At 35.8% G+C, this 72,089-nt stretch overlaps 2 protein-coding genes across 2 annotated transcripts; both read left to right on the top strand.

Moving 5' to 3' along the window:
- Positions 1 to 11,671: 11,671 nt before the first annotated feature.
- Positions 11,672 to 13,399, top strand: LOC130960937 (protein ENDOPLASMIC RETICULUM-ARRESTED PEN3-like). Its single transcript, XM_057886481.1, has one exon. The coding sequence runs from the start codon at positions 11,774 to 11,776 to the stop codon at positions 13,208 to 13,210; it is 1,437 nt and encodes a 478-aa protein (XP_057742464.1). The 5' UTR covers positions 11,672 to 11,773; the 3' UTR covers positions 13,211 to 13,399.
- A 48,271-nt stretch (positions 13,400 to 61,670) lies between these two features.
- Positions 61,671 to 66,351, top strand: LOC130961945 (RHOMBOID-like protein 1). Its single transcript, XM_057887995.1, has 6 exons — positions 61,671 to 62,203; positions 62,633 to 62,796; positions 63,288 to 63,451; positions 63,560 to 63,819; positions 65,228 to 65,354; positions 65,999 to 66,351. Exons 1-6 carry the CDS (start codon positions 61,848 to 61,850, stop codon positions 66,119 to 66,121), a joined length of 1,194 nt encoding a protein of 397 aa, XP_057743978.1. The 5' UTR covers positions 61,671 to 61,847; the 3' UTR covers positions 66,122 to 66,351.
- The last annotated feature ends 5,738 nt before the right edge of the window (positions 66,352 to 72,089 follow it).

Here is a 72,089-nt window from a genome sequence, read left to right on the forward strand (position 1 = left end):
TGTATTATCTCATCACAACCACAATATTGAAAATGTTGGAGGTCAAGAAAATGATGGAGTTAGTAATATGCTTGGAGAGTGGAAGGAGTTACAAACTTTAATTATTCAAGAGTGCCCTTATACATATTTTGTTCAATACTTTGCTCATCAATTACAGTTAGCTCTTGTTGCTACGGCTAAAAAAGTTGTTAATATTCATGTAATTTTTTCAAAGTTTGACTAATATTGTCAGTGTTGTGTGTTCTTTTTGCAAATAAATTACAATCTGCTTATACAACTAAAATTATCCACTAAGTTACAACTAATCAAATTGAAGCAGAAAGAAAAACTAATTAAATTGACACATTAAAAAGGTCTGAAAATATTAGATAGAGCTCTCACTTCAACTTAATTTGTAGCCTTTTGCATATGTTCGGAGCAACAACTATAATTTTTAAATATTTGACTACTAGTGGATCTACATATTTTCAACGTGGTAATGTTATTTATGCTCTTAACTCTTTATTATTGTTTGATCTTGTTTTCATTTTGCATATGATAAAAGAAATAATTGGAGTCACTGATTGACTTTGTCAACCATTTCAACAAAAATTCCATGACATTAAATGCTATGAATCTGATTTCTAACACAAAGTCATTGATTCAACAATCAAGAGATGGTAATTGGGAGTACTTTTGGAGAAACTTAATATTTCTGCAATAATCAAGTACTTTTTTTAGTGACATAAATCGATCTCGTCGTAAAAAATATATTGTCACTATTGAACACCATTATCATGTTGATGTTTTTACTAGTGTGATAAATTTTTAATTGAAAGAGCTAAATAATAGATTTAATGAGCAAGCAATTGAGCTCTTTATATTAAGTATTAAGGGTGTTCAAGATCCGGCTCGACCCAAAATTTGACTCAGATCGGAGATATATTTTGTTCGGTTCAGGTTTGTTGGGTTCAGGTTTGCTGTTTTTACCTGATATTATTTTTGGATCGGGTTCATATCATGCTTCAAATCACCTAAATTGCCCGAAGTCGTGTTTTGTTATTAAAATATATATTTTATATTTTAATTAATATTTTTTATATTTTATAGTATTGTTTTAGCGTTAAGATAATTTATTTTGTTATAAATATAATGTAACATTTGTTAAATTCGATTTTAAAAGTCAAATTTTACTAATTTTTATATAAAAATTATAATTTTGTATACACTAATTTTATATCATATTGATCCGGTTTAACCTAGTTTATTTCGAGTCAATTTAGGGTCGGGTCAAAATAGACCATGTGAGATATTAGGACCAGGTTTAGATCTAACTAAACTCAGTTCTATAACACCCTTACTATCAGAATGTCATGCTCCCGGCTGCACCACTCTGATAGTGAGAAGTATTACGACGATTTCATATATTTAATAATAAAATAGGAGCCTTTGACTCGAAACCGTATCACTGTTTTCTTTTTAATAAACATGGAAATACTTTTCAACTAAAAAATAAATAAGCATATAAATATATACAAAACTTATTATATAAGTAGCTTATAAAGATAATATACATATAAAACATACAACTCATATCTCTCTTACAAAATTATAATAACAAAGGCAAGGGAAGAAAAACTATCTAACTAAAACAACATCATATAAACAAAACGCAATAAAACTCTTCATAATTCTCCTTCATCCGATTCCTGAAAAGGTAAAGCTCTAGGAGGTGAGAACCTAACTACATGGTCTCACCATGGATTTCCAGAATTGTCATAAGAGGATACGTATAAAGAAAAGAATATAATTTAAAAACAGTGATTTTCATTCGTCTTATGAATCTTTTCAAATATCACAACATTTATTTATCCAAACTTAACATTTACACCATACTTATAAGAATTCCACATAAATTACTTTACCATATCATTTCAAAGCATATCCAAGGGTAACCTAATCAAACTTACCAAATCACGGCCTCCGGCCCAAATCAAATGAACTCGGCCTCCGGCCCAATTCAAATAAACTTGGTCTCCGGCCCAAATTAAATCAATCGTCATCAAACTCAAAACAGGAATCAATCACAAGTACAAACAAAATACAAGGCAAACACATTTAAAGAACGGCTACAGCAAGTAGCTCAGATAGCGGATAATAACAGTTAAGCAATTAGGCAAACCAAAACAAATTCAAACTCAAATGTATTATACAAATACATATGATGAATGCCTGTCCTATGGCTGATGAGCTCATCTGTCGGTTATACAGCCAACTTGACATATCCTGGTAGCTAACCATTGGACAATCCCTCTGTACACGTATCTCCAAGCTCAATAATATCCATGAAAAAAATTCCAAGCTCATCCATGGGGGAGACAAATTCCAAGCTCAAATATATATATATATATATGCATGCCCATGAGGGAACCGGGGAGTTAAAGTGTCCAGTCATATCTTACGTACAGAAGGTCAACAATTTGTCTCAATTTTGCAAGTCTCATACTAAATAGTTCACTTCAAACGAAGCCTCCAATTTTAATAAAAATTTTGACAGCATCCCTTCTAAATCTTGGACTCTGCCACCCTTCTCGCGTCCCATCAAAACATTCCTCAAACCCTTCTCAATCATTTTCAAATAGCAAATAATTTTCAATAATCAAATTCTTTCCAAACATCAAATCCTTTTCCAATTTCTTTTAAACCAATTTTTGATATCAAATCAGGTTCACTATCAAACCAAATTTCAATATTAAATCTCTTTCGAACCAAACTAATTCCAATATTAAATCTTTTCTAAAATCAACTCATTTTTTATAACAAAATATTTTCAAAACCTCAACAAAACCAATTTGGCAACCGCCAATTTAACAAAATTAATAACTCAAAATATACAACCTTTTCAAAAAGTCAATAATTTCACTAGACAAACAATTACAATCATCTAGAGCAACTCAATTCAGTCCATAAGACATACGAAATCATAAAAAATATACTTTTCATATAATTATCGACATGTAACAAATTTTGGAAGTAAAATAAGTTTAAGAAAAGCGCCCTACCTCGAATAATCGAAACCCATAAACCAAACGTGTCAAAGAAATATTTTTCTCTCAGCCCGCAATGGCGGCGGCTGCACCCACAGCTCCGCTTACTTTCGCAACAACAAAAACAACTTTTATTTCAATATACAACCTTGATAACTTAATCCTAAAACATCAATGTCACGAAATTCTTAATAATATATAATGAAATACTAACGGCGAGGGTTTTCAAGAAAGAAAACTTACTACAACAAAGGATCGAAGCAGCAGCAACCTCTGAACTGATCAAGTGGCAGCTCCGGCAGCTACCTCCAGTGACGGTGGCTAACAAAAGCTTCGGTGGTGGATTTCTGATGACCCGAGATGCAACGATGTGGCTGTAACGGAAATCAATGATAACAATATTCTCGATAATTGAAGGAAATGGAAATTAGAGGGAAGAACGCCTTTATCGGCAGTGAAACTCGACGAAGCAGCACGATTTTCTGACGACAGAGGCGCGGTGACACGGCTGGTTTATCTTCCGGCAGCAGCGGCTTCCCCTTGACTTCGCAGGTGGTGATGGCAATGAGCTTGGCTTCGACGACGGTAGAAGCATCAACGATGAGCTCCTCCTCCTCGCGCGTCAGCGATGGTAGATTTGAAGACGACGACAACGTGGTGGTTGCATCGGCATTTGAGCTTCAGCAGTGACAGTATCTTCTTTCTCTGGTCCATCGTGCGGCAGTTCGGTGGCTTGAATGGCGACGCTGGTGGTTAGGCGCGACGACGACTCCTCTGACAACGAGCTCATGGCAGGCGCGACGCTCTCTTTCTCCTTGGCTCTTGCTTGACGGCGCCCTCTCTCCTTTGGGTGTGACATGACAGTACGGCGACAGTGATGCCCGCCGGCGCCATCCTTCCCTCCTTCCCCCTTTCCTTCTCTTCTTCTCCTTCCTTTCTTTTGTTTTCCTCTCTTTTTCTTTTCTTTCCTTTTTTTGCTGAAGCTGCTGTGTTGTGTTTTCTTGGGAAGGGAGAGTGGCAGTTGGGAGGGTTTAAGGTAAGGGTGAGTGGCGATGAGTGAGTGTGGGTAGGGATTAGGGTAAAATTAGTGTTAGGATTTTTAATCTGGGAATTAGGATTTTTGATTTGGGAATTTAGGGTTAATAGATTAGGGTAATTTTAACAAAACTATGGTATTATGTATAAATTTAAAATATAATTAATCCCTTAAAATTACTTGAAAAATATTACTTAATTATCAATTTGTTAATTGGTTTTTAATTTAAGTATTTTAATTTAAAATTAGAGATAATATAATTTATTTTTTTTATAAAATTAAAGTATTAAATTCTAAGATCTCAATTATTAAACTAAATCATATAAAATTCTTATTCTTTACAACTGCGAAGCTTTACAATTTAAATATAGAGAATTATTCAATAATTATAATATTAGATAAAAATTCTAATTTAAATAGTCAAAACTTCATTATTTTTAAATTTCTAAACTTTGAATTGAAAATAGAAAAAATACTCAATAATTATAAAGTTATATAAAAACCTTAATTTATTTCAAATTCAATTTACCAAAAATTACTTTAATTATCTTTTAATAAAATAATTTCTGAAAATAAAATCTTTATTGAATAAATAAATTAAAATTAGCACATAATAAGATTTTTCAAAAATTCTGAATCTTACAAGTTCGATCCGATCATGTGCACCCGTATTGAGCATATATCTTTGGATACTAAAAGTACTTTTAAGGCATTTAGTGTTTACAACATACGCAATTTTGCAAAAAAATTTTATTCTTTAGATTTTTTAAGCAAGAAAAAATCCAATTGAGTTATGAGTTATAACGTTATAAATTTGATGTGGTTAAAAATCCAAAATTTTTAGAATTTGTGTACAATTGCTTAATTACGTAAAAAGTTGATAGTGATAGAAAAATTAAATATCTAGTCTTTAATTGTTAGATTAATTTATACTGTTTTGATTCTTCTTGTGATAATAGCTACAACTGAACAATTTTTTTAGTTATGAAAATTATTAAAACAAGGTTTTGAAACAAGATAGAAGATAGATTTTTAGCAAATTATATGTTTATATATATTGAAAAGGAGATTGTCTTAAAATTTATTTCAGAAATAATAACTGATGATTTTATTTCAATGAAACATTGTGGAACAAGTTTAAAAATATGAAAATTTTAAAATATATACTTGAATGGTAACTTTTATATAATATACTTATTAGTTTGAAATATATGATATAAATTACATTTTGTTAATTTTTTGTTATTTTATATTTTAATTTTGTGTGTGTTTAATTTGATCTTCCTTCTATAAAATTTTTTATTCCGCCATTGGTTAACAAGTTTTTTCACACCATAATTATTACGATTTAAATCAACTGCAAAAGACAATAATGTCATTAATACTGCATTTGGTGTAATTACAGGTCTTGAATTAGAAATTAGGCCAAAGCAACTAATTAGGAATTTATAGTTAATCTTTCAAAACTTTCAACCATATTTCCAAACTTGGGATACAACTAAGTCATTCTTATATTGGGAAAATTTTACAATAGTGAAACAACATTTGCAAATTTTCAGCATTTCCTATCATAAAGAAATCATACTTCACAAAACTCGAGCCGAGAACAATAACAATAAAAATCTTGTAAAAAAGTTTTTCTGCTCACTTGATTCCACAAATCCTGACTTTTATAGTATACTATTTTATAATTCTGCAAAATCAGTAGATGAACAAATGAAGGCATTAACTATATCTTTACTTTGAATTTGATTTTTTCTCTAGATTTTTTCCTAATTTTTTTCTTATTGTGAAAACTAGAATTAAAATTTTTTTCAGAATTTTGCAGTCCCATACATATGATATACAATGCACTCTTATTTATAAACAAGCCCATCATGATAAATCGTTCTTGTAAAAACGAATTAGCTAATCTTGTTCTTTCTAATAAATTGAGGCGACTTAAAAAGTAATTTATAGGCGTGTTCTTCCTATAAGAAATCGTTATAAGCGAGAACAATTTATAAAGAGCCTCACTCTTTTAAAAATTATTCTAATCAAGGACGATTTATATGTCTAACATACAAAGCTAAATCGGTTTGGTTACATCGATTTATTATGATATTGCACTAAATTGTTCTAATTCAGAACGATTTATGTAAGAGAAATTCGCAACCTCACTTCAAATAGAATAAACATGTAATATTGGAGTCAAATCATTTTAAATGTGCCATTTATTCTAAAAGAATACGTTGTCATGATAAATTTTAGAATGTTAAATTTAATAGTATTTTTAGAATGTTTAAAAATACTCTAGATGATTCTAGAATGTTTTAGAATGTCTTAAAAAAATTTTTAAATACCCTAAAAAATTCTAGAAGATTCTGAAAGATCATAGAGTATTCTAGAAGAGTGTGGATGTATATAAGAGTATAAAGAGTAGTATAAAATAATCTAAAAGTATTTAGAGAAATATAGTAGGATAGATATTTGTATTGAAAGTTTTGGATGATCAATCTAGACCATTCATTAAAAAGGTGAATGGTTATAAATAAAAAGTGAGAGTTAGAATTTAAATGTGTGAGTCATTTGTAATAAATACTTGAATAATAAAGTGTTCTTTTTACAAAAACTTTTTTTTCTTGTGTTCTTAACTTTTTTGCTAAATACTGAAGATTATGTTAACTTAGTCTTAGTTTAAGAGGTTAAATAAGTTTGAGTGCCGACACGATGGTGTTGGAGTGTATCTAAGACCGTGACGACGTAAAATACTAAAATGAAATAAAAAGAAAAAATTATATACAATTATCTAAATGTCATTTTTATTTTAAAAAATGCAATGACAGTTGGCACCATAGTGATATGGTAAAAGGAATGAGCAAAAATTAAAAGACTATTTGAAATTAGAATTAAATTTAAGAGGCACAATTGAATTAATTAAAAATTTTAAAAACTATTTGTTATTGTATCAAATAAAAGAAATCATTTGAATTTTTAATCCAAACAATCTTGTTTGGATATAATTATGGGAATTGAGTTTTTTCAAATTTTTTTAAGAGATAAAGTATAATTTTTTACCATAAATTTTATAAAAGAGAATAAAAAAATATAAAAAAATTAAAAATTACACTTTATTCTCTTAATTAAAAAATTAATAAAATTTATTTTTTCTTATACTTTCAAGTATTTTTAATGATAAAATTTAATTAAGTTGGTTTAAAATTATAAAAAATTATTTATATCATATATATTTTTTTATTTTTCTTTCTCCTTTTTCTTTTATTATTGTCGTTGTTTGTGAGTTTATTTTTTTTTTAAGTATTATTATAATATTTTTATTTTTTTATTTTTTAAAAAAAATAAAATAAAAAACAAAAAAATAAGAAAGAAAAGATAATAACAAAGGAGAAAAATGATATATGAGCTTAACTTTTTAAAAATAATTTAGAGTAAAGTAACAAATAAATTTCTAACGATCTACATTTTGAATAGATTAATTTCTAAAAAAATACCAAAAAATTTTTCAGAATAACATATGTGAATATACTATCTTTAAATTAATCACTATAATTAGGATAGAAAGTCTTAATCCAAACTAATTATCCAAATTTGATATCCTAAAAAAGAGTAAACACCTAACCCGATCCATATCCATAGAGAACAAGGCGATCCATATTCATATACACCCGACTTTGTCTTTGTTCCTAACTAAAGTGAGCCAATGTGGTATTACGTGGGAGTTAACATCGCTGATGTGGATGGTTAGTTAGAGTTAAGTTTCATGTTGACTTAGAAAGAATGGACAGAGGTCAATTTTTCCTCTTATATCCTCCAAAAACGACGCTATTTATCTTTATCAACTGAAACAAAACCTAATTTGGGTGGGTGATTTATTTCACCCTAAACAGTTTCCTACTCACTCGTCTCCGAAATCAAAGACAAATCCTAGGACAACATGATCGGAAGTGGAGAACGATGGTCATCATCGAACTTGCAAATTAGAGGCGATAACTCGAGTTGCAATATGAACTCTAGTGAGAGTTTTGGGATTCGGAAGAAGAAGAGATGGTTCTCCCCAAAGTGCTATTGCGAGTCTCATGCTATTCTATTCATGTCTAGGACTGAAAACAATTCAGATAGGTTATTCTTTCGTTGCCCCTTACTTTAAGGTATGTTAAGTTTAATAATGTGTTGACTAGTTTAATTCTGTACTCACTATTAGTCTTACAAACTTAATTCACATTGTAGATTGCAGAATTTCATTGCTCATTATTTACGTGGCTAGATGATTTTCTTCATTTAATGAGTATGATGGGAAGACAATTTCAAATGAGATATTGTTGCAAAAGCAGAATCAATTTGAAAGACAGAATGATGTAGTAGATGACAAAGTAAAAGAGTCAGAGAATAGGTTAATTAGATTAGAGAATGAATTGGAGAAATATAGATAAAAAAATAGGTGAAAGTAGATGCCTGAATTTTGAGTGTAATTTTTTTACACTTGTGAGTAGGGTTGCAGTTACCTGCTTGTTCAGGATAATTTTATAAGAAATTGATGCCCTAATTTTAGTTACTTGGGAGTTGTTTGCATCATGGAATGAAATTATATATTTAAACATTTTTGAAGATAAATGAAAATGAATTCTTGTGATCAATGTTAAAAGTTTTTTTTCATGAGTTAAAGAGAAAATTTGTATAGCAAATATTTGTGTACGCAGCATGGGTTCACCAATTTTAAATGGTATGAGAGCCACGATAACATATGGGGGAGAACCATTACTTCTTTTTTCAAATCTCAACGTTCTCACTAGAATTCATGTTATAGCTCGAATTGTCGCCTTCAATTCGCACGTTTGATAATGACCATTATTTTTCACTCCCAATCATGCTGCCATATGATTTGTCTTTGATTTTGCAGACGAGTGAGTAGAGAGATTGACGTTGGGATTTTTGCTAGTAAAGAATTTTATAAAATTGCGTTGTAAGTATAGATTCTAAACCAACAAGAATCCCTTCGTACAAACGTTTTGGTTGTCACAAGTAACAAACCCCTAAATAAATTGATAACCGAAGTATTCAAACCTCGAGTCGTCTTCTCAAGGAACTGCAGGGAAGTATGTTCTTATTATTGGTTATGGAGATTGTAAATTTGGGGTTTCAAGAATGAGGAACAAGTAATTTAATGACGAGTAAATTAAATGGCAATTAAAATAAATAGATAACTGTAAAATAGACTTTTGGCAAGGTATTAGAAATTGGAAGTCCAGTCTTAGTTATCCTTATCAATGATGATGAAAATTGAATCTTAATTCCACTTTGTTAACCCTTACTAAGGCAAAGGAAGGTCAAGGGATTAATTAGTCTGATCTTCGGATCCTATTTATTTCCGGAGAAAAGATTGGGATTATTGAAGAACAATTCAATTAGCAAAGATAACAATCATCAAGCATGTTGAGTTTGATAACTCCTGAGTTACTGATTTCTTAACCAAGACCAAAAAGGGGAAAAGTAAATCTACTGGAATAAAAATGCCTTCAGATGGAAGCAACAGTAACATAAATAAAAGCAACAATAAACTGAAATACCTCAATTAACATTAATTCGAAAGAGTAATCTGTAACATAGAAGAATTCATAAACTAAATTGAGAAAGCAAGTAATGAAAAACGAATATTGAACCTGATAAAAGATAATCCTTAAAGCAAATAAAATCCTAAATCTAAATCCTAATCCTAAAGAGAGAGGAGAGAACCTCTCTCCAACTAAACCTAAATCATGGAAAGTGACTAAAATTGGAGACTCCCCTTGAATGGATGCATTCCCTCACTTCATAACCTCTGGTCTATGCCTTCTGGACCTGGATTTGGGCCAAAAAGGGCTTCAGAATTCGCTATGAGCGTTTTCTGCAATTTCTGGTGCGTGGCCTCTGTCACGCGGTCGCGTCAATTGGAGTTTTCCTTGTCGCGCAGTCGCGTCAGTCATGCGGCTGCGTCATAGGTGTTCTTCTTTAGGCATGTGGTCGCGTCAGTCATGCAGCCGCGTCGCTGCTTCTTCGCGCTTGGCATGCGGCCGCGTCGTCCATGCGGTCACGTCGCTGCCAGTTTCTTCACAAACTCCGTTTTATGCTTTCCTTCCATTTTTGTATGTTTCCTTTCCATCCTTTAAGCCATTCCTGCCTTAGGAGATCTAGAACAACTCAACACACCAATCACGGCATCGAATGATAATAAAGGGTAATTAAAATAATTAATTTCAAAGTATAGGAAACATGTTTTTCACAAATATCACATAATAAGGAAGGGAAAGTAAAACCATGCAATTTACATGAATAAGTGGGTGAAGGATTGAATAAATCACTCAAATTAAATACAGAATATATCATAAAATATGGATTTATCAGAGATGCAGAGAGACAAGTCGATCTCAGTCCATTTTTTCTAAGCCAACACAACACTTAACTCTAATTAACTATCCACATCAGCGACGTTAACTGTCACATAAGACTTTTTCATTAACTTTGGTAAGATGAGATGATGAAGGAATTGCTTTAGCTCACTTCAATCAGGGACAAAAGTCGAATTAAATGTATTTTATTAACAGAAATCATCTTATCCTATTTTAAAATAGATAAAGACTTAAGTATTTATTCCTTAAAAAAAATTTATTGATATATTTTTTGAGTTCCGCTACACATCTAAACAATTTAACATTCAAGTTCATCCAAGTCATTTAGTTTATGCTGCGAAACTTCGTCGTCTTCTTCTTCTTTCTCCTCTTGCTGCTGCTTCTTCTTCTTCTCCTCCTTCTCTTTTTTCTTCATCTTTTTTTCGTTATCGTCATCATCATCACCACCATACCACCACATCCATCTCCTCCTCCTTCTGTTTCTTTTTTATTTGAATTTCTTTGATTTTCTCCTTCTTTTTCTTCTTTCTCCTCCATCATCATTATCGTCATCACCAACAACACCAACATTTGGCTAACATTTTTATTGATTCTGATTCTCTGTGGCGATCAAATGAACCGAAAATATTATCAAAACGAAATCATTGTATAATACCAAATGAAACGAAAATGGTCCATTATATAAATTCAAATTCAGAAACACTTGTGTCTCGAATGAATCGAAAATATTATCAAAATGAAACCATTGTATAATACAGAATGAACCGAAAATTGTCCATTATATAAATTCGAATTTAAAAATATTTGTGTCTCGAATGAACCGAAAATTAGTTCAAAACTAAACTATTGTATAATACCAAATAAACCGAAAATTGTCTATTATATAAATTCAAATTCGATGATAACGATAACGACGATACGTATTAAAAGAAAACAATGACGATAACGATGATAATTATGATAATGATGATGATAGAGGAAAAAGATGAAAATGAATGAGAAGACGAAATTTCAACAGGAGGAAAAGAAAGAAGAGAAAGAGGAAAAAAATATGTTGTTGGTATCAAAAAATAATAAAAAAAGAGAAAAAAAAGATGTAACATTAAAAAACACATAACTCAAATCATTTAGATAAATTTAAATATAAAATTATTTGAATAAAAAAAATTACTCATTTCTTTTAAAAGACTAATCTATCTAAATATAAATTTCGAGGTTCATTTTTTACGTTCCTTAATAGTTCAAAAAGAAAACCGAAAATGACCAAAAGTCCAAAACTAAGATAGGGAGAAGCATCAGCTGATAGACATAGTCATCACCAGTCAACAATGGAGGCAGAGGGCAGTTCCCAAGCCTCTGCGGCGGCATCAGAGTCCCAAGCCACCAGCGAACGCATCAAGCTCAACGTCGGCGGCAAGCTCTTCGAGACAACCCTCTCGACCATCCGGTCCGCCGGTCCAGACTCCCTCCTCTTCGTCCTCTCGAACCGCCCCGCCAATGACCCCAACCCGGTTTTCATAGACCGGGACCCCGAAATCTTCTCCGTCCTCCTCTCCCTCCTGCGCACCAATCAGATCCCCTCCGCCGCCCGCCGCTTCTCCACACAGGAGCTTGCTGACGAGGCCGCCTTTTACGGCATAGACTCCCACTTCCGCTCTGCTGCCGCTCCCCCGCCCTTCTCCGGCATCGATGCTTCCATCGTGAAGTCCATCAGTCCCGCCTCCGAGGGTCTCCCTTCCACCTTTGCCGTCGCCGACAACGGCGCGGTCTGGATCGCCCACGGCGGCCAGATCTCCAGCTATGACTGGAGCCTCGCCCACACCGGCACTCTCCGTACTCACCTCGACGAGATCGACTCCATCTGCCGCGTATGGACGGAGATCGCTGCCGTCGGATCGGAATCCGATGCCGGACTTCATTTCTACGACTTCTCAAGCAGCCGCCACGTTGGATCCGTACACTGGACCGATCCTTCAGATCCTCGCATATTCAAGGCTCGCGTTAACGCCATAACCGCCTCGGAAACCTCTGTGTTCGCCTCGTTCGATTGTCCTCACCGCGAGAACATTGTTCTCGAGATCGACAAAGAGAGGATCCAGATTGTATCGCAGTTAGGGCGCCAATCGGGGAACCAGGCAAAGCACATGGTTCCGTCGAAGCTGACGTTTGTTCCGGCAACCGGAGTTCTCGTCGGAACCGCCATCACGAGCGGCGCGTTCGGCTACTCCGGTTACATACGGATTTGGGACCCCAGGTCCGGAGACGTGGTTTGGGAGACAAACGAGCCTGGTGCGGGTCGGAGTAGCAGGTTCGGAGACTCATTTGCTGACGTGGATGTTGACGCGGAAGGGTTATCGATTTTCAAGCTGTGTTCTAAGTCTGGGGATTTGGGTATGGCTGACATGAGGCGTTTGGGGGATGATCCTTGGGTTTATTTGGAGGAGAAGAACCCTAGCATGGTAAATTATGGTGGTGAAGTGAATAATTTGTTGATGCATTGTTGTTGGGGGCAAGTGTTTGTTGGAAGAGGTGGAAGCTTGGAGGTTTGGTCAAGGGTTCAAGCCCATGGTGGCAGCATCGAAGGTGAGAGCGGGCGTGAAGGGTTGTTTCGGAGGAACTTCGTGGATAAGAGGGGTGATTCAGAGAGAGGGGATATAAAGAAGATTGAAGGTGGTGGGGATAGGTTGTTTGTTAGTAGGGAAGGTGTTGAAGGTATTGAAGTGTGGGAGAGTTCTCATACTTCTGGAGCTGTTCCTGTTTCATGACCCCTCCCCATGGATTAGGGGCCTTTCTTTCTCAACATTTTAGGTAGGGGTTTCTTGTTTTGTAAGATTCATATATTTTTTTCCTTCTGATGATTCAATGAGAAACTGTTTAGTTAGTTATAGCGCTGATATTTTCAGCTGTATACACTTGAATAATTTATAATAAGATGCAATTTCCCTTGCAGTGTATGTGTTGGTTGTGATTTTGTTATTACTCATTAGTCATCGTGTTTTGTCAGGTTCTTTGCTAGGGGTTTCCATTTTTTTATGCAAGGTTCTTCTTCTTTCATGAAAACTGTGTTATTAGCCATAGAAAGTAGTTCTTTACTCTAATAGCTTGAACATTTTCATATCAAGAAGTGTCTTGGACTTGGTTGTGAAACTATGATCTTGGTATAGTGCCGTTTGGATATCTTCAATCTGATTTACTAATAGTTGCTAATTATGTGAGTATATTTTAGTGAAAGCTTTGGGATCATTTCAATGTTCATGGTCAATTAAGTACTATACTTTTCTGTGATGGCCTTAGTGAACTTTATCTTTCACTATAGTCCTGTTATGTTTGACACAATGATAGAGAAGCATGATTTGTGTACAATGCACCATTCTTGTTAAGGGATATGTTTAGTACTTAGTAACTATTTTTGTTCTCTTTTTTAATGAATGTTATGATATAAAGCTTTGTTTTTTTCACTGCAACATTTTGCTAACAGCTTTTTTTTTCCGGATAAGTAACACAAGGTAACTAGAATAAGTAACACAAAGTAACTCAGCCTGTCCGAAAGAAGCAGGGGTCAATCCGTCGCAGTTTTTACAATATCAAAACACCAAACATATCAAGAAACCATACATATCAAGCTAAACAGCACATTTTTATAACAGCTTTTATGCATTTGCCAGTTATTATTGTCTTTGATCACACTATATTTATCTGCTTTGTTTGTCGTGTTTCCTGAATGAAAACCTTTGTCATGGAAGACTCAGATCATATAGTTTAGTTTTGTTGCAAATTCTCCTCTTCATTCATTGCTCTATTGGCGGATTACAGAACACACCAGTTACTTAATTCTAAGGATCTCAACTTCAGGTATGTTTACATTGCATGTATAATTATTAATAATCTATCTATATTCGATGACCACCATTTCTTAAACTGTTCAGGTATGGATTTTATTATTTAAAAACGTAGTTACTTGTATTTATGATGATGACTTTGTAAGTATTCGCATTTTATATAGTACTACATCAAATTTGATTATCTTGTTTTAGGATGGGATGGGCATTAGAAGTAGATTTCAGCACTACAATTTCCCTACTACTTACCCATGGTTGATATTTGGTCAATTTAATCTATTGCTTATTTATTTTTACTATCATGAGCCATTGTTTATTGATATTATGAACATTTGAGGACATCACCATCTTGTCGTACTATAATTTTCTATTATATTCATTTTCTGATGTCTGAACTCAAGCTATATGTATGATATAGCATGGGAAGGTTATCAGGTGTACTGGGAACACCGGTGTTCTAGTTGTTTTAACCGTTGATCTGAATTAAAAAAAATATATATAATATATATTAATTAAAATCAACGGTTAAAATAACTGGAACACCAATGTTCCCGGTACACCTGATAATTTTCCTATAGCATAATTAGGCATTTCAAAATGTAAACAGAAAGCGTCATAAATAATGAGGAATCTGAGGGTTAGAAACTTCACACATTATTAGAGGAAGAGTGGATTGGATGCTGTTAATCATAGGGGAGATGGTGCAATTCAGCCTATTAGGGATACAGAAGGCTTGGTTGAGGAAGATCAAAAAACCAAACTCTTTTAATCATGCTTACAAATTCAGGTACGCTTCTGCATTCAAATATTTCTTTCTTAATGATTTAACATGGATGATCTTGGGGTGAGGAAATTCTGAAAATTTTTAACAAGTGGTATTAGAACCATCTATGATTAAATTATTGAGAAATAATAAAAGATTTATTTTTCTTATTCAGTATTCTTTTTAAAGAGTTTGGCATTCAAAGATTTAATCCTAATCTTATGTATTATTGCTTTCTTATATATATTGGTTATGTTCGCATTTTTATATATAGGGTAAAAAGTTTGGTAAAAGTTTCAAAATTATCTACAAGTTTTATTTTGTTTCAATTTTGTTCCAAAAGTTTTCAATTTGCATCAAATATATATTCGACGGCTAAATTTTCAAAAAATTTAAGACCAATCTAACAATAATATATGAAAATTATGCTTAATTTGCTTATGTTGAGGGTTATTCTTATAAAATTATTATTGAATTGGGCTTAAATTTTTTGAAAAATTAGCCGTTAAGGATATTTGATGCAAATCGAAAACTTCTAGGATAAAATTGAAACAAAATAAAACTTAGGGATATTTTTAAAATTTTTGTCAAACTTCAAAGATAAAAAGTATACTTTACCGGTTTACCCTTATATATATACGGATTGGATTGTGTAGCAATAATTTCAAGCAAATAAGAACAACAATTTTGTATTCGAAAATATTTGTGATTTTTTTTTTTGCAAATAAAGACATGCTTTTTTGTATAGTAACGAATTTATATGAAGCATTGTATATAATGCTGCGTTTGTTTTTAAGAATAGAACAAGACAAGATACTAAGAACAAGACATAAAGGAAAGAGACGTAAAATTTAGTGTTCTTGTATTCTGTTTGGTGATAAAATAGAACAAATTATAGAAATCTAATTTATTGTCATTTTTTTTCATTCAAAAAATTTGAGAAGAAAAATATAATAATAAAAAATATAATTATGAAAAATTAATAAAAATAATAAAAGATTTAGAATACTTATTTTGGTGAATTAATCGGTTTTTTAGACGTCATTTTTTTTAATTATAAGCTGTTTGATGAAAGTTCTCAAACACGGACTTTATGGGGATGTGGTGTTTGATGCTGAGTTTGAATTTGTTGAACCTGTTTAAGTAGCTAGGGATTCGTGTTTTGATTTTACAATTTAGCCGCTATAGCTGATTGTAAGCATTTGGTGTAGTCTCCTCCATAAGACACTGATTGATGCTTACAAATGGGTTCCTTTTCACAATAGGTTGCAGTTTCAACCTCCAAGACCGGTAAGCACGGTCACGCTAAGTGCCACTTTGTTGGAATTGATATTTTCACTGCCAAGAAGCGCGAAGATATCATGCCCTCTTCCCACAACTGTGATGTATGAATCTAGTACTTATGTTTCATGTGCATTCGATTCTTGCATTTCACTGGTAGCTAAAACTTGGAAGAACTCATGGGGGAATGAAATCTATGCTATCTACGTTACTCCATACTGTTGATAGCTAAGGCCTAGATAGTCTCTACATGTGTTGGGTAACTCTATTTGTGAGCTATTTTTTGAGGTTCAGTTAGGCATATTGGATTCTAAGAATTAGTGATCCTTGCCATTATACTATGAGATTAGGCCTTCTTTTGTAGAATATTGTTCACGATAATCTGTGTTGGAAACAGAAATAATGATTGGCATTGCGGCATAAGTAGTTTCAAATTGTATTTATCTTAGTTGGTGGAGACTACGGGGGTGGCGATGGGTAAGGTAGGATTTGGATCCAATCTAACCCTACTCGTGGATTGAGAATATTCCAATCTTAATTCTACCCGTTCTTATTTTCCCGGGTACTCGACTCTATATACCGGTTACAAAAAAGATGCAATATTATTATATAATTTAATAATAATTTAAAATGGAACTAATTTTTATGTAATAAAAAAGTATTAAATTATCAATTAATGATCTTCTCTTAATGGCAAAGGATCTTTTGTATAGAGTGAGAAGTCCTTGATTCAACATCCACTTGAAACATATTTTTATGTAAGTATATAACATATACATATATAAAGTGTGGGTTGGTCGGATAGGGTTTTTAGTTCAACCCGCACCCTATCTGACCTGCACGAAAACCCTATCCGCTGCCGATCGGGTCGAGTTGGATACCTGTGGATAGGATGTATGTTGCCATTCCTAAGTGGAGTATCTTGAAACAATAATATCTAAAGTTCTTAAATTGGTAGAGTATTTAATCTAAGTCTTATGTATAAAGATCGGTAAAAGACTGATTTAGATAATTGGCCATACATAATAAATTTAGAAAGTAATACCAATGTTTTGAAAATCGGACCGGACTGATCAGTTCAATTGGGTTAATCGAAAATTAGTCACCTAGTCGGTCCGGTTCACCTGTAAAATCGTTTTGCAAAAAACAGCAAAAAAATCGGTCGAACCAGTAGTTAACTAGCAAACCAAACAAACCGGCCGTGTTTCAGCAGGCACCGGTTCTCCCCCAAGTAACAAAATGGCGTTGTTTGCTTTTTAAAAAAAAGAAAAAAGTAAAGAAGGCTGAAAAATGCATTGCAATCACTTTCCAACCCTAAATTTATAATCTCTTCGAAAGACTTTTGGACCTGGTCACCTCCCACACCCAACCCTAATCTCTTCAAGCTTCTGCCTACGAAGGATAACCGTCACCATCAAACGAAACAGACGCCGGAGCCAAGTGCCACTGTCGCGGGTCGTCGTCTTGCCGTTGCGGGTCGTCGCCTTGCCGTCGCGGGTCGTCGGCTTGTTGTCGTCACCATCACCGAAGAGAGGTCGTCTGGCTCTGGCCTGCTATTCTCTTGCAGTTAATTCTGGGCTTCTGGCTCTTCTTTTGTTCGTCTGTTTTTCATTTTTTCAATCTTTTTTAGTTTTTGTTTTGAGTACTGTGGTTTTTTGACTTTTTTTAATTAAATATTTATTTGGTGAAGAATTTAGGACAGATGTAAAGTAGGTTTATGTTCTTCAGATGCAGAGTTCTTCTGCTCTCTTGTTCTGTTGGTTAATTTTTTTATTTTGTTTATTATATGATTAATCATTCTGTAATGTTGAATAAATTCTCTTTTGTTCGGTTGTTAACTTTTTCAATCCTTTTGAGTTTTTTGGTTTTTGACTTTTTTTCAATTAAATTTTTGTTTAGTGATGAATTTAGGGCAGATTTGAAGTAGGTTGATGTTCTTCAGATGTAGAGTTTTTCTGGATTCTTGTTATGTTTTTTAAATTTTTTTACTTTGTTAATTATACGATTAATCATTCTGTAATATTGAATAAATTCGATGTAGGTTCAATTTTAGAATTTTGCTCAATGCCAAGCTCACGAAGGTTTTGCTTCTTTCGTATTCTACTTTTTTTACGCAAATTCAATTCTATCTAGCTTAGGGTTTTTGCATAATTATAGTGAATTGTTAGTAGTTGCTGCTAAAGATGTGAGCTTGGTTAGTTCTGTTGCTCTAGAATTTAACTTCAGTTTTTTCTCTTAGAATTGGTTAATTGAAAATTCAGATTCAAATAGAATTCCGTTCATTTCATGAGGTCCCATTAGATGATGAAATTATTGTTAGACTAAAGGATTCAATTCATGATGAAGTTACATTGAGCTTGGTTTAACGGATTGTATAAGGAAGATGAATGTGAAAGGAAACTGAATAGAGAGATTGTATTGCATTATAATATTCACTGTGCACAATTGATTATATATGAGAAAAGGAAAAAATCGTCCTAATTACTCAGAGATTCTTAGACCAGAATTAACAATAACAATTCTTTAGTTATAAACTTTGATATTTGAAGTTGTTTATGACCTTTTAATGATAAATTATGTATTGTTCATTTTGTGAAATTGTTAAATTTTGAATCTTATTAGTTTAAAAATTATTGAATTTAACTTTTTAAAATTATGTATTGAATTTTTTATAATTTCACTCTATATTTAATTAAATCGATTTAACTATGGTTCAATTCCGGTTGAACCGTTGAACCATTGAACCAGTCACTTGACCGATTCGATGACCGGTCCGGTTTTCGCAACCTTGAGTAATACAATGATACCCATATAATATTCATGTAATAGAATTAATATACAATTAATAAATAACAACCATTGGATAAACAATATATATGATAAAGTATATATTATCTTTGATGTTTTTTAAAAATTTTAAAAATATTTTTAATGTTAAATTTGGGCTAAAGAATTTAAATACGAAAAAAAGATGTGCGTTTTTTTTCTGAAAATGGACGTTTTTGGTGTATATACAAGTATGTGGATGTTGCAAAGGTGTAGGCCCAACACGCAAGTAACGTGCTAACTCAATACGCAGTCCACGTGTCCAAAATCTGAAACAACATGCAAGCTGCGTGTTGACACGTGTCCAAATCTGAAGCAACATGCAAGCTGCATGTTGACATGTGGCAACCATCCATCAACACACATGATGCGTGATTCCTACGTGGTAGGTAACTTGCAGGTTGCGTGTTGCACATGTGGCGGACGTTGGTTGGATTATTTAGCAACACGTAGCCTGCGAGGTGAGTCTTCTGCCTATAAAAAGCAAAGTTCATAACCATTTTGCTTCATTCTGAGAGAAGTATTTTCCTCCAGGGCCGGTACAATGGAGGGCACAGCAAATATAGTGGTTTACCACAACGGTGAGGTCGTACGAAATACGTATGAGAGTGTGAACTTTGCGTGTGAGAATATGTTTTCATTTGTCGTTCCATGCACTATAACATTCGCGGAACTACAGTATGGGCTTTGTCAAAGCATAGAGGCTGATATTGTAAAGAGGGTGACCAACATTCTCTACAGGAGTCCGGTTGTCATTTTTGACAGCCTGATACAATTTGAGGTTATGCTAATAAATGACGAAACAAGTATTCAGCGGATGTTTCGTATTCACCAGCAAACTCATGTGCAACACCCGAGGATTGAATTGTACGTTGAGTTTGAGCATATTGTTGCAGATGAGGTTCAACATGACCCAGATGTGCAAGATGACAGAGTTGAGGCGTACTTGGGAATGAACGATGATAGCGATGAGGAGTTCGAAGCTACGTACGAAGCCGGTGATGAGGATGAGGACAACGATGGGGGAGGTGAGGCTGTGGTGGAAACTTTAGTGGTTCCATCCGTAGTTAGTCAACCGATGGACATTCCACCCTTTATGCGTAGCTTGGATCTTGACGCCATGCATGCACCTGAGTTTTCCGAATATGCAAACAGGTATGAGCAGTGGGTAGTATGTTTACTTGATTTTGTTTTAGCGGATCAATGAACGACAAATTTTTTTTTAGAGGATGGGGAGTTTAAGATTAGAATGGAATACAGTTCAAGAAAATTAGTCATTTCTGCAATTCGTAGTTACACTATCTCCAGAGGAGTCAATTACGTTGTTTATGAATCTGAACCACAGACGTTCTATGCAAAGTGCAAGACTTACGGTTGTGGGTGCGACTGGCTTATCCGAGCCAGTTTGATACAGAAGAAAGCCTGTTGGGAGATTTGGAGATACAATGGGAGGCACACGTGTTCTATGGGAACGATCTCACAGGATCTCACAGGATCACTCCAAGTTAGACTCGGTGTAAACCTAGTTGGTGGATGAACATCTGTCCGTAAGTTGTACTGATGGCCCCGAACAACTCCTTGCCCCTCTGTCGGACTGGACCGACCTCCGTCTGCCTGTCCCTTTACTGGATCTGATCCACCTGTCGGGGCGAAAGGACCGGGATATACTCGCTAATATGCTCCTGTGACGGCTCACTCAAGTCCAGACCGATCGGACCCTGCTGTGATGCATTCATACGACCCCGATCGATTCGAATATGCGACTCGATGCATACACTAGCTCGACTATTAGGTGTGGTCGGTGGATGATGTCGATGAGACGAACCATCGACCGATGCCTGGTGGGGTTGCGCGGACTGCTATGATGGGATGGTTGGGATGTAGGCATCATCAAGACGAAGACCACCGCTATCAATGAATTGATGGATGATATCGTAGTCCCCATGAGATGACTGTGCTGGTGAGAATGGGGGAATGTCTACGAGCTCGAATACAACACTGCTGTGCTAGTTGTGATGTGATCTGTGATAATTCGATTGCCCATGAGATGGCTGTGAGCGATGATATAGAAATGACTGAAACACTGCATAAGGCTGAGGCGATGGCTGCTGAGGTGGTGGCTGCTGAGGTGGTTGCTGGAGTGGATACTGTGGTGGGTGCTGATGAATGAATGCCGGCAGCCTCAGGTACATCCCGTATGATCCACAATACCAACTCCAGTAATCGGGCAGACGGGGTGAAGTCGACAATTGGTTGCAGGCCTCGATCTCGCATATGACTGTTGCGATGGTTACCCCATTGTTGTATCCATTCGTCATGAATCCCGCGCCAGTCATGGTGCTGTACTCCCCGAAGAGTAATGCAATGCGTGTCAACCAGTATAGCTTGTATTGCCAGAGGGGGGACTGTTGTATTGGCGAACCACTCGGTCTGCAGGAAGCCATTCGACATACTCGAACGACACCAATGGCCCTACCGTGTCATAGACATCAAGGTGTGCGTACAGGCCCGCAAGAATGATGATGCCGACATACGGCCTCCAGACAAATTGCAAAATGATTCGAGGAGCATTAGATTATTAATAATACTGTAAATCATAACAGCAAATCTCTAAACCCATACTCACCTCCTCCATAAAGTCGATTGCGTGCCTAATAGACGCCCGAGTCATATCTTGCCAATTTTTTGACATGTGGATGATGACTCTGGTGTGGTGTTTTTACAACCACAGACTAACCGGCAAGTGCACTGGATCGTACCAAGTAATACCTCAGGTGAGTGAGGGTCGATCCCATGAGGATTGATGGATCAAGCAACAATGGTTCAATGATTGGCTTAGTTAGGCAAGTAGAAAAGGGTTTTGAGATATTCAAAATGTTTAAATTCAAAAATATCAGAAGGCAGGCACGCAAGTAATAAGTTGAAAATAAAATATTGAAAAACAGTTAAGGCTTCAGAGTTATCTATTTTCTGGATTGATTTTTCTTACTAACTATTTTAATTATGCAAGATTTAATTCATGAAAAACTATATGTGACTAGACCCTAATTCCTTAGACCTTCCTAGTCTCCTCTAAAATTCATCAACTGTCAATTCCTTGGTCAATTAATTCCAATTAGAGAGTGATGATCAAATTTCAGTTTATATGCCACAAGAATCCTAATTATCCAAAAATAAGGGGATTATATGTCACGTATCCCGTTAAATACAAACAATTAGAAATTCAGGATAATATGTTTTCAAGCTGTTGTTTAAGTAAAGAGTTTTTCCAACTTATACAAGAACTCAAATAGAAAGAGGGTCATACTCCATTCCACCCAAATTCATAAAATAAAGAACGAAAACAATTATTGAAATATAAATCAAAATATGAATTAAAATAGAAAAATAATAGTATCAATTCATACAATAGACAGAGCTCCTAACCTTAACAGTCGAGGTTTAGTTGCTCATGGAGTGCGGAATGTAAATTTGTATAGAATTCCCTAATGGAATCCCCCCTTATGGAAACTCTCAATAGAAGAGAAATCTCTCCTTTTTATAACTAATCCTAATTAATTTAAAATCTAATTTCTAAAATTAAAATAATATATTTTCGAATTTTAAAATCAAATTTGAATTTAAATCAGAATTAACAAACTACTCCGCGTCTTGTAACGTGGAGACCACTTGGCTTCACTGGATCCGCGCCTAACTTGGGTGCTAAAATAGGGCCCAGAAATCACCCCAGCGTTTTCTGCATTTTTTGCACGTGGCGCATGTCACGCGTACGCGTCGATGGTCTTTTTCGCAAGTCACGCGGACGCGTCGGTCACGCGCACGCGTCGCTGTGCAAATCCTCAAATCACGCGTACGCGTCAGTCACACGCACGCGTCGCCATGGAAAGCTCCAAATCACGTGCACGCGTCAGTCACGCATACGCGTCGCTCCTCGCTGCCATCTTCTTTGATTTTTGTGCTGCATAAACTCCATCAAATCCAGGCGAATGCTACCTAAAATAAAAAAATTACACAAGACTCAAAGTAGCATCCATATTGGCTAAAAGATAATTAATTCTTTATTAAACTCAACAATTTAGATGCAAATTCACTAGGAAAAGATAGGAAAGATGCTCACGCATCAGACTCCATCTGCAACATAGAAAATTATATTATCCACATAGTTTGAATTAAATCTTGCCAGTAATCCATAAATAACATACACGTTAAATTTTAATGAAACAATAACGGTTACCTGCGTGCCACCAGTATCTCAACCGGCGCAAGCCGGTGTCAGAGAATCAGCGCCAGCCACGGCATACGCTCCCACACCCAAGCAAACAACAAATTAAGTGGGCTATTCATTTCCTTACAATCGTACTGTGATGCATGACAGTGACCTATGAAGGTGCGCTAGACAAGCTAACCCCCAACTGTAACTGCCAATCTGATCAAAGTTCTGGAGCAGTGGTAGATACTTTGCGTGGGCATATGCCGTCGACTTATCCATGAAGAGTGTGGTACCTAACAGACAGAAGATGTGACACCTAACATAGTGCATAACAGACTCTCATGTGTCCAAAGGCTGTGTGTCTCTAATATGGCGAACCCATGAAAGATTTATATAATTCTTCGAGGAACTGCTCTTCGCTGCCGAATATCGCAAGGCTCTGCGTGACCAACAAGTCGTGACTGCTATTGGTCCAACCAGTCACAACCTCTCCATCGATCGGTAGGTCGAATATGTATAACACGTCCTTCAGTGTCACTGTAACCTCACCCACGGTATTACAAACGTATGTGTCTTCGGCCGCCACCTTTCCACAAGAGCAGTAGCATCGCGGAATGTCCTCTGATCACTCTGATTCTCGAGAGCTGGTAAAATCCAGTGGTCCGTAAGGCTTGCTTTACATCCGGATGCCACGTGTAACACCCCAATTACTCTAAGCTTTACCTCTAACCATAAAGCTAAAGTTAATCAGAGGTTACGACACTTCTACGGCTTACACACACACACACACACACACACACACACACACACACACACATATTATATATATATATATATATATATATGTAGAAGTGTATAGAAGAAAATAATAGATTCTAGAAGTCCGATGAAGGATTAAAACTCAAAGTCACATAATGCGGGATTACATACGTGAAGCGTTCACACACGGTAACTAAACGCATAAGATACAAGGTATAGGTACAAGAGAATAAAATATATATAAATATAAGAATATAATAATCATAGAGAACTAGTCGCAACTCGCGGAGTTTAAGCCGACTAGTTACAAATAGAAAGATACAGAGTTTTAAAATTTAAAATAACTTATACAACCTATCTCTCAAATAAGCCTCTAAGGCTATAAAGGTAAATATACAAAAGGTGGGGGAGAATGTTATGACAAAAGTAGAACAGAAATAAATAAAGAACAAACCATACTCCACTTTGTCACCATATCAGCAATCTCACCAAAGTAGATTACGACCTGCATCTGAAAAACAACAATAAGGTATGGAATGAGAACCGGAGGTTCTCAGTATGGTAACAGTGCCCAATGATGTAAGATGTAAGGCCCCGGAACGCCGAAGGCAATCCTAGAACTTTACATCACATACAAATATTCAAGCTTAACGATATAAATAAATAAAGAACTTAAACCATAAACCAGGTTATCTAACTTAGGAAAATTCTAACTAATACTAATAACACCGCTGTATCCCACAGCCGTCGCCAACCTAACCTCCGTGCGATCCCATCGCCACCGCCTACCTAACCTCCTAAGCACCCGTCAATCACAATTAATGCAAACAAGTAAAACACAGATACTATTCATATACAACAAGTAGTTCAAGAAGCAAGTAAGCATGTTATACAATTAGGAAAACTCAAGTAAACAGAGCAAGCAAGCAAATAGAAGATGCACATGATGAATGTCTGCCCTATTGGCTGTGATATCACATGTCGGTTATTGTGCCAAACCCGACAGCAAATCCGGTCGACAACTCCCTGATTAGTCTCTCTATTGCGCATAAGGAGGAAAATTCCGAGGGAGAGTGCCCTACCACCTTCTCCTTTCAGAGGAAAATATTCTGAGGGAACGTGCCCTACCACCTTCCTCTGGTTGCGAAAAGTATAAGTGAGAAGCCCAGCTTCAACTCTCACATCCAAACGTAGGCGAGATTCTGCCACAGCCCCTATGACGGAGAACAATGTATAGTATAATTACATATTCAATCTCAAAGGCCACTCATACTCATTCCATCACCCTTAGCCATTCACCATTTCCATTCCAAACTCATTAGTTCCTTAGTTTCTCAATTCATTGTCAACCATCACCATATGCACCACTCTTCCTTCTCTCTCAACTAACTCATCCACAATACACCAGAAACCTAAACCTCCGTTTGCTAACTTTTCAAAGGAAAGCCCAACTTAAACCCCTAGGACATTTCCCATATTTCAATGCTCTAAAATAAGCCCAAGAATCCTAAAATGGTGTTATAGAAGCTTACAAGCTTGTCGGGAAGGTGAAATAGTTGAAAACAAAGTTAAATTTGTGAAACAGGGCGTGTGCGTCCGCACAGGGGTGTGCGTGCGCACGCCCAGTAAGATTTTCAAAGTGTGCATACGCATAGGGGTGTGCGTACGCACAGGTGCTAAAAATTTACAAGCCTGTTCACTTGCACAAGCTGTGCGAGTGCCCCCAACAGACGATCCTTCTCGACTTGTGTGTGCGCATAGGGCTGTGCGTCCCCACAGGTCGCAATTCTTCATTGATATGCACGCGCACAACCTATGCTCGTGCTGCTGCCAGAGCCCTTTCCCCTGCCTATGCATACGCACAGGTCTGTGCGTCCGCACAGAATAACATTTTCACAGGATTGTGCGTGCGCACAAGGCTGTGCGTGCGCACATATCAGAAAATCCTGAAATTCTGTAACTTTGCAGAATTTCAGATTTTCAACACCAACTTTGAATGATCATAACTCCTACAAAAAATCATTTTTCTCAAACTTTATATCATTTTAAAGCTCTTAAAATCATCTTTAATTTAAAATAAATTCCAATCAATTTTGAAAACCGAGGCAAAAGTTATGATCAGACAAAGTTCAACAAAAATTCATTTTTATCCAAAACCTCAAACTTCACAATTTTCCAATTTTCACAACCAAAACAATCCAAAACATACTCAAAAATCATAAAACACTACTGCATACTACACTCTAACATTCCATTACACTTCCATCACCTCCATACCTAATTCACTTAACATTCTCTCCATAAACCAACACAAAACCATAATCCTTATTCAAAATTCTCAATCATGAACAATTTACACAATTCCTACATCAAGAATGCATATATCACTACCAAATCATAATTTCCAATCCAATCATGAACCTACACTCATAATCACTACCAATCCTCAACAACCTCAACAACCAAAACCTTTACTCTCATCAACAACAATAATTCATACATTCATCATCAACCTTCATAACCATTAAATATCAATAATCACCAACAACATATATCATCACACATCATAATCATCAATATTAACCAATATAACTAATCACCATGAATACTCATCAATACCAATAATCTCCAACAATCATCATCAACCACACTAATCCAATACAACCAACAATTAGCACCAATTCATATATAATCATTCCTGCACCAACAACATTCAATCCTATCTTAGGGTCAACTAGCCTAAGTGTCCATGAACATTATATATTACATAAAAGAAACCGAAACCATACCTTGGCCGATCCCCAAACGCACCAAACACCAAAACGAAGTCACCAAGCTTGATCCAAAGCCTCAACCAACTCCAACAAATACCAAGGCTCAAACTAACAACACATGTATATACTAACATCAAAACCTAATATACACAAAACAACTAAACACAAGGGTTTAGTGAAACTTGATCTTACCCAACAAGATTAGGGGTAAAATCCATCAATTACCTGCTACTAGAGATCACCTAAACAAGCAAAACCACAAAATCTACTCAAAAGCCAAACATAAAAATGCGCAGAACCTAGGGCACAAAACTGGGAAGTGAGACGCAATTTCTTACCAGAATTCTTTAGATAGAAACGTAGAGCTTGACAAGAGCTACACATGGCCACAAACGGCTCGTCAATCGAAGCTCCGGATCAAAAGTTATGGCTCTCGGAAGGTGGAGGTGAATAGTGTCACCCCCTTCCTTCTCCCTTCTCTCTTAAACCGAGGCCCTCTCTCTCTTAGGGCTGAAAAATGAGTTCAAAACTCATTAAATGAGCTTATATATGTTGGGTCTTGGGCCCGGTTTGGATCCGGTCCAACCCGTTAGCGTTTTTTGTCCGTTTGGCCCACTTTGGGCCAAAACCTTTAAGATTAGTGTCCGATTTTCGATTCTAAATTATTTTTATCCTTTCAAAATAATAAATTACTTTTCAAAATATTATTTTTACAAAATATGCAGTATTAGACAGACCAGAGCCGGTACTGCCAGCTTAAGCGCCAGTACGCAATTTTACAAAAACCTTTTGAAAGAAATACATTTTCCAACTCAGAAAAATTCACTGAAATCAAATTTCTCATTTATATTTTCAAATTAAAATTTCTAAATTCTGAATCTATTCTGGGCACTAAAATTATTATTTTTATAAAAATGGTTTTTGCGTTAAAACGCGGGTTCTTACACTACATCTCTGGTTGGTCAAGCTTACGGGGCAAAAAATTCCTATTAGTCTGATAAAGTTCAACCACAAAAGGAATTGATTTAATAAATAGCTGATAGGCAAAATTGTGACTCATACTTTTCACAACTCGAACAATTCCTAGCAATGGCTCCAAAAACTTGGTGCACAATACTATGGTTCACACACATTCTTCACTACTTCGTACAACTAACCAGCAAGTGCACTGGGTCGTCCAAGCAATAAACCTTACGTGAGTAAGGGTCGATCCCACGGAGATTGTTGGTATGAAGCAAGTTATGGTCATCTTGTAAATCTCAATCAGGCGGATTCAAATGGTTATAATGGTTTTCGAATGTAAAGATAAATAAAGCATAAAATAGAGATAGAGATACTTATGTAATTCATTGGTGGGAATTTCAGATAAGCGCATGAAGATACTATGTTCTTTCTGAATCTCTGCTTTCCTACTGCTTTCATCCAATCATTCTTACTCCTTTCCATGGCAAGCTGTATGTTGGGGATCACCGTTGTCAATGGCTACCATCCGTCCTCTCAGTGAAAATGGTCCAGGTGCGTTGTCACCGCACGGCTAATCATCTGTCGGTTCTCGATCATGTAAGAATAGGATTTACTATCCTTTTGCGTTGTCACCACACCCTACAGTCGCGAGTTTGAAGCTCGTCACAGTCATTCAATCCCTGAATCCTACTCGGAATACCACATACAAAGTTTAGACTTTCTAGATTCTCAAGAATGCTGCCAATAGATTCTAGCTTATACCACGAAGATTCTGATTAAGGAATCCAAGAGATATTCATTCAAGCTTATTTGCATATAGAACGAAAGTGGTTGTCAGGCACACGTTCATAAGTGAGAATGGTGATGAGCGTCACATAATCATCACATTCATCAGGTTCCTGGGTGCGAATGGATATCTTAGAATAAGAATAAGCGTGAATTGAATAGAAGAACAATAGTACTTTGCATTAATACTCGAGGAACAGCAGAGTTCCACACCCTTAATCTATGGTGTGTAGAAACTCCACCGTTGAAAATACATAAGTGATGAAGGTGTTCATTGGTTTCAGCCCCAGAGAGGGAACCAGGATAACCAAGACTTTAGTCTAGGACTAAATGTCCAAAGATCCCAATACAATAGTAAAAAAGTCCTATTTATACTAAATTAGTTACTAGGGTTTACAGAAATAAGTCTAAGTGTAGAAATCAACTTTCGGGGCCCACTTTGGTGTGTGCTTGGGCTGAGCTTGAGCTTTACACGTGCAGAGGCTTTTCTTGGGGTTAAACGCCAAGTTGTAACGTGTTTTTGGCGTTTAACTCTAGTTTGTGACGTGTTTCTGGCGTTTTACTCCAGAATGCAGCATGGAACTGGCGTTAAATACCAGTTTGCGTCGTCTAAACTTGAATAAAGTATGGACTATTATATATTGCTGGAAAGCCCTGGATGTCGACTTTTTAACGCAATTGAGAGCGCGCCATTTAGAATTTTGTAGCTCCAGAAAATCTATTTCGAGTGCAGGAAGGTCAGAATCCAACAGCATCTGTTGTCCTTTTTCAGCCTCCTATCAGATTTTTGCTCAGGTCCCTCAATTTCAGCCAGAAAATGCCTGAAAATACAGAAAAACACACAAACTCATAGTAAAGTCCAGAAATGTAAATTTTGCATAAAAACTAATAAAAACATCCTTAAAAGTAGCTTGATCCTACTAAAAACTACCTAAAAACAATGCCAAAAAGCGTATAAATTATCCGCTCATCACAAAACCAAACTTAAATTATTGCTTGTCCCTAAGCAACTGAAAATCAAATAGGATAAAAAGAAGAGAATATACTATAAATCCCAAAATATCAACGGATATTAGTTCTAATTAGATGAGCGGGACTTGTAGCTTTTTGCTTCTGAACAGTTTTGGCATCTCACTTTATCCTTAGAAGTTTAGAATGATTGGCATCCATAGGAACTCAGAGTCCAGATAGTGTTATTGATTCTCCTAGTTAAGTATGTTGATTCTTGAACACAGCTACTTTTATGAGTCTTGGTCGTGTTCCTAAGCACTTTGTTTTCCAGTATTACCACCGGATTCATAAATGCCACAGACACATGACTGGGTGAACCTCTTCAGATTGTGACTCAGCTTTGCTAAAGTCCCCAGTTAGAGGTGTCCAGAGCTCTTAAGCACACTCTTTTTGCTTTGGATCACGACTTTAACCACTCAGTCTCAAGCTTTTTACTTGGACCTTCATGACACAAGCACATGGTTAGGGACAGCTTGATTTAGCCGCTTAGGCCTGGATTTTATTTCCTTGGGCCCTCCTATCCATTGATGCTCAAAGCCTTGGATCCTTTTTACCCTTACCTTTTGGTTTTAAGGGCTATTGGCTTTTTCTGCTTGCTTTTTTTTTCTTTCTCTTTTTTTTTTCGCAAGCTTTGCTATTCACTGCTTTTTCTTGCTTCAAGAATCAATTTTATGATTTTTCAGATCATCAATAATATTTCTCTTTTTCATCATTCTTTCAAGAGCCAAAAATTTTAAATTTCATAAACAACAAGATCAAAAATATGCACTGTTCAAGCATTCATTCAGAAAATAAAAAGTATTGTCACCACATCAATATAATTAAAATAATTTCAAGGATGAATTCGAAACTCGTGTACTTCTTGTTCTTTTGTATTAAAAATATTTTTCATTTAAAAAAGGTGAAGGATTCATGGAATTATTCATAGCCTTAAGACATAGTTACTAAATACTAATGATCATGTAGTACCGACTCAAAACATAGACAAACATATAGCATAAAACTGAAAAACAGAGAGATAAGAATAAGAAAGTTAAGGAATGAGTCCACCTTAGTGAGGGTGGCGCCTTCTTCTTGAAGGACCAATGGTGTTCTTGAGCTCCTCTATGTCTCTTCCTTGCCTTTGTTGCTCCTCCCTCAGAGCTCTTTGATCTTCTCTAATCTCATTGAGAATGATGGAGTGTTCTAGGTGTTCCACCCTTAATTGGTTCATGTTATAACTCAATCCTTCTAGAGAAGTTTTGAGTTGTTCCCAATAGTTGTTTGGAGAAAAATGCATCCCTTGAGGCATCTCAGAGATTTCTTAATGATGAGCTTCCTCATGCGTCTCTTGAGATCCATGAATGGGCTCTCTTGTTTGCTCCATCCTCTTCTTAGTGATGGGCTTGTCCTCTTCAATGAGGATGTCTCCTTCTATGACAACTCCAGCTAAGTTGCATAGATGGCAAATGAGATGAGAAAAAGCTAGCCTTGCCAAGATAGAGGGTTTTTTTGGCTACTTTGTAGAGTTCTAGAGAGATGACTTCATGAACTTCTACTTCCTCTCCAATTATGATGCTATGGATCATGATGGCCCGATCCACAGTTACTTCAGATCGGTTGCTAGTGGGGATGATGGAGAGTTGGATGAACTCCAACCATCCTCTAGCCACAGGCTTAAGGTCCAGTCTTCTCAATTGAACTGGCTTGCTTTTTGAGTCTCTTTTCCGTTGAGCTCCTTCCACACATATGTCCATGAGGACTTGGTCCAACCTTTGATCAAAGTTGACCCTTCTAATGTAGGGGTGTGCGTCTTCTTGCATCATAGGCAAGTTGAATGCCAACCTTACGTTCTCTGGACTGAAATCTAAGCATTTTCCCCGAACCATTGTAAGCCAATTCTTTGGGTTTGGGTTCATGCTTTGATCATGGTTCCTAGTGATCCATGCATTTGCATAGAACTCTTGAACCATTAAGATTCTGACTTGTTGAATGGGATTGGAGAGAACTTCCCATCCTCTTCTTCTAATCTCTTGTCGGATCTCCGGATATTCGCCCTTTTTGAGCTTAAAAGGGACCTCAGGGATCACCTTTTTCTTGGCCACAACTTCATAGAAGTGGTCTTGATGGGCTTTTGAGATGAATCTCTCCATCTCCCATGACTCAGAGGTGGAAGCAATTGCCTTCCCTTTTCTCTTTCTTGAGGTTTCTCTGGCCTTAGGTACCATCAATGGTTATGAAAAAACAAAAAAGCTATGCTTTTACCACACCAAACTTAGAATGTTGCTCGCCCTCGAGCAAAAGAAGAACGAATAGAAGAAGAAGAAGAAGAAGAAGAAGATATGGAGGAGAGGGAGAGAGGTGTGGGTTTCGGCCAAGGGAGAAAAGAGAGGGTAGTGTTGTGTGAAAATGAAGAAGGATGGAAGGGTTTATATAGTGGAGGGAGAGGGGTTTGGGTTCGGTCATTTAGGGTGGGTTTGAGATTTTGAATTTGAAGGTAGGTGGGGTTTATGGGAAAGAGTGGATGGATGTGATTGGTAAAGGGGTAATGGGGAAGAGAGATTGAGGTGATTGGTGAAGGGTATAGTGTTATTGGATTGTGTGAAGAAGAGAGAAGTGGGGTAGATGGGAATCCTGTGGGGTCCACAGATCTTGAGGTGATCCTGTGAGGTCCACAGATCTTGAAGTGTCAAGGATTTCTCATCCCTGCATCTTTTAGGTGTGTAAAACGCCCTCTGTATGCAATCCTGGCATTTAACGCCAGACTGCAGCTTGTTTCTGGCGTTAAACGCCCAAATGTAGCCTGTTTCTGGCGTTTAATGCCAGCCTGATGCTTGTTTCTGGCGTTAAATGCCAGCTTGGTGCTTGTTTCTGGCGTTAAATGCCAGACAGATGCTTGTTTCTGGTGTTTAAACGCCAGACAGCTCTTCCTCCAAGGTGTGCTTTTTCTTCTACTATTTTTGATTCTGTTTTTAATTTTTGCAATTGTTTTGTGACTCCACATGATCATAAACCTAATAAAAAATAAAAGAACAATAGAAATATAGATAAATAAAAATTGGGTTACCCCCCAATAAGCGCTTCTTTAATGTCAATAGCTTGACAGTGAGCTCTCATGGAGCTTCACAGATGTTCAGAGCATGATGAGGGCCTCCCAACACCAAACTTAGTTTGAATGTGGGGGCTTCTCAACACCAAATTTAGAGTTTGATTGTGGGGGCTTTGTTTGACTCTGTATTGAGAGAAGCTTTTCATGCTTCCTCTCCATGGTTGTAGGGGAATATCCTTGAGCTTTAAACACAAGGTAGTCCCTATTCAATTGAAGGACTAGCTCTCCTCTGTCAACATCAATCACAGCTCTTGCTGTGGCTAGGAAGGGTCTTCCAAGGATGATGCATTCATCCTCATCCTTCCCAGTGTCTAGGATTATGAAATCAGCAGGGATGTAAAGGCCTTTAACCGTCACTAGCACGTCCTCTACCAATCCATAAGCTTGTTTTATTGACTTGTCTACCATCTCTAATGAGATTCTTACAGCTTGTACCTCAAAGATCCCCAGTTTCTCCATTACAAAGAGTGGCATAAGATTTATACCTGACCCCAGGTCACACAAAGCCTTCTCAAAGGTCATAGTGCATATGATACAGGGTATTAAGAATTTACCAGGATCTTGTTTCTTTTGAGGTAAAGTTTGCTGAACCCATGTATTTAGTTCACTAATGAGCAAGGGAGGTTCCTCTTCCCAAGTCTCATTACCAAACAACTTAGCATTCAGCTCATGATGGCTCCTAGATATTGAGCAACTTGCTCTTCAGTTACATCTTCATCCTCTTCAGAGAAAGAATAGTTCTCAGAGATCATGAATGGCAGAAGAAATTTTAATGGAATCTCTATGGTCTCTATATGAGCCTCAGATTCCTTTAGGTCCTCAATAGGAAACTCCTTTCTGTCTGGGGGACGTCCCATGAGGTCTTCCTCATTGGGATTCACGTCCTCCCCTTCCTCTTTGGATTTGGCCATTTTGATAATATCAATGGCCTTGCACTCTCTTTTTGGATTCTCTTCTGTATTGCTTGGGAGAGTAATAGGAGGAGTTTCAGTGATTTTCTTACTCAGCTGACCCACTTGTGCCTCCAAGTTTCTAATGGAGGACCTTGTTTCATTCATGAAACTTAAAGTGGCCTTAGATAGATCAGAGACTATGTTTGCTAAGGTAGAGGGGCTCTGCTCAAAATTCTCTGTCTGTTGCTAAAAAGACGATGAAAAAAGCTTGCTATTGCTAAGCCTGTTTCTTCCACCATTATTAAAGCCTTGTTGGGACTTTAGTTGATCCTTCCATGAGAAATTTGGATGATTTCTCCATGAGGGATTATAGGTGTTTTCATAGGCTTCACCCATGTAATTCACTTCTGCCATTGCAGGGTTCTCAATATCATAAGCTTCTTCTTCAGAAGATGCTTCTTTAGTACTGTTGGATGCATTTTGCAATCCATTCAGACTCTGAGATATCATATTGACTTGTTGGGTCAATATTTTATTCTGGGCCAGTATGGCATTCAGAGCATCAATTTTAAGAACTCCTTTCTTCTGAGGCGTCCCATTACTCACAGGATTCCTCTCAGAGGTGTACATGAATTGGTTATTTGCAACCATGTCAATGAGTTCTTGAGCTTCTGCAGGCGTTTTCTTTAGGTGAATGGATCCACCTGCAGAATGGTCCAGTGACATCTTAGAGAACTCAGATAGACCATCATAGAATATATCCAAAATGGTCCACTCTGAAAGCATGTCAGAAGGACACTTTTTGGTCAACTGCTTGTATCTTTTCCAAGCTTCATAGAGGGATTCACCATCTTTTTTCCTGAAGGTCTGAACATCCACTCTAAGCTTGCTCATCTTTTGAGGAGGAAAGAACTTGGCCAAGAAGGCCGTGACCAGCTTATCCAAATAGTCCAGGCTATCTTTAGGTTGTGAGTCTAACCATGTTCTAGCTCTGTCTCTTATAGTAAAATGGAAAAGCATGAGGCTGTAGACTTTAGGATCTACTCCATTAGTCTTAACAGTATCACAGATCTACAAAAACTCAGTTAAAATTTGATAGGGATCTTCTGATGGAAGTCCATGAAACTTGCAGTTCTGTTGCATTAGAGCAACTAGTTGAGGCTTCAGCTCAAAATTGTTTGCTCCAATGGTAGGGATTGAGATGCTTCTTCCATAAAAATTGGAAGTAGGTGTAGTATAATCACCAAGCATCCTCCTTGCATTATTGTTGTTGTCATTATTTTCGGCTGCCATCTCCTTTTCTTTTTCAAAAATTTCTGTAAGGTTTTCTCTGGATTGTTGTATTTTAGCTTCTCTTAGTTTCTTCTTCAGAGTCCTTTCAGGTTCAGGATCTGCTTCAACAAGAATGTTCTTGTCCTTGCTCCTGCTCATATGGAAAAGAAGGAAACAGAAAATAATAATAGGGATCCTCTTTACCACAGTAGAGAGATTCCTTTATGTGAGTAGAAGAAAATAAGAAGAAAATCCGAACACAGGTAAAAGGGAGAAGAGGCTTCGAATTTTGAGTAGAAGAGAAGTGTTAGTAGACAAATAAATAAATAGAAGAAGATGAGAGAGAGGAGTTTTCAAAAATTAACTAAAATAAAAGAAAAATATTTTTGTTTTTATTTTAAATTAAAGTTAAAATTCGAATTTATAAAAAGGAATAAAATTAAAATTTAAAATAATTAGTTAAATAAAAAGATTTTTGGAAAAGAGAGAGGTGATTTTCGAAAATTAGAGAGAGAAAAGTAGTTAGGTGGTTTTGAAAAAGATAAGAAATAGTAAAACAAACAAAAAGTTAATTAGTTAGTTGAAAAAGATTTGAAAATCAATTTTGAAAAAATAAGGAGTTAGAAAAGATTTTTGAAATTGATTTTGAAAAAAAATGATTGAAAAGATATGATTGAGATTTGTTTTGAAAAAGATTTGAAAAGGAAATTAAAAAGATTTGATTTTTTAAAATTAAAATTGATTACTTGACTAACAAGAAACTAAAAGATATGATTCTAGAATTTAAAGATTGAACATTTCTTAACAAGAAAGTAACAAACTTCAAATTTTTGAATCAATCACATTAATTGTTAGTAAAGTTTTCGAAAATTATGAAATAAAATTAAGAAAAAGATTTTGAAAATTAATTTTTAAAATTTTCAAAAATAATAAAAAAATGAAAAAGATTTGATTTTTGAAAAAGATTTTGAAAAGATAGGATTTTTTAAAATTGAAATCTTGACTTGACTAACAAGAAACAACTTATTTTAAAAATTTTTGACTAAGTCAACCCAAAAATTTTGAAATTTATGAGAGAAATAAGGGAAAGATATTTTTTATTTTTGAATTTAATGTGGAAAGAGAAAAATAACAAAATGACTCAAGACCTAAAAAATATGAATCAAAACAACTAATGCATGCAAGAACACTATGAATGTCAAGATGAACACCAAGAACACTTTGAAGATCAAGATGACATCAAGACTTATTTTTGAAAAATTTTCAAGATGAATCAAAATAACTAATGCATGTAAGACACCAAACTTCGAAATTTTCAATGTTTAGACACTATGGATTAAAAAATGCATATGAAAAACAACAAAAGACACAAAACAAGAAAATTAGAAGATCAAACAAGAAGACTTATCAAGAACAACTTGAAGATCATGAAGAACACCATGCATGAGTTTTTCGAAGAATGCACAAATTTTAAAAACATTCAATTGACACCAAACTTAAAAATTGACACTAGACTCAAACAAGAAACACAAAAATATTTTTTTTATGATTTTATAAATTTTTTTGTATTTTTTCGAAAATTATTATTTTGAAAAACGAAAACAAAGAAAAAAAATTTTTGAAAAATTTTTGAAAACTTTTTGGAAAATAAAATAAGAAGAAAATTACCTAATCTGAGCAACAAGATGAATCGTCAGTTGTCCAAACTCAAATAATCCCCCGCAACGGCGCCAAAAACTTGATAGGCAAAATTGTGACTCATACTTTTTACAACTCGAACAATTCCTAGCAATGGCTCCAAAAACTTGGTGCACAATACTATGGTTCACACACATTCTTCACAACTTTGCACAACTAACCAGCAAGTGCACTGGGTCGTCCAAGTAATAAACCTTACGTGAGTAAGGGTCGATCCCACGGAGATTGTTGGTATGAAGCAAGTTATGGTCATCTTGTAAATCTCAGTCAGGAGGATTCTAATGGTTATAATGGTTTTCGAATGTAAAGATAAATAAAGCATAAAATAGATATAGAGATACTTATATAATTCATTGGTGGGAATTTCAGATAAGCGCATGAAGATACTGTGTTCCTTCTGAATCTCTGCTTTCCTACTGCTTTCATCCAATCATTCTTACTCCTTTCTTTGGCAAGCTGTATGTTGGGGGATCACCGTTGTCAATGACTACCGCCCGTCCTCTCAGTGAAAATGGTCCAGGTGCACTGTCACTGCACGGCTAATCATCTGCGGTTCTCGATCATGTAAGAATAGGATTTACTATCCTTTTGCGTTGTCATCACGCCCTACAGTCGCAAGTTTGAAGCTCGTCACAGTCATTCAATCCCTGAATCCTACTCGGAATACCATAGACAAGGTTTAGACTTTCTAGATTCTCAAAAATGATGCCAATGGATTCTAGCTTATACCATGAAGATTCTGATTAAGGAATCCAAGAGATATTCATTCAAGCTTATTTGCAAGTAGAACGAAAGTAGTTGTCAGGCACACGTTCATAAGTGAGAATGGTGATGAGCGTCACATAATCATCACATTCATCAAGTTCTTGGGTGCGAATGGATATCTTAGAATAAGAATAAGCATGAATTGAATAGAAGAACAATAGTACTTTGCATTAATACTCGCAGAACAGCAGAGCTCCACACCCTTAATCTATGGTGTGTAGAAACTCCACCGTTGAAAATACATAAGTGATGAAGGTGTTCATTGGTTCCGGCCCCAGAGAGGGAACCAGGATAACCAAGACTTTGGTCTAAGGACTAAACGTCCAAAGATCCTAATACAATAGTAAAAAAGTCCTATTTACACTAAACTAGTTACTAGGGTTTACAGAAATAAGTCTAAGTGCAGAAATCCACTTCTGGGGCCCACTTTGGTGTGTGCTTGGGCTGAGCTTGAGCTTTACACGTGCAGAGGCTTCTCTTGGGGTTAAACGCCAAGTTGTAACGTGTTTTTGGCGTTTAACTCTGGTTTGCGACTTGTTTTTGGCGTTTTACTCCAGAATGCAGCATGGAACTGGCGTTGAACGCCAGTTTGCGTCATCTAAACTTGAATAAAGTATGGACTATTATATGTTGCTGGAAATCCCTGGATGTCTACTTTCTAACGCAATTGAGATCGTGCCATTTGAGATTCTGTAGCTCCAGAAAATCTATTTCGATTGCAGGGAGGTCAGAATCCAACAGCATATGTAGTCCTTTTTCAGCCTCCTATCAGATTTTTGCTCAGGTCCCTTAATTTCAGCCAGAAAATACCTGAAATCACAAAAAAACACACAAACTCATAGTAAAGTCTAGAAATATGAATTTTGCATAAGAACTAATAAAAACATCCCTAAAAGTAGCTAGATCCTACTAAAAACTACCTAAAAATAATGCCAAAAAATGTATAAATTATCCGCTTATCAATAGCAATACGAATAAATTGATAACTTCTTATTACTCACATCTATATTCTTTGTTAGTTTCACTGTAACATATAACTATATATTATTGGCTAGCAAAATATATGTTTACAAAATAAAAAATACCATATTCTAATAAATAATAAAAAATATATATTAATTTTGAAAAAATATTAACATTAATTATAATTTATGTTAATATTTAGCACTACACTTAGAGTAATAATACCTAAATAAATAATAATAAACTACTAAATTAATGTTAACCAAGTAGATACTAATACATTAAACAAAAATAACAAACTTACATAATTAGGATGTCCCAAATAATTGACCACATGATCTTCAGAAGACTTATAATTACGTACCATTTTGAGTATTCTAATCATATTCTCAACCTTAAAACTAATTCAAAATCCTAAGTCTCAATGAGTAAAAGTCCCACCCTCATCTCTCTCAACAATGAAAGGCAACCCTAAATCTCCAACCCCACCACCTCCCAACAATACATGAGCAATGAGCCCCACCACTCTCTTAATATAGACAGGCGCACTACCAACCTCTCCTCCCACCATTAATGACGCTTGTTTCCGGAGCGGGCGTGCCTCCTGCATGCCGACACGGGCCAACACGCATCCTGCGTGTTGCTGCATGCTCGACAAGTGGCGCAGCGACATCAACACGCAACTCGCGTGCTGCTGCATGGTGGCCAGATGGCAGAGTGCTGGTGCACGAAATTGTGATCAATACTTTTCACAACTCAAATAATCCCCGGTAATGAATCCAAAAACTTGGTGTTTAATACCGTGGCATAAACACAACTTCGCACAACTAACCAGCAAGTGCACTGGGTCGTCCAAGTAATAAACCTTACGCGAGTAAGGGTCGATCCCACGGAGATTGTCGGTATGAAGCAAGCTATGGTCATCTTGTAAATCTCAGTCAGGCAGACTCAAATGGTTATGGATGATATATGAATAAAACATAAAGATAGAGATAGAGATACTTATGCAATTCATTGGTGAGAACTTCAGATAAGCGTATGAAGATGCTTTGTCCCTTCCGTCTCTCTCTGCTTTTCTACTGTCTTCATCCAATCCTTCTTACTCCTTTCCATGGCAAGCTGTATGTAGGGTTTCACTGTTGTTAATAGCTACCTCCCATCCTCTCAGTGAAAATGTTCAACGCACCCTGTCACGGCACGGCTATTCAGCTGTCGGTTCTCGATCATGTCGGAATAGAATCCATTGATTCTTTTGCGTCTGTCACTAACGCCCCACAATCGCGAGTTTGAAGCTCGTCACAGTCATTCAATCATTGAATCCTACTCAGAATACCACAGACAAGGTTTAGACCTTCTGGATTCTCTTGAATGCCGCCATCAATTCTAGCTTATACCACGAAGATTCCGATTAAAGAATCCAAGAGATATCCACCCAATCTAAGGTAGAACGGAGGTGATTGACAGTCACACGTTCATAGGTGAGAATGATGATGAGTGTCACGGATCATCACATTCATCAAGTTGAAGAACAAGTGATATCTTGGAACAAGAACAAGCTGAATTGAATAGAAGAACAATAGTAATTGCATTAATACTCGAGGTACAGCAGAGCTCCACACCTTAATCTATGGTGTGTAGAAACTCCACCGTTGAAAATACATAAGAACAAAGGTCTAGGCATGGCCGTGAGGCCAGCCTCCCAAAGAGGGTTCAATCATAAAAACATGATCAAAAGATTCAAAGATCTCCAGATGAAAATACAAATAGCAAAAGGTCCTATATATAGAGAACTAGTAGCCTAGGGTTTACAAAGATAAGTAAATGACAGAAAAATCCACTTCCGGGCCCACTTGGTGTGTGCTTGGGCTGAACATTGAAGCATTTTCGTGTAGAGACTCTTCTTGGAGTTAAACGCCAGCTTTTGTGCCAGTTTGGGCGTTTAACTCCCATTCTTGTGCCAGTTCCGGCGTTAAACGCCGGGCAGTTTTGAGCTGATTTGGAACGCCGGTTTGGGCCATCAAATCTCAGACAAAGTATGGACTATTATACATTGCTGGAAAGCCCAGGATGTCTACTTTCCAACGCCGTTGAGATCGCGCCAATTGGGCTTCTGTATCTCTAGAAAATCCACTTCGAGTGCAGGGAGGTCAGAATCCAATAGCATCTGCAGTCCTTTTCAGCCTCTGAATCAGATTTTTGCTCAGGTCCCTCAATTTTAGCCAGAAAATACCTAAAATCACAGAAAAACACACAAACTCTTAGTAAAGCCCAGAAAAGTGAATTTTAACTAAAAACTAATAAAAATATAATAAAGACTTAACTAAATCTACTAAAAACATACTAAAAACAATGCCAAAAAGCGTATAAATTATCCGCTCATCACAACACCAAACTTAAATTGTTGCTTGTCCCCAAGCAAATGAAAATCAAACAAGATAAAAAGAAGAGAATATGCAATGAATTCCAAAAACATCTATGAAGATCAGTATTAATTAGATGAGCGGGGCTTTTAGCTTTTTGCCTCTGAACAGTTTTGGCATCTCACTCTATCCTTTGAAATTCAGAATCATTGGCTTCTATAGGAACTCAGAATCCAGATAGTGTTATTGATTCTCCTAGTTAAGTATGATGATTCTTGAACACAGCTACTTTATGAGTCTTGGCCGTGGCCCAAAGCACTCTGTCTTCCAGTATTACCACCGGATACATACATGCCACAGATACATAATTAGGTGAACCTTTTCAGATTGTGACTCAGCTTTGCTAGAGTCCCCAATTAGAGGTGTCCACGGTTCTTAAGCACACTCTTTTTGCCTTGGATCACAACTTTATTTCTTTCTCCCTTTTTTCGTTTTTTTCAAATATTTTTGTTCGCTTCTTTTCTCTTTTTTTTTTGTATTCACTGTTTTTTCTTGCTTCAAGAATCATTTTTATGATTTTTCAGATCCTCAGTAACATGTCTCCTTTTTCATCATTCTTTGAAGAGCCAACAATTTTAACATTCATGAACAACAAATTCAAAAGACATATGCACTGTTCAAGCATACATTCAGAAAACAAAAGTATTGCCACCACATCAAAATAATTAATCTGTTATAAAATCTGAAATTCATGCAATTCTTCTCTTTTTCAATTAAGAACATTTTTCATTTAAGAAGGGTGATGGATTCATAGGACATTCATAACTTAAAGGCATAGACACTAATGATCATAAGACACAAACATGGATAAACATAAGCATGAAAATTCGAAAAACAGGAAAATAAAGAACAAGGAGATTAAAGAACGGGTCCACCTTAGTGATGGCGGCTTGTTCTTCCTCTTGAAGATCTTATGGAGTGCTTGAGCTCCTCAATGTTTCTTCCTTTCCTTTGTTGCTCCTCTCTCATGATTATTTGATCTTCTCTAATTTCATGGAGGAGAATGGAATGTTCTTGGTGCTCCACCCTTAGTTGTCCCATGTTGGAACTCAATTCTCCTAGGGAGGTGTTGATTTGCTCGCAATAGTTTTGTGGAGGAAAGTGCATCCCTTGAGGCATCTCAGGGATTTCATGATGAGTGGGATCTCTTGTTTGCTCCATCCTTTTCTTAGTGATAGGCTTGTCCTCATCAATGGGGATGTCTCCCTCTATGTCAACTCCAACTGAATAACAGAGATGACAAATGAGATGAGGAAAAGCTAACCTTGCCAAGGTAGAGGACTTGTCCGCCACCTTATAAAGTTCTTGGGCTATAACCTCATGAACTTCTACTTCTTCTCCAATCATGATGCTATGAATCATGATGGCCCGGTCTATAGTAACTTCGGACTGGTTGCTAGTGGGAATGATTGAGCGTTGGATAAACTCCAACCATCCCCTAGCCACAGGCTTGAGGTCATGCCTTCTTAATTGAACCGGCTTCCCTCTTGAATCTCTCTTCCATTGGGCGCCCTCTTCACAGATGTCTATGAGGACTTGGTCCAACCTTTGATCAAAGTTGACCCTTCTAGTGTAAGGGTGTTCATCTCCTTGCATCATGGGCAAGTTGAATGTCAACCTTACATTTTCCGGACTAAAATCTAAGTATTTCCCCCTAACCATTGTAAGCCAATTCTTTGGGTCCGGGTTCACACTTTGATCATGGTTTTTGGTGATCCATGCATTGGCATAGAACTCTTGAACCATTAAGATTCCGACTTGTTGAATGGGGTTGGTAAGAACTTCCCAACCTCTTCTTCTAATCTCATGTCGGATCTCCGGATATTCACTCTTTTTGAGTTTGAAAGGGACCTCGGGGATCACCTTCTTCAAGGCCACGACTTCATAGAAGTGGTCTTGATGCACAATTGAGATGAATCTCTCCATCTCCCATGACTCGGAGGTGAAAGCTTTTGCCTTTCCTTTCCTCTTTCTAGAGGTTTCTTCGGCCTTGGATGCCATAAATGGTTATGGAAAAACAAAAAGCAATGCTTTTACCACACCAAACTTAAAAGGTTTGCTCGTCCTCGAGCAAAAGAAGAAAGACGAGAGTAGAAGAAGAAGAAGAAATAGAGGAGATGGAGGTGGCTTATGGTTTGGCCAAAGGGGGAGAAGTAGTGTTTAGGGTGTGTGAAAATGAAGGAGTGAAGATGGGTTTATATAGGGGTGGAGAGAGGGGTAAGGTTCGGCTATGGGAGGGTGGATTTGGGAGAAGAAGAGAGAGGGTGGTGGGGTAGGTGGGGATCCTGTGAGGTCCACAGATCCTGAGGTGTCAAGGAAAATTCAACCCTGCACCAAATGGCGTGCAAAAATGCACCATTTGCCAATTCTGGCATTAAACGCCGGGCTGGTGCCCATTTCTGGCGTTTAACGCCAGCTTCTTGCCCTTTCCTGGCGTTTAACGCCAGTCTGGTGCCCCTTTCTGGCGTTAAACACCCAGAATGGTGCCAGACTGGGCGTTAAACGCCCATTTGCTGCCCTTACTGGGGTTTAAACGTCAGCAAGGTCTTCCTCCAGGGTGTGCTATTTTTCTTTCTATTTTTCATTCTGTTTTTGCTTTTTCAATTGATTTTGTGACTTCTCATGATCATCAACCTATAGAAAACATAAAATAACAAAGAAAAATAGATAAAATATAACATTGGGTTGCCTCCCAACAAGCGCTTCTTTAATGTCAGTAGCTTGACAGAGGGCTCTCAATGAGCCTCACAGATACTCAAAGAAATGTTGGAACCTCCCAACACCAAACTTAGAGTTTGAATGTGGGGGTTCAACACCAAACTTAGAAGTTGGTTGTGGCCTCCCAACACCAAACTTAGAGTTTGACTGTGGGGGCTCTGTTTGACTCTGTTTTGAGAGAAGCTCTTCATGCTTCCTCTCCATGGTGATAGAGGGATATCCTTGAGCCTTAAACACAAAGGATTCTTCATTCACTTGAATGATCAATTCTCCTCTGTCCACATCAATCACAGCCTTTGTTGTGGCTAGGAAGGGTCTGCCAAGGATGATGGATTCATCCATGCACTTCCCAGTCTCTAGGACTATGAAATCAGCAGGGATGTAATGGTCTTCAATCTTCACCAGAACATCCTCTACAAGTCCATAAGCTTGTTTTCTTGAATTGTCTGCCATCTCTAGTGAGATTCTTGCAGCTTGTACCTCAAAGATCCCTAGCTTCTCCATTACAGAGAGAGGCATGAGGTTTACACTTGACCCTAAGTCACACAGAGCCTTCTTGAAGGTCATGGTGCCTATGGCGCAAGGTATTGAGAACTTCCCATGATCTTGTTTCTTTTGAGGTAATCTCTACCTAGACAAGTCATCCAGTTCTTTGGTGAGCAAAGGAGGTTCATTCTCCCAAGTCTCATTACTAAATAACTTGTCATTTAGCTTTATGATTGCTCCAAGATATTTAGCAACTTGCTCTTCAGTGACATACTCATCCTCTTCAGAGGAAGAATACTCATCAGAACTCATGAATGGCAGAAGTAAGTCCAATGGAATCTCTATGGTCTCATTTTGAGCCTCAGATTCCCATAGTTCCTCATTAGGGAACCCAGTGGACGCCCATTGAGGTCTTCCTCAGTGGCGTTCACTGCCTCTTCCTCCTCTCCAATTTCGGCCATGTTGATGGCCTTGCACTCTCCTTTTGGATTTTCTTCTGTATTGCTTGGAAGAGTACTAGGAGGGAGTTCAGTAATTTTCTTGCTCAGCTGTCCCACTTGTGCCTCCAAGTTTCTAATGGAGGACCTTGTTTCAGTCATGAAACTTTGAGTGGTTTTGATTAGATCAGAGACCATGGTTGCTAAGTCAGAGTGGTTCTGCTTAGAATTCTCTGTCTGTTGCTGAGAAGATGATGGAAAAGGCTTGCCATTGCTAAACCTGTTTCTTCCACCATTGTTGTTTTTGAAACCTTGTTGAGGTCTCTATTGATCCTTCCATGAGAGATTTGGATGATTTTTCCATGAAGAATTATAGGTGTTTCCATAGGGTTCTCCCATGTAATTCACCTCTTCCATTGAAGGGTTCTCAGGATCATAAGCTTCTTCTTCAGATGAAGCATCCTTAGTACTGCCTGGTGCATTTTGCACTCCAGACAGACTTTGAGAATTCAAATTGACTTGCTGAGTCAATATTTTGTTCTGAGCCAGTATGGCATTCAGAGTATCAATCTCAAGAACTCCTTTCTTCTGATTTGTCCTATTGTTCACAGGATTCCTTTCAGAAGTGTACATGAATTGGTTATTTGCAACCATTTCAATTAGTTCTTGAGCTTCTGTAGGCGTCTTCTTCAGATGAAGAGATCCTCCAGCAGAGCTATCCAAAGACATCTTGGATAGTTTAGACAGACCATCATAGAAGATACCTATGATGCTCCATTCAGAAAGCATGTCAGAGGGACACTTTCTGATCAATTGTTTGTATCTTTCCCAAGCTTCATAGAGGGATTCTCCTTCCTTCTGTCTGAAGGTTTGGACTTCCACTCTAAGCTTACTCAATTTTTGAGGTAGAAAGAACTTTGCCGAGAAGGCATTGACTAGCTTTTCCCAAGAGTTCAAGCTTTCTTTAGGTTGTGAGTCCAACCATATCCTAGCTCTGTCTCTTACAGCAAAAGGGAATAGCATAAGTCTGTAGACCTCAGGGTCAACCCCATTAGTCTTGACAGTATCACAGATTTGCAAGAATTCAGCTAAAAACTGATGAGGATCTTCCAATGGAAGTCCATGAAACTTGCAATTCTGTTGCATTAGAGAAACTAATTGAGGCTTAAGCTCAAAGTTGTTTGCTCCAATGGCAGGGATAGAGATGCTTCTCCCATAGAAGTCGGGAGTAGGTGCAGTAAAGTCACCCAGCACCTTCCTTGCATTGTTGGCATTGTTGTTGTTTTCGGCTGCCATGGGTTCTTCTTCTTTGAAGATTTCTGTTAGGTCCTCTACAGAGAGTTGTGCCTTAGCTTCTCTTAGCTTTCGCTTCAAGGTCCTTTCAGGTTCATGGTCAGCCTCAACAAGAATGCTTTTTTCTTTGCTCCTGCTCATATGAAAGAGAAGAGAACAAGAAAGTATGGAATCCTCTATGTCACAGTATAGAGATTCCTTGAGGTGTCAGAGGAAATGAAAAATAGAAGGAAGAAGTAGAGAATTCGAACTTATCAAGAAAGATGGAGTTCGAATTGTGCATTAAGGAATAGTGTTAGTCCATAAATAGAAGGATGTGAGAAGAGGGGAAGAAATTTTCGAAAATTAAGTAAAAGATTTTAAAAACATTTTGAAAAACTTTAATTGATTTTCGAAAACTAAGAGTGGAAAAGAAATCAAGTGATTTTTGAAAAAGATTTTGAAATTAGAAATCAAAAAGATATGATTGAAAACTATTTTGAAAAAGATGTGAGAAGAATATGTGATTGAAAAGATATGATTTGAAAACAATTTAAAAAGATTTGATTTAAAAATTAATGACTTGGCTAACAAGGAAAGATATGATTCAAACATTAAACCTTTCTCAACAGAAAAGACAACATACTTGAAATATTGAATCAAATCATTAATTGATAGCAAGTATTTTTGAAAAAAAGAAATTGATTTTGAAAAAGATTTGATTGAAAAGATTTGATTTGAAAAAGATTTGATTTTGAAAAAAATTTTGAAAACTTGAAAAAAATTTGATTTGAAAACAAAATCTTCTCTCTTGTACCATCCTGGCGTTAAACACCCAGAATGGTGCACATTCTGGCGTTTAACGCCCAAAGCACTACCCTTTTGGGCGTTAAACGCCCAGCCAGGCACCTTGGCTGGCGTTTAAACGCCAGTTTGCCTTCCTCACTGGGCGTTTTGAACGTCCAGCTTTTTCTATATAATTCCTCTGCTGTATGTTCTGAATCTTCAATTCTCTGTATTATTGACTTGAAAAGACACAAATTAAAAATATTTTTGGATTTTTAATAATGAGGAATAATCAAAATGCAACTAAAATCAAATAACAATGCATGCAAGACACCAAACTTAGCAGTTTGTATACTACTGACACTAACAAAATGAGAATGCATATGAGAAACAACAAAATACTCAAGTCAAGAGAATTTAAAGATCAGAGCAATGAAATCATCAAGAACATCTTGAAGATCACTTAAGACACATGAATGAATGCAAGAAGAACAGAAACATGCAATTGACACCAAACTTAACATGAGACACTAGACTCAACAAGAAACATACAATATTTTTTGTTTTTATGATTTTGTAATTTTTTTTTTTGGATTTTTCGAAAATTAAGTGGAAGAAGAAAATAAAGGTATCAAAATTCTTAATGAGAATTCCAGAATCATGCAATGTTAGTCTAAAGCTTTAGTCTAAAGAAATTAGACATGGATGGCCAAGCTTCAGCAGGACATTGCATTCAAGAGCTAAATTGATGAGAATCAATCAGCTTTGGTGATGATAAGAACATCACCTTGAAACACTAGAATTCATTCTTAAGAACTCTGAAAAATACCTAATCTAAGCAACAAGATGAACCGTCAGTTGTCCAAACTCAACAATCCCCGGCAACGGCGCCAAAAACTTGGTGCACGAAATTGTGATCAATACTTTTCACAACTCAAATAATCCCCGGTAATGAATCCAAAAACTTGGTGTTTAATACCGTGGCATAAACACAACTTCGCACAACTAACCAGCAAGTGCACTGGGTCGTCCAAGTAATAAACCTTACGCGAGTAAGGGTCGATCCCACGGAGATTGTCGGTATGAAGCAAGCTATGGTCATCTTGTAAATCTCAGTCAGGCAGACTCAAATGGTTATGGATGATATATGAATAAAACATAAAGATAGAGATAGAGATACTTATGCAATTCATTGGTGAGAACTTCAGATAAGCGTATGAAGATGCTTTGTCCCTTCCGTCTCTCTTTGCTTTCCTACTGTCTTCATCCAATCCTTCTTACTCCTTTCCATGGTAAGCTGTATGTAGGGTTTCACCGTTGTTAATGGCTACCTCCCATCCTCTCAGTGAAAATGTTCAACGCACCCTGTCACGGCACGGCTATTCAGCTGTCGGTTCTCGATCATGTCGGAATAGAATCCAGTGATTCTTTTGCGTCTGTCACTAACGCCCCACAATCGCGAGTTTGAAGCTCGTCACAGTCATTCAATCATTGAATCCTACTCAGAATACCACAGACAAGGTTTAGACCTTCTGGATTCTCTTGAATGCCGCCATCAATTCTAGCTTATACCACGAAGATTCTGATTAAAGAATCCAAGAGATATCCACCCAATCTAAGGTAGAACGGAGGTGATTGACAGTCACACGTTCATAGGTGAGAATGATGATGAGTGTCACGGATCATCACATTCATCAAGTTGAAGAACAAGTGATATCTTGGAACAAGAACAAGCTGAATTGAATAGAAGAACAATAGTAATTGCATTAATACTCGAGGTACAGCAGAGCTCCACACCTTAATCTATGGTGTGTAGAAACTCCACCGTTGAAAATACATAAGAACAAAGGTCTAGGCATGGCCGTGAGGCCAGCCTCCCAAAGAGGGTTCAATCATAAAAACATGATCAAAAGATTCAAAGATCTCCAGATGAAAATACAAATAGCAAAAGGTCCTATATATAGAGAACTAGTAGCCTAGGGTTTACAAAGATAAGTAAATGACAGAAAAATCCACTTCCGGGCCCACTTGGTGTGTGCTTGGGCTGAACATTGAAGCATTTTCGTGTAGAGACTCTTCTTGGAGTTAAACGCCATCTTTTGTGCCAGTTTGGGCGTTTAACTCCCATTCTTGTGCCAGTTCCGGCGTTAAACGCCGGGCAGTTTTGAGCTGATTTGGAACGCCGGTTTGGGCCATCAAATCTCGGGCAAAGTATGGACTATTATACATTGCTGGAAAGCTCAGAATGTCTACTTTCCAACGCCGTTGAGAGCGCGCCAATTGGGCTTCTGTAGCTCCAGAAAATCCACTACGAGTGCAGAGAGGTCAGAATCCAACAGCATCTGCAGTCCTTTTCAGCCTCTGAATCAGATTTTTGCTCAGGTCCCTCAATTTCAGCCAGAAAATACCTGAAATCACAGAAAAACACACAAACTCATAGTAAAGCCCAGAAAAGTGAATTTTAACTAAAAACTAATAAAAATATAATAAAGACTTAACTAAATCTACTAAAAACATACTAAAAATAATGCCAAAAAGCGTATAAATTATCCGCTCATCAAGTGCCACCAACACGCAACCTGCGTGCTGCCTTGGTGGAATGCACGTGTCGTAGCGTCCTCAACTCGCATCTTGCGTGTTGCATGGTTGGCCTGCATGATCCTTGGATGAAGACACCTTTGCTTGATGAGCTGAGTATGTATGGTTGCCTCTTGCATGGAGCAAGGTTGAGCTAAGTATGTATAGTTGCCTCTTATATGTATGGTTGCCTCTTGTCTCTTGTCTTTTGCCCCCTTGCATGGACAACACGTCAGTACGCAAGCTGCGTGGTGAACAACATGGAATCTGCGTGTTGGCCAATATTTCTGACGGCTCCACAATTATAAAAATCACCCCAAACCCCAATATTTGAAGAAAACATCATTGCTTTCTCCATATAGAAAATAATTTCTGTTAAATTTATTTTAATTATATTTTTAATATTTTTAATATTTTTGATACGTTTTAATTTTAGGGTTTTGCTCTAGTGATGAAGCTAAGTTGCTTCTTCATGTGATGAAAGTATGGTGGCATTTTGCTATGTGGCCACGTGTGGGGGCTGCAGAAGTGGGGACAGAGCAGAACATGCTACGACAGACGTGTTACTGTAGATGTTCCGAAATTGAAGGAAAATGGATCCTCTCAATTTTTTTAAACAATTGAGAGAGTAAAGTATGATCTTTTACCATTTATTTTAGAGTAAAGTATTATTTTTGTTCCTAACATTTGGGGTAAGTTCTAAAGTTGTCCCTAACGTTTCAATCGTCCTATTTAAGTTCCTAACGTTACAAAATTGGCTCAATATTGTCATACCGTTAGGAATCGTTAATAGAATTGACAGCGGGACAACATTAAGACGATTTTAAAACATTAGGAACTTAAATAGAATGAAAACGTTGGGACAAAAACGATACATAGAAATAAATTTTAATTTTATCTTTCCATAATATTCAATTATTTTTAATTATATCTAAGTAAATTATACTTAATCACATTATTTTTATTTTAAATAAATTTTTTTATATTTTTATATTAACTTATAACTTTAAGTGTAAAATTATAAAAAAAATAAATTTATTTAGAATGAAAGTAATGTGATTAAGTGTAATTTACTTAGATGTAGTTAAAAAATAATTGAATACTATGCACAGTAAAAAATTGATATTATTGAAGGATAAAACTAAAATTTATTTCTATGTATCGTTTTTGTCCCCAACGTTTTCGTCCTATTTAAATCCCTAATGTTTTAAAATCGTCTCAATTTTGTCTCCCCGTCAAGTCTATTAACGGATTCCTCACGGCAGGATAACATTGAGTCAATTTTGAAACGTTATGGACTTAAATAAGACGATTGAAACGTTAAGGACAACTTTGAGATTTACCCCAAACGATGAGGACAAAAATGATACTTTATTCTTTATTTTATAAGTGAGACCAAGAATAAATATGTAAGAGAGAGAGAGCAATGAAGGATTAGAAATTATACTTTACACTCAATCTTTTTTAACAATTGAGAGCATCTATTCCCTAATAGTAGTGGTTAGTTATAACTAAACTGAAGTGTTTAATCGTTATTAGTAAAGTGGGCTTTTTTCGGGATATTTGGCTAGCTTGATGATATTTTTGGTATTGATCTAGTTGGCACAATGTGGGCTGTGCATATAGATAGAATGTGCTGAAAAATAACATAGTTACCCATGGATGTAAACCCAAAATGAGATGAAAAAATATTAAATAAAGCAAAAGATAAAGAAACTCAACCTCTCATGGGCTGACAGGTGAGCTGAATAATCCAAAGTGCTGAAATATCAATTACTTAATTACCAAATTCAACCATATTTTTTTATATATGAATGAAATTATTAATTTTTTTTTACTGCAAAATAAATATTGACACAAGGAATAAATATTATTCATCTATTAAATAATAGAAAAAAAAGTTACCAACTATGCTATCTATTAATTACTACATTAACTGACTTTTAATGTTCAAATCGTAAACAATTTGAATTTTTTTAGCATTCATAGCTTAATTTTATTTTCTCATGTTTACAATTGATATATTGGAATTTCATCTAAGTAAATTTATTCCAAAAATTGTGTCAACTATTCCTGGTTATATATAAATTAATTTCAAATGCTAAATTCATTTTTTCTTTACATGCAATGGGTCTCAATAAAACATGAGTAATATATGTTTTTATCATTTCGGCCTATACCCAGCCTTCTACAGCCGAACCATTCCAAAAATAAAAGGATCCAGAAATTCATACCCACTATCCTTTCTCCTTATTTACTTCTTTCTTTTATTTTCTCTTTTATTTTCTTTTATTTTATTTTTTATTTTTTAATTTTTTTTTTTTTTTTGTCAGAGTGAGAGAGTAGGGATTTTCAAACCCCAACAATATACCGTATAGCCCACTTCTCTTTTAACATTATTTGTCCAACGCTTTACTTTATAACCCACTAAACCCAATATTTCAAGCCATTCCCTTCTTTTCCTTTCCTTTCAAAATCTCAACTGTTATCAAGTAAAAAATGTTGATCACAAGACCATATAATTTGAATAAATGCTAATTGAACTTAAACTGAAGTGAACATTGTAGAATAATTAAGTTATAAGCCAGAAAATAACCTTATACATGATAGTCTCTCTGATATTGAATAGTAAACTCTAGTTTAGATGTTTATCTAGGAAAGCTTTAGCTAGATTACTGAAACTTGCACTAACTTCTTCAGCTGCTGCATACCTCTTGATGGCATCAACAACTTCTGGCTTTAAAATCTCTTCCTTGTTAGATTCATTACACACATAATAAAGTGCTCCAAGTACATAATTTACCTAAATATCAAACGGTAATTACTCAGCGATACATCGAATCATAATAAGAAAAAAATTAAGAATGTAAAGATCAATAAAGATACATGATTTACTCAGCAGTTACTAGGTAATTTTGAGAACAAGTTATTAGTAAGCAAGTTTAACAGGTATAAATGTATATACATTCTAGAGAATCTAACATCCTATGAACAGTGGCGGAATTTGAAACAAAATTTTTGGAGGTACAGATAGAAGATAATTGTCAAAATACTTTTGATATGGACCTCATTTAAGATAAGCTCGTTTAATCTCATCTCTCTCTGGTTTTGGTGATATTGTCAAATTTAAAGCCGTTTTTCAGGGTCTCATTCTAAAAAATTAAAGTCAAACTCATCAGATGTAACTTTTTGAACTTTTGAAAGTTGCATCTCATTTTCTTCATGATTTATTAAAGTAGAAGAACTATCTACAGATGTTGATATTGTAAAAGTTATATGTTCTCCTTCTTAAATATTAGCCTTCCTCTTAAAAAATGCATCAATTTTTTGATTTTTTATTATTATTTTATATAAAAATTTGAATATATATCCTGTAGAATATATAAAGAAGTTAGAAGCACAAATATTAAAATTTATAATATTTATTGAATTTTTTTTATCAATTTATACAAATACAATAATATTAATACTTATTGAATATTTTATTATTTTTTATCATATAAAAAATTAAATTAAATAAATAATAAAATATAAAATAATATTAAAATAAATAAATAAAAAATATTTAATTTTTTATATTTGAATTTAAAGGTAGAGACTACATAGAATACATTAGTTGTTACTAGAATATCAGAAAACTAGTAAATACCACTTAGCAAGCTGCTAATTGAATTCAAGGAAGCTTCAGTCATTGCAGCAAAACTTTTTAGGCATATACTATTAGTATTAGGCTTGTAACTTGTTGATTTGATTATGTTTTTATTGCAAATCAATGACAGAAAGAAGCATAATATTTCATGCATCTTCCACCAGCTTGGTAACCATCCATCATGCTATGATCTCCAGCAATGCCACATTTGCCTCTGTCTCTCGCCACGTCTAGCTCCCTTCCGGGATTCGCTCTAGCCAAAATGATGTGGTTTGCAACCTTAGAACTAGGACTCAGTTCCAGCAGATATCCTTGACAGTGTTTGTTAGGAAATAGTTGACTGTAATTTCAATATGTTTCTGCCATAGCATTGATAACACAACTTGGCTTGGTTAGTGGAAGCTGTTGTTAGAGGCTAAGCAATATCTCCAGAGCAGAGTATTTAGAGTTAGATCATGGTGGTGGTAGTGAATGATGAATCTATTTATTTTTTATTTTTTAATTTAATGCTATAGATAATATAGACTCTTTAGAATTTTGTTGTATTATGTCTTCTCTAATGTCTTTGTCTATGTCTCACGATATACACCAACCAAACATAGCCAAAGTCCATGAGTATTATACTCAGCATTCATCAGCCACGTAAATGAAACTTCCTCCAGAGTTGGATAAGAGAAAAATAGATAACAGCAACACCCAAAATGTAACTGTATTGGCTTGAAAATGCTGCATCATTAGCAAAAATATCAGTTAATAATATGACAGTTGACAGACATATATGCAGGAACTAAATAAACAAGGAAAGTGCAAATCATGCTTTCTTGTGAACTCGCTGGAAGAATATTCACAAAATAATTCGTTCATATCTAGTAAAATACCTTTTCAAATTTAATAACAATTTTTATGGATTGCCAATCAACGTATTTAACTGTAAAAGCGAGTGATCTGAAGGTACTGTACAAATAAAAAGAATGCATAAGTTCACAACTAGCAAAACTAATATTTACAAGATAATGGAAAGCATATGCTGTTTTCATCATTAGCTAGGGTGGTGTGAGTTCCAACAAAATTTGGATCCAAAAGAAAGTAATTTGTCTCCTCTTCATCTTCTTCTCACAATGTCCTGGTGACTATTTTAGTGCATACGGTTAATTTCAAGAACTATTTTAGAATTTTAATTGATAAAGTGTCATAATATTTTTTTTTTTCAGAATTTTGTTCCTTCTTAAATCATGGATCCAAACATAGCCTTTCCCGTTTCGGAGGTCGAGGAAGAAATACTAAAAAATTTGTGGGAAAAGAAAAATTTTATATAAAAATTCTAGATGCATATTAAAATTATTTACTAAAATCTATTATTATGTATTTATGTATAAATATATACAATTTAAATTATTTTTAATATATATTTTATATTTTAATATAAATTCTATACTGATAATTAATTATGCATATATAATATGATTGAATTTTATATGATTTCTCTTTAAGACTTGGTGGTGATTGGTGAGCTGAACCATCTTTTTTGGTCTCTCTCGTTCGCTTACCTGCTTTCACAATATAATATGCAATTTCAATTTTCATTTTACTAAAAACTAAAAGTCCCATGGACTTTGATATGAGAGTTTGCCTACTAATAAAAAATATCGACTAACATTAACAGAAGAAAGCTTGATATATTGACATTGACAGAGAATTAGAAACGCGTCTGCCACATGCCACAGCCATAACACATACTTTTATAGGCGGAGAAAAACAAATGAAAGTGAAGTTTTGTTGACTTATATTATGAGCACGATGGAAACAGCAATTATTATATTATAACGAAGTAGTAGTTCGGAATATAATATCTTCTATCCAAATTTTATGTTTCACACTTTCACATGTCATCATGACTCATTCTAATTTGAAGATATATATATATATGTGTGTCTTTTGCAGCTAAAAATTAATATATCATGAATCTAAATTTTATTTAAAAAATTATTATTAATTAATAAATTATTATATGTATAAACAAAATTTAAATTTTCAATATTTGGCCTTTCTTTTTCTTTTCATTATTTTTGTTATTTCCTCACTAGTAACAATCTTGCATTTATTTACCGAAAAAAAAAAACAATCTTGCATTTCAGGAAGTTTGTGTTTTAATGAGTAATGGACCAAGAACAAGAAAAAGAAAAACAGCACTTATTGACTATATATTTTGTCACAATACAATTATCTATTTATATGGTTTTCGAAATAATTGGTAATTTATTTAAATTTTAAATATTTTACTTAGCACAACAATAAATAATGAAATGCCTTTTATATTTAAGTAAGAATGTTCATGAATTGGATTCGGTCTATTCGCAATGTTTATTCGAATTCGATCCGAAAATTGTGGATATGGATCTGATCCGCATGCTAATAGGATCGAATTGCGAATTTTATATAAGTATCTGCATATCCAATTCGCATATCTGTGAATCCGCAAAAATAAATAAGTAAGTAAATATTCTTTTTATATTTTATTTTAATAAATAATTATCATGTATGTTGTATTATTTTAATTTTATTATTTAAGAAAAGCATATTTAATATTATTTTAAAAGTAAACTATTTAAAAGATTATAAAAAAAGTTTATTGTTATTTTTATAAAAGGCATTATTAGACTAATATTAAAAAGTCATCAGAATTTATTATTTTTATCTATTATTTTTAGTTATTAATTTAATTTTTTAGTTTAATAATCCAACAACATATTTTAGCGTATACTTTTAAATAATAATAACTAAAAATAATAAATTCTAATGACCTTCTAATATTCGTCTTATACTAATATTGTAGCAAAATTAAATCCTTAAAACAATATAAAGTGAAAGAGAAAAAAAATTGTAAAGTATTGTGAATAAAATTTAGTAGTTGTGTATTAGATGTAATTGTTTCCCCAATTTTACATAGAAGGGTTTGAATCAACACAAAATTGAAAATAAAATAATAAAGTATATTTTTTGTCATTAATATTTATAATTTTTAAAAAAAATATTTTTAATATTTAATTTTATATTTAATATTTTTATTTGTATCAATTATCTCTAAACATTAACTTAATCTAAAATATTAGGGATAAAATTAAAAATATTTAAAGATAATTTTAACATAAATAAAAAATATTTAGAACAAAATTAAACTACAAAAAAAATATACTTTACGAAAATATAAATAAGAGTAAACTCTCATTTTTACCATGAAAATTTTGTATACTGTACAAAACAATAAAATTAAAATTGTATCCATCAAAAATGGATTTCGTACAATAAAACTATTTAAAAAAGAGGTAATGACCAAATCAGTACCCGAAAGATTAAAACGCTGACATTGCGGTACTTGACTATTGTAAACGACAAAATGGTACCTGGTTGATTTTAAAATCTGACAAACGTATCCATAACCTGGCCGGACCTAAGCTCCGGTGAGGACAATGCTTACGTGGTCACCGGATTATGCTGACAAATCTTGTTTTAATTGAGTTGTCATTTCTAATTAATTAAATTGCTAGCCTAGGTGGAAATTAGGTTAATTGGAATTCAATTTGCCCCCAAATCATTAGCCTTTGCCCTAATCCCAAATCAACAAGTGTTGTTACTGCTGGGTGAGTTACTGTGACTTAGTGTTTCACTAAGAGTAAAACTCAAAGGTCACGTATAGAGGGAGAGACGTTGCCTTGGTTACTTGGCGCGAAGAAGAACGAAGAGGATTTGAGAGACATTGTTGAAGTCGTAGCGTCAACAGGGAGGGGTTGGTAGTGGCATCATCGCAACCCCAGTCTTCGCAAGGAAGAACGCTACGTAGAGGTAAGTTCACCTTCACTCCATCCTCTCATTTACGTGCCTTCTGTCGACAGCATTATTATCATGTTGATTGTTTTATTCATTGTATCTTCCCTCTACGATTTTTTAGATGGATCGTCTAGTTACCTTTGTTTATCATCACATGGGTGCCTTGAAAAGGGGTGTTGACGGTAATGTGATATACGACGGGGTTTAGTAACTGAGATACACAGGGTGAATGTGGAGACATGTAATTTGTTCTTTGTTGAGGGTTTATTTTTGGACTTGGGTTACCCTGGATACAATGAGGTGTACTGGCTAGAACCTGGTTTAGAGTTAGGTAAGGGTCTGAGAGTGCTTAGGACAGATGCTGAAGTCATGAGAATGTGTGAGAGTGCGATGAAGAATGACAACACTGTACACCTTTATTTTGATCACCCCATTGACGCAAACCCTGAAATCATAGATGAAGAAGTCTTTTCTGATGGTAGTAGTGATAGTGTGGTTGAAGTCAATCCAGATAGTGATAGTGTCAAGGAGGATGAAGTTACTAATAAGGTTGAGGGTCGTGCTAATGAGAAGGAGAATGAAGGTGTGAATGAGACCAGTGGTGAGGTTAATGAATTGGAGATGGTGTTAAGTGTGGCTGTGAAGGAGAATATGAATGATGTAAATGAGGTCACTGTTGATGTTAACGAGTCGAACAAAGGTGAGAGTGGTGCAGGGGAAGAAGCTGCAAATGACGGGAATGCTGAGAAAGACACTGAAGGAGCATCAGCTCCTGAGAAACCTGCTAAGAAGGTTAGAAAGAGACATCCAAGACCAGCCCCTAGTGGTTTACCCCGAGAAAGAAGAGCTGCCGAGAATGAGGGTGTAAATGAGAGTAACCATGGAGAAGCTGAAGCTGGAAATGAACCCACAGAGGAGACCAATGCTGATGATGTTGCTGGTCTCAATGGAGGTTCTGAATTTCGAGAACCTTACGTGGATGAGGAAAGGGCATAGGAACCTGTTACAGAAAATCCAACAGGTAAATTAGTTTTTTTTTCTAGTTAGAATATATGTGAATAGGAATTGCTTCAATTCTCATGTATCTCAACTGACTTTGCAGCAGATAATGTAACACAAACTAGTGGGAGGGACAATGCAAGGAGAAATCATCCAAGGCCTCAACCATCTGGGCAAAGAATTGTACCTGGAAAGGAGGATGAAGCACCAAGGGTAGAGGTGCCTAACCCGAATAGAGAAGATGGTGATAGTGAACCTGAGATGTACCAATATGAATCGAAAGAACTCTGTAGCCCCCCTGCAACTGATGACGAAGCACAATGGTGTGGTGATGATGAGCACAATCAGTTTGAAGTAACAAAATGGCAGCATAGACTCAGAGTCAATACACGAGAGAGGACATGCTCATGTAGAAAATGGCAGCTCACTGGACTACCATGCTGTCATGGGATTGCAGCAATCCAAAGAAAGAATGAGAATCCTGAAGACTATGTCAATCACAAACTCACTATCGAGGCTTATAATAGGACTTATATGTTTCACATTAATAGCATACCGAGTCAGGAGTACTGGGAGCATCACGAAGGGCTGCCATGTTTGCCCCCTCCATACAAGAGGCCTATTGGCAGACCTACAAAGAAGAGAAGAAAGGATAGTACTGAGCAAAGTTCTGGCAGCCAATACAAGGCCAAGAGAAGATATGGACATATAACATGCCAAACCTGCAAAAGGGTGAGCAACACAAAAACCATTACTTATATGTATTGACTTTACCTTTTATGTCCTATCAGTAACTTTATTAATGCTGCTTTTCTTTACTCATGTGTTTTTTGCAAGGCTGGACACAATAGCAGAACTTGTCCTGACAAAGGAAGTGGAACAGCAGCTGCAGAACCAGATCTTGATGAGGATGAAGTTAGGGAGCAAGAAGCTAATTGGGAGGAGACCATGGAGGCTGCACACGCTGCACATGTTGCAGATGAGGAAGAGCTCACTCAAAACCATCCACAAACTCAGCCTGATCAGGTAAATGTTAATGATTTATTTTACCTTGTTGTACTAAACTGTTGGATCTGTCTCCATAGAAGATTTGATTCCATGAATGCACAAACTGATGCAGAATAACATCAATGATGGCAACACTACAACAACTGCTTCAGCCCCTAATGTAGGCACCATACCAGCAGCAACCAACCCATGTGCTCCACCAGCTAGTTCAGAATCATCACCAGCACCAAAGAGGAGAGGCAGACCATCTTTTGTTAGGGGCAATACAGTTCCACCAAGAGGAAGAGGCAGCACCACTCGAAGAGGAATGGTAGCCACTACAACAACTCCAACTCCAGCACAAAATGCAGCAGCTGCACCACCACCCCTGCTCAACCTAGTCTTGTCAGTCCTGATGTTGGGCCTAGATCTCAAATTCCTGCATCTCCATCCAATGTTGGGCCTCAGCCGCAAGGTCCATTACTTAGGCCCAGTCTTCAGGCCCAACCTACAGCACCATTTAGGCTCCCAACTGTGACTAGGGAGACCATGGCAGCAGCAAGCCCAGCCACCCAAAGCAGGTTCACAGGCTTCATGCCCACCCCATCCTTGAAGAAGAAAAAGCCATCCGGACCACCACCATCAATGCCATCAACAAATGACAAGAAATGAGTTTAGATTCTTGGATTTTTTAGTTTGTTGTTATTTGCATTTTGGACATGATTTACTTAAAATGCACCCAACTGCCATTATGGCATGTAAGTGCTAACCTAGTGTTTCTGTGTTTTGTTACTGTCATCTTGGGTCTGTAGCAGTTACTATGAACATGTGTCATTTTGGTTGTCTTATTTGGGGCCTGAACTTTGTTACTCTAAATACTTAATGGTTATAAGTGGATGTTATTTTGGTGTTTTATTCAGTTTATGTTTAGAAAACTACTTGACATGGCTTACACAGACTCCATGTATCTTGGTCAAATCACAACAACAACAACTCAATCAAAGCACAACAAGAACACATCATACATTAATTTATCTCAATTACATTGAGGACAAGATTACAAAATTCCAATCTCTGACTGTTATACTATTATAATCTACAATGTCTACCTACTTAGCCACCATAAACATAGTCAAAGCCACATTTAACCCAATCAAAATACACATAAAAATTAGCCACAACTCAACCCTCTTCAAATTCTCTTTCATGTCATTCACCACAGACAGTACCATCATTATCCTTTGAATTTTCTGGCCATCCCCACAGTCAACATTGATTCTGCCTTTCTTTTTGGGTTCTGATTTGCCTAGCATATTACTATTCTCTGAAGAAACTTCTCCTTCCACGCATTCCGCTTGTATTTCATCCAACCATTGGAAATACGCGCAACGCGTTTCTGTGTTCTGGCACAACACGAAGAGTTCAAACATCAGAGAATAATCAAAATCTAAAAATGAATAAGAACAGACGATACAATACGAAGGGATATTATTCTACTTCCTCACATATTCATCACAATTCCAGTCTTACCTTCCACAGAGGGCAGCGTAGAAACCATCTATCAGGGTTGCTACTTGTCTTCGACTTCAACGGAACCACTGGAAGGGGACAAAAGCAACAGCCATCGTAACTTTTACTCACAATGCCCGAAGCACCATCCACGTCGCAGGCTTGCATCGAGGGCTGCCTTCTCAGCGTTGCAGATTTTCCACGAGCCCTTGCAGAATGCATCTTCCAATCTTGGATCCCCTACTGCGAATGAACGAACAGAGAGCGTTGTTGATTTGGGATTAGGGCAAAGGCTAATGATTTGGGGGCAAATTGAATTCCAATTAACCTAATTTCCACCTAGGCTAGCAATTTAATTAATTAGAAATGACAACTCAATTAAAACAAGATTTGTCAGCATAATCCGGTGACCACGTAAGCATTGTCCTCACCAGAGCTTAGGTCCGGCCAGGTTATGGATACGTTTGTCAGATTTTAAAATCAACCAGGTACCATTTTGTCGTTTACAATAGTCAGGTACCGCAATGTCAGCGTTTTAATCTTTCGGGTACTGATTTGGTCATTACCTCTTTAAAAAATTATCCAAAAATTCCAAATTTACCCTTATTAGCTTAACCTAACTCATCCTAACCTAACCCACCAGTGCCAATGATGGATCGAAGAAGTCTGCAGTCGTGCCCTGCCGGCGAAAGCCCATGCTCTGCCGTTGCGCAAATCACTCCAGATCGATAACTCCGCCAAAGGCAACAACAACATCCGCAGTATGTTCGCGTTCAATTCGACGCTGCTTCTGCAGCACACCAATTCAGCATCGAGGAACATGTTCTTGTCGGCATTCTTGCTGAAGGAAAAAGCAGCTTCTGTTTCTGTGTCTGGATCTGAATCGCTTCCCCTCGAGTTGCTGAGGATTGCGGTGGCTGTGTCAAGAACATTATTCTTTGCGCTGCGAGCGAGAGGGGAGGAGACGCTGCAGATTTGGAACTGAAAAAAGAACAATGATATGTGGATGCATAGGAACAAGCTCAAAATTGCAATTTTTTGGCATAGTATGACATCACGCGATAGAGTTTACAGCGCAATTAAAGTTGGATTCGTGCTAGAAATTGGCCATTTTTCACGTTTTTGTAAAACTAAATTATTGGGAGGATAATAGTAGTAGAGAAAAGAAGACAACAACTGTGATAATTGTGGTGATAATAATACTGATAGTTGTAATAAATGTAAATAAAAATTGAAAAAAAATTTAATGACAATAAAAGGTTAGGAATTATGATGGATTAGGTTAAGTTAACAAAGATAGTTTAAGATTTTTGAATAATTTTTTAGAATTTAAATAATTTTATTTGTACAAAATTCATTAATGGATACAAATTTTAGGAAACATTTCAAGTACACCAGGGAACACCGGTGCATCAGCTATTTTAATTGTTGATTTTAATTAATATATTATATATATTTTTTATAATTTAGATCAACGGTTAAAATAACTAGTACACCGGTACTCCCAGTGCACTTGAAATGCTTCCCAAATTTTATTACTTCGTGAGTAAATTTATAAGCATACAAAATTTGTATGGATAAAAATAATAGTTTATTCCTACAAATAATAAGACCATTGTTTCCCGAATTCTATAAATATTCTTTCTCAAACAAGTGTCCCACTCGCACAAGCAAAGTTGGTGAGCTAAACCCGAAATCATTTGTCTCTTCATCTTCAATTTCTTCTTCTACTTCTTCTTCTTCTTCTTACACAAAACACAATCTTCATTCAAATTCAATTCTCACACTAAAAAATCTCTGGCTGAAACACCACCAACAACTAACACTTTCTCTTTGCATTTGACTCATGGCTGAAGTGCCACCTTCACCACAAGAAGTCCACATAAGGGTCAACTCTAAGAGAACCAGCAGCAACAGCAACAACAATACGGTGCACCCAGTGGAGGTAGCACCACCTGCACCTGCACCTGCACCTGCACCAGCACCAGCACCAGCTGGATCATTCATTGAGGTGAAGCATTACAAGAAGTGGTTCCCATGGTTGATACCTTTGTTCGTTGTTGCAAACACCTTTGTGTTCGTTATCACCATGTATGTCAATAACTGCCCCAAGAATTCTGCTTCTTGCATTGCCACCTTCTTGGGCCGCTTCTCCTTTCAGCCTTTCAAAGAGAATCCCCTCTTGGGACCTTCATCATTGACGTGCGTTTTTCTTCTTCTTTTTTTTTTTTAATTAATTGTTTTTGTTTATCCTACTAGCTCATGTGATTTTTTTTTTGTCTTCATTTCCCCCCTTTGTTGGCATGAAATTTAGGTTATGTTTGATTGGGATAATGATAGGGTTGAGTTGAAATTTACATGGATGATAGAATCTAAACTTATGAAAATTTTTGTGGATGAGATTCATGTGTAATTTTATATATCAAACTCTTTTATGAAAATTTTCACTGCTTATGAAAATTTTATATATCAAACTTAATTTATGCAATCAAACTGTTTAAATTGCAATCTGCAATGGCAATTGTTGCTGTAATATTGCTGTTATGGTTTTCTTTTGTTATTTTCTCTTAAATAAATTGGGGATTATTGTTGCTGTGGCTGAGGAATTGGTGCTTGTTTATGATTTCTTAGGCTTCAGAAGATGGGGGCTCTTGATGTGGATAGAGTGGTTCATAGACACCAGGGTTGGCGCCTCATCACTTGTATGTGGCTTCATGGTGGTGTTTTCCATCTATTGGCAAACATGTTGGGTATTCTAATCATTGGCATTCGGCTTGAGCAGGAATTTGGATTCGGTATGGTTAACATATTCAAAATTACTAAGACCTTGGATTTATTTGTTTGTTTCTCCGTTTTCTGTACCTTGCAATCATCAGGTTTTAAGACAAAAAAAATGAGTTTTGCCTTCTCTTATTCTGATACTCTAGGTTTGTACTTCTTCCATGGTTTTGAGTAGAGAGGTATATAGATAAGGAAAAAGACAGTACTAAGATTAGTTTTCAAAAGTTGTCAACAAATACAGCTTAAGACCAGCCTTAAGAGTAAGACTTCACATGATAGTCTCTGGGGCCTGGACTTAAAGTCACAAATTATAAGTATTAACATTCAAATATCTGATTTGAGGAATAATGTGAATACAGTACTGTTTCTCATCTGATAAATTGATCAAAATGGTACAAAATGCAGTTCCTTCGATTTCGGGTGTCCTCCAGGAACTTTGATTTCCTGATTTGATTTTTTATTATTTGTGCTATCTCTAAATTGTTGACCAATTCCTGTGTTACAGTGCTTGTTGGGTTGCTATTTGTCATTTCTGGATTCGGGGGGAGCTTGCTTTCTGCACTTTTCATTCAGTCAAACATCTCTGTTGGCGCTTCCGGTGCACTTTTTGGTTTGCTAGGAGGCATGCTTTCAGAACTCATTACTAACTGGTCTATATATGATAATAAGGTGCTTATTGAATGTATCAAAGTTGAACTATGAGTATCTTAATCAAGGGGATAGATTTGTGCTCTTTAAAACAAAATATTGACAATCATGGCATCCTGTCGTGTGCAGCTAGCAGCACTCTTCACCCTTGTTGTCATCATTGTCGTCAACCTAGCAGTGGGGATTCTCCCACATGTGGACAATTTTGCCCATATTGGCGGCTTTCTCACCGGATTTCTTCTCGGATTTGTGTTTTTGATACGCCCACAGTTCGGGTGGGTTAACCAAAGATATGCTCCGATACAATATTCTCCAGGACGAAGTAAGCCTAAATTCAAGAAGTATCAATGCATATTATGGGTCCTTTCACTGGTCATCATAATTGCTGGGTAAGCATCTGAAGTGTAACCTTTTTCTTAGATCAAGTTGCTCTAGCATAAGTATCTGAAAAGGAAATAGTTGAACAATATTTACCATATTTATATAGATAATGAGACCAGGGCTCAATTCAATTATCTGGGTTGGTTCATTTTTGTGAATGGTTTTGTTTTGGTTTCTACTGCACTAAAAGGAAATTAGGAAAAGACATTCATCATGGAGAATTGATGAACCTAGTTATTTTCTGTAGGCAGAATATAAAAAAGGATACAAAACCTTCCTAAATCTTAAATTCCGTTTATGGTTTATTGGGCATTAAAACTTTTATGATCTTACATTCTTCATTGCTTAGTAAACAGTTTTACAATTATTTATTTCTTACCAAAGTTTCTTTCCGGCTATTAATAAGATATTTGTCTACATGTGTTAAAGAATAGCTAAATTGATTTAGTGTTGAATAAGAACAGCTACTGTGACAATTTGAGCCTCATAGGGTCGAAGAGGACCCAATTTGATTGAGAGCGGCTTAAACATAATGGTTAACTTGGAAAGTTTTTCCTATTATTATCTATAAATGCTAGGTCATTGATTTCCAGCTAGAAAACTGTATAAGGAAGTCAGCAAAACAGATAGTACCTTAAGGAGCATTAAAAATGATAGTTTGTCCTTTCTTTTCATCTTCCAAAGCTTATGGCATAGTTGGATATTGGTTAAAATTTTTAAAACCATGGTTTGAGATCAAAGCTACTGTATAGGAGCTTTTGTCCGAACCATCATTTAGAGAATTCCAACCCGGAAACAAAACATGCTATCAGGTCCTTGTTAATCTCAGTTATGAAAATTATATTGTAAAGTAATGCTTTCAGGAAGGTTTAGGAAGTATTTTAGTTGAGTTCCTCAACAAAATCTTGTTAGAAAAGGAGCAAACTTATGTACTAGTTGTTACTAGCTGTATTGTGTATAAAGGATGCATTGCTCATTTAGTTAACCAAGAGCGATCAAATCATTTTAGTTGCTTAAATAATAATACTATACAAGAATTCAAAACTGAGCTAACCGTGGCAGAAATCCTCAGGTATTAGTGCTGTTCTCTGTTTGGTGCCTCTGCGACAATCGTTAATAATTGATTTTTAGTTACATCTCCTGAACCTATTCTTAAGTTGAATGAGGACTAACCAGGGAGAATCATAGCCAGGATCTGTTAAAAGAATTTTCTATTCTAACAAAACAAAGCAATCTAATGTTAGTACTAAACTTAAATCCTTTACTAAAATATGCATGTATATGTGAAACCCAGTGTTTGTCACTACATTGCAACTTCTGTCTAGTCACTCATCTTAAATGCATCCATGCTTTTCTTTTCACCCAGTTCTCTGTTCTGAATTTAATTCTGTTTATATTAAATTGTCTATGTGATAGACTTTCTGTTGGCCTGGTTGCACTTCTTCATGGTGTTGATGCAAATGATCACTGCTCCTGGTGCCATTATCTGTCTTGTGTCCCAACTTCAAAATGGAGCTGCAACACAAAGGCTGCATCTTGTTCGGTAATGAACTTTACACAAAACTCTAGGCATAATATCTCAATGACATTTATTATAAGACCTATTGACTTTATTCTTTTTCTTCCTCTTTTTTTTTTAAAAAAATCAATATAAAAATACTCACTGTTTTACGAGTTGTTAGTGCATCTTTAACTCCCTTTCATGTAAATAGATGAGTATATGAATAAAAATTGATTGAAGTGAATTGATGCAAAGTTAGGGATGAGATCAGTTATTTACAAGTGCGTGATACATATAATTACTAAATAATGAGTTAAGGTCAAAAGGATGATCTAATGATGATAGACTAGTTAACTAACAATGACTAACTTCATTTATTTGAATAATATCAGTAAAAACATAACGTTTTTTTCACTTCCTGATTTGACGTTGAAAAGCTTGCAAAACTTTTCAAAGAATTGAGGCAATCTTAAACAACTTTATTGTATTATGAATTCTAAAGAATTCGTAGAACCATATGATCATTACCCATTACCTAGACAAATATTTCATTACAAAGTACCTCTTATGATCAAAGATGGCTCTGCTCTTGATTTTAACCATTTAATATGTCATGATGCTGCTGTGATTATGTGTTTTGTGGTTTTGTCTTGGATATTGATGCTGTTGTAAAACCAAAATTGCAGACAACCCAGCTCGGCAACCAGCTGAACGTAACATGCTCGAGCAACGGTAAGTCCGGCGTATACTACATGCAAAATCCAACAGATTCCAAGATCCAACAATTGTGTACTCAGCTTTGTAGTTAGAGGTTTCGAGAAGAAATGGCTGATGGTAGGAGAAATATTCTTTTCTTCAGATTAGTGTTTCGGTTCTCATGAGATAACAATACTATTCACTCATACTTGATTTGTTTCTCTCTTTTTGTGTACATAATACTTGTTGATTTGCATTCTTTGCCCCACCTATTGTATTCTCAGGATCATTTGTATTATATATTGAATGGAAAAGAAAAAAGGGATCCAAACTGTTTGATGTAGATCCAATATATTGTTTTCTGGTTCCTTTATTATGTCATGTTGACTGCTGAGTTCTAATGATTTTGAACTTCTAATAATCTCTTTGCACACCTGCATTTTCTAATACTTCTTTACCTTTGATGTCATTAGCTTGTTTATAAAAAAATGCTTTACTCTTAATTCAAAAGGTAATTAATATAGATAATTTAAATTTGGAACCTTACTATTGTCAAAGATGGGTTTTAAGCTTAGTTATCATGCTTGTGTTATGTTCAATGTCTCTAATGCTCTTCTACCTACTTATTACTCATTATGCTCTTATAGCCTCCATTAGGGATCTCCTCTTAAGATAATGGTTGGGCCTTTTCCAACTTATTAAGGTATTTAGAGAAGCTAATGGTTGTGTTGATTAGATTCACCAAGAGTGAACATGGCTTGCCATTAGGGTTGTCCTTTTATGATATAGTCAATCCAAAAAGCTAAGAAATGTTGAGTCTTGAAGATGAAATTTTGATGAGAGAATGGTTGCAGAGAAGAAATTGGAGCTTAACACCTAATGAAAACATGAAAAGGTATCGTCAAATACTGCTGTTTGTACTAGTAATGAAATATGGTTGAAGATCTTGAATTCAAACAGAATGACATCCATTGAGGGGTGTGTGTGTCTTGAGACAATAGAGATTGATGGATATCAATGACTAAGAGAATGGGAGGTTGAATCTTAGTCTTTTTTTACTTTGTTTGATTAATCTTGGAGTTGGATGAAACTTTTAGATTTTGGAGTGTTGCCTGCCTCAGGTGAAAGATAGGAGATTATTTTATTGTCTCTTGTCAAAGGAGTCGTCAAAATAGAGTTACGTGCAGGGTGTTTATTGTGAAGTTTAGTTGGATTGAATAATCAGGAGATAATTTTGTTTTGTCTCTTAAAATGCAGAATCAAAAACAGAAAAGAGAAAGAAAAGTGACAGAGAGATATATCTTGGTTCAGCTATTCAATGCAATGTAGCTTACATTTAGTCTCCATCACAACAATGACAAAATTTTATTATCTTTGAACAAGATTACAAACTTTAATTTTCTCTAGGATTCTATCCAATCCTATCTGGAACAAATTTAGTTTCTAACCCAAACCATATTTGACTAGAAACTCACCTTAGCTTTCGACAGCAAAGTGTCCATCCAACTTGCAAGGAAATCTCCTCAAGATTATGACAACAAAATAAAAAAAAACTTACAAAGAATTTCTAAAATAAACATAGGTTTTTTCTCCAAGTCTAACTCTCTTGTCTTTTTCCACTCAATGGCTTTTTCTTACATACCTCACTATTATGCTTTATACCATTGAAAACAAAGAAAGACTAGACTGAGAAAAAGAGATATTTAATAAGAACCATGAAGGAGAAGAATGAATAGCTCAGTGAGCTATGGTAACCCAAACGTTTTGCTCTCACTCCTTAATCCAATTCTTAGTCGTTCACCCCTTTAATAGAAGAGTGAAATTTCCAAAGTTTGAAACTTGCTTCAACACTTGTTTGACTTCTTCTCCCAAAAATTAGAAGCAGCATCGGCTTACAAAGGAGAGATAGAGTAGAAGCATTGACTTAACCATACATGCATCCATACCTTTTATCTTCTCTTTCAACCTTTTTTAAATTGCTTCTTCAATCCGAACCCTTCATTCTTGTTTTGTCCCCAAATTTGATTCTTGATCGTTGATTCACAGCAGATTGTCACCATCTTCAATATTTTTAACTTTCCACTTCTGTGTGCAAGGAGAAGATTTTTAAATTGAGCTTCAATGAAGTATAAATGTGGAAACTCCTTTTTGTGATTTGCTCTACAGATGTGGCCTTGTCTTTAGCCTTGATTGACTTCTTTGACTTTCTCTTCTTGCTTGAATTTGGTAATGCCCTTTGATTTTGTCCCTAAGTCAAAGCTTCCCTTTTTCTTTCTTTTCTTTTGAGAAATCACGTGGGATTGGACAAAGAGAAGAGAGAGAAGAGAGATTAGTTTCGGCGGTGGGGTGAATTGGTTCATATGCAAATAGAATTAAATTACTTAGTTAGCAACTAAGTTGAATTATTGGACTTGGACCACCAATTTGGGCTTGGTTATGAATATGGGCTCACTTAATTAATTTGAGGCCTGAAGCATTCTTTTATATCTAAAGAAAAATTGTTATTGTGATTAACAAATATTTCCTTGATCTTATGTGTAAGTGGGTTAGACGCAATTTGGACTTGTTTTCTTGTTTTTTGGGCCAGTTTTAATTAAATTACTTTCCAAGTACATAATTAGCTTTTAATCTAATAATGTTTAGTCATTATTTATAAAATGTTGTTAGTTCTTCAAACTTAATAAAGATAGAGACAAAAGCTTTTTTGTATCTCTATTTTGTATTTAGCTATAGTGAACAAAACTTAAAAATTGTTTCAAGATATGATCCAAAAGAATTTATTAAGTTTGTATTTTTATTGATGGCAAATATCTTGCATTAAAAGTTTTTTTTGCCAGTAACTAACAGTCTAAGAGGGGGTTTAATAGGGGTTTAAAAAGTTATTAGTGAACCAAAATATGAGCTCTCAATGGAGAGAATCATTCTGTCATCTAGAGAGTAAGGTGAGAACTACATGTTTTGCTCATTTAGGAAATATTTTTTCCTTAACCCCACTTGTCATTGTTTTATCCTAACTTTAGTATTTTATTCTTTAGAAGAGATTCTATCACAATATCACCCATACTTAGGTTGTGTTTGGAACAGAAATTAAAAGACATAAATTAAAGTAAATTTTTGTATTATATTTAGTGTAAAGTATATAGGACTGAGTTATGTTTTAGTATCTTATTTAATTTAAAATAAAAATAAAGACTGAAATATTTAAAATTACTAAAATACTTTTAGTATAAAACCCTAACCTCTTCGGTAATGAGTCTAATCAATCCCCTTTCTGCCTTTCTCTGTGCAACTTTCGTCTAACCGCCATCGACAGTACAACCAGGCTCTACTAAAATAGCCAACCATCATCCCCTAGATTACCTTGGCTTTTAAATTTGAATTATTAATATAAAATATAATAAATAAAAATTAAGTTTTAATTAATAAACAAGAGCACGTCAATGTTTACATAATAAAGAGTGCTTAAATATAATTCTTAAGTTAGATTATATTAAATGAATTTTTATTATGTTATTATATTGTGTTTGTTTACATAATAAGGAATGTTTAAAGATGATTTTTAAGTTCGATTATATTAAATTAATTTTTATTATGTTTATTATATTGTGTTTTTTTTTCCTTAAAATTGTATTTTTAAAATGTTTGGTAACATACGCATATATTCACCTTTTTCGGGAGAACAAATAAATTAGGATTCACAATAGAAATAAGGAGGGAATAAATTAAAGAGCATTTTTCTTAACATAGATGAGGATGGAAGTGGGATGCTCGCTTCTGTAGAACTCCATTGCCATCTCCATTAGTAAATACACTATAAGTGACAATAGTATATATTTAAAACAAAAAAAAATCCTTGCCAATAATTTGCTAACAAAATAACAATGTTATCTTTGGCAGAAGTCCTATCTAACACCATAGAATATAAACCAAAGCTTGGCCAACAGAAATTGTTGCAAAAATAAGTCTTGTTTCATTTCAATTTATCTTGAAGATTGTGTTAATCTTTGATAAGAGTGAAAATATTTATATATTTTATCCTAAATATTTAAAATTTTAGTACTTATTTGTACATAAATATATGTATATTGCATGAGTGTTTTTTAAAATCTTTAATATTGTAAAATATCAAATTAGTTTTTAAATTATATAAATTTGCATTATATTTTATTAATCCTTAATATTGTAAAATATCAAATCAATGGATGTATTTTAAATGTATCTTTTTGTGTAGATCTCTAAATTCTACGTATTTTATATGCTAAGAAAACTAAGAGACAAATTTACAATTATTGATGAAATAAACTATTGCAAAAGATGACGTTTAGAAGGCTAAAATTATCTTAGAAGACAGATTAAAATTTCAGGGTTATGGATTTGGGTGACGCCTAGTATTTGATTATGAATGTGATCGACTTTATACACACTTGATATTGTGGTCTATGGAGGAGGTCTTGAAGAAGATCTTCCATAACCTTGAAATTGATGGTATACTATCTTACCTCATCTACCAAATTTATTTTATCGTCGACCTCTAGAGAAGCTTCTACCACCTCGAGCGAAATGATGAGAAGACAGGATATATGCCACATGAGCTTATACAAAGCTCTCTTCAAGAAGCTCTTCATGTGCCGTAAGCAAAGCCTCAAATTCATCTACTGAAACAGGATTGGATCTAGCAGTAATTATAGCGATGAAAGAACTATATTCTTCTGGCAAACCATTTAGGATAGCTTCTACATGATCTGATTCACTGATTGCAGCTCTAACACATATCAACGAGTCTATAACTTTCTTAATTTTGAGGAGATAATCATTGATTCAGTAGTCCTTTTTTGTATTTACTAATTTGTTCTTTAATTAAATTTTTTTTGCAGTGATCTGAGAAGCAAAAAAGGTTTCTAATCTACTTCATACCTAATGAGTAAACACACACCCTACCATGCGAGTGGTGACTCTCTTGCTCATTGATGCAAATAACCACATTTTCAGTAACATGTTGCACTTTTGCCATGTTGCAAATTCAGGATTGATCACGTCTACGATTTCATCTTCGTTTGAAAGATGCTTTTTCGGTATTGACTTTTCAATGATGTGATCTAGCAATTCATAGCCTTCGATCATTGATTTTACTTGATCCTTCCATAGAAGAAAATTTTCTTCATCGAGTTTCATTGCAATTGCGGTTGAGAATGCTTGTGACATTTGCACTAGCGTAAGTGGCATTGATGCGGAAGGCATGGATAGAAGACTCTGATACCATAAAGGTAACTCGATTGGAAGTGTGTTTGTGGATATGCACTTGCCTAGGTTTTTGTTGTATTCTTCAAGATAGTTTAGTGAGTTGGGTTTGTTGCTGTTTTTGAAGGGTTTCGATCTAAGCTCCAGGAAGTTTGGCAGGACTTACATCTTGCTTTGGAAGTTGGGATCAAGTTTTTGGTTTGAGAAACGTACTTTTTAGATATCTTCTCATTGCTATCTCACTGGAAGCTTCCAAATGACCATGCAAAGAAAGAGCTCTTTCGTCAAATCTTTTATCTGAAATTTCGTCCAGTGTGGTCGATTGATTAGTGAAGAAAGGGGTTCTTTAAACGATGTTGAAATCATATAGACGAAAAGATCCTTTTTTTTTTGGACACGGCCTAAGGTTTAAAGAAACGACCTGGCCCACACAATCAGAACTCAATCCGACCCGAAGAACTACTGGTGCACGAAATTGTGATCACTACTTTTCACAACTCAAATAATCCCCGGTAATGAATCCAAAAACTTGGTGCTCAATACCATGGTATAAACACAAATTCGCACAACTAACCAGCAAGTGCACTGGGTCGTCCAAGTAATAAACCTTACGCGAGTAAGGGTCGATCCCACGGAGATTGTTGGTATGAAGCAAGCTATGGTCACCTTGTAAATCTTAGTCAGGCAGATTCAAATGGTTATGGATGATATATGAATAAAACATAAAGATAAAGATAGAGATACTTATGTAATTTATTGGTGAGAACTTCAGATAAGCGAATGGGGATGCTTTGTCCCTTCCGTCTCTCTGCTTTCCTACTGTCTTCATCCAATCCTTCTTAC

Source organism: Arachis stenosperma, chromosome 2 (genome assembly GCF_014773155.1).
Source record: "Arachis stenosperma cultivar V10309 chromosome 2, arast.V10309.gnm1.PFL2, whole genome shotgun sequence".
In the NCBI taxonomy this organism is placed as follows: Eukaryota; Viridiplantae; Streptophyta; class Magnoliopsida; order Fabales; family Fabaceae; genus Arachis; species Arachis stenosperma.

Bases quoted from the DNA above. Each gene is read 5' to 3' on its own strand.
- LOC130961945 (XM_057887995.1), top strand. From the start codon at position 61,848: ATGGCTGAAGTGCCACCTTCACCACAAGAAGTCCACATAAGGGTCAAC. The intron at 62,204-62,632 runs GTGCGTTTTTCT...ATGATTTCTTAG, and splicing joins TTGGGACCTTCATCATTGAC to GCTTCAGAAGATGGGGGCTC. The intron at 65,355-65,998 runs GTAATGAACTTT...CCAAAATTGCAG, and splicing joins CAAAGGCTGCATCTTGTTCG to ACAACCCAGCTCGGCAACCA.
- LOC130960937 (XM_057886481.1), top strand. From the start codon at position 11,774: ATGGAGGCAGAGGGCAGTTCCCAAGCCTCTGCGGCGGCATCAGAGTCC.